Raw genomic sequence first — 61,011 nt, forward strand, 5'->3', positions numbered from 1 at the left:
AAACAAGCGCAGGATTGTGGCCATACCGTATGTGCACAACATTTCCCATCGCTTAAAAAAGATCGGTCGTAGAGCAGGCGTTAATGTAGTGCTTACTGCTCCTGAAAAATTGAAAAGCCTCTGCCGACGTGTAAACGCTGATGGATCGCAAAGGCAGAGGGGGTGCGTAACAAACCACCAGAGTCGATTTGTGGAGTGCGCGGAAGGCGTTGTTTATTCCATACCCTTGAAGTGTGGGAAGGAATACGTAGGACAGACTGGAAGGTGCACAAATGACAGGCTGAAAGAACACAAAAACAACGTCGAACAAAAAAGCAGGCATTTGGGGATCCATGTAAGAGACTGCGCGTCAAAAACTTGCTGCGTGCAATTCACCCAATGTAAAGATCTAGCTAAACATAATGAGGCGCTGGTTCGGGAGATAATTGAAGCCGCTGAGATAGCTAGACTGCAGGAACGATGTGTAAGCAAACCGTCCCTGCTGTTAACACAAAAAGAAATCGAACTGCTGAATGTGCAATCGTCTCCATGAGTGTTCAGAGAGTGCACCACGCTGTGTGCAAGAAAAGGTTATGTGGAACGTGTATTTATCTAATATTATGTTTTTGTTTTGTTTTTTTAACTTTGCTAATATGTGCAAGTCATCTGTACGCGTCTGTGGCGTTAGGGTATAAGAAGCTGAGGGTGTTCCAAAATAAGCGTTGTTGAAAGTCAGCGCTCGTTGTGTCGTCCTCTATTCGTGTGCTCCCGTCCTGTGTCCCGCGCTGTTATCCTCAAGATGCATAACCAACATGCCCAAGCTGCTATTCTAGTTACTCAAGCTGTTGGGCTGTTCCTAATTTGTTAGCATTGTGCAAATTTGCCAGCTGGCTAATGTGCATCATTTAAAATGATGCACTCTAGCCCGCAACCAAGCTTGAACAGAACTAGCCAGGGTTCTTCAATAAATTTGCATTTCGGGAACACCCTGGAGCCTGAAAGTTGCAAGGAATGGCGATTGCTAAATGGCTTTCTTCAGCTGCACAGTGCCTTCAATAAGCTCAAGCTTATGACACTATTTGGCAGTAAAGTCTTCTACTGGCCTGATTGGTGCACTATCCAGAAAAAAGCATTGGCACTCGTGCTGAGCAGGTCTAGAATAGGAGATGTTAAATGGTTCACAGGGCAGAGCACAAGCTGCTTTATTCTAGGTGTAGGAAATTACCAACATTACAAAATAGAGAGAGGGTACGTACACAGGACAGGAAAGGAAATGGCTGACTAAATATTCTCAGCCTGTGGAGTCATCTGTCTGTTGGGTCAAACGCTATGCAACCACTAGATAATTCCATTCTTAAAAGCTTGGGCTCGCCTCATGACAATGGCATTAATATTTTTCTATTTTGCTGCATTAAATAGCCGTATTGCTGACACAAGCTGCAAGTCTGCGAAGTGTTCACTAGACAAACTGCTTTCAAGCAATGTAAACCGTGAACGCCACTACTACCGTTCCACTAGCACAAGCAGCAAGCATCGGTGCCGGAGAGCTTCTAGCAAAGAACACTCAGAAGCATAAAAGTCGCACAAAAAAGTGCCTCGGTAGTAGTTAAACCGCTTGCGTTTTTCATTCCATAAGGTAAATGAACATGCGGTGCCGTTTCGAATGTCATCAACAGAGCGAGGGGTGCAGACAAGAGTAGTAGCCAAAGGAGAAATCTTCCCTACCGTGGTGGCATTCTATGCCATCAAGAGCAGTTCCCTCTAATACCGCGCGATGGGCCCTACGTAGCCGCAGTGCTCATCAATGTGCTGGGCGAGGAAAAAAGGTTAATAAATTATATTAAAAGCGATGGAATTCGGGCAAAAACAGCGGTAAGCAGATCAGAATAGAGTTTGGACAGCCAGAGAAAAGCCTACATTTTTTGTCCTGATTCAACCTCCTTAGTCCCGGCGTCACCCATTTCTTGGCACTTAGGTGCACACTTCTGAACCTAAGCACAAAGATATAACTTTCATAAAGCACAAAACAACCGGCGCAACAAAACGCAACACATCGTATAGCGGGAACAATCGCGCCGTCGCGAGGACGTGCGGCGGCCCTTTGACGTCTTATGTCCTTACCTGCAAGAAAAAGCAGCACCTTGGATGCGGGACGTGTTATTTATTAGCGAGGACCGTGAAACTTTGTTATGGGTAAACATTCAGGACAAGATATCTTCAAAAAAGACGGTCACTTATGCGTCTCAGCGCAAAACATGGAGGCAGCCATCTTGAATGTTTTGGTATTTTTCTCTTTTTGGTGTACATACACAACAGATGGCGCGAGACGCTACAAAAACGATAATGATGATAATGGCCGCGAATTTTGAAATTTTAATTTGCCCAGAAGGATGGCGTTTTTCGCTTAAATTAAATTGGTTCACAGGAAGGGAAAGGCGCAGTAACTGTCACACTTGCTCTGTGGACACCCGAACCGCGCCGTAAGGGAAGGGAGGAAGGTGGGAATGAAAGTGGAAAGAGAGAAAGAGGAGCCGTAGTGGAGGGCTACGGAGTAATTTCGACCACCTGGGGATCTTTAACGTGCGCTGACATCGCACAGCACACGACGCCTCTTCGTTTCGCCTCCATCGAAACGCAGCCGCCGTGGTCGGGTTCGAACCCGGGAACTCCGGCACAGTAGTCGGGCGTCTTACCACTGCACCACCCCGGCGGGGCAATTAGGCGCAAATTCGACGAGTTTATAGGCAGACGCCAGGCATGAAAGGGAGATTCAGTTTGGCTACAAAAAAAAATTTACGCCTTACATAGCATAAAAACAAATCCCACTAATAGTCATTTTCGATTTCAATTACACTCGGAGACAACTTATGGCAGTGTGGCCAAGGCTAGGCAGAAAAGGCAAGATAGGCCAATGTTCCCTAGCCTTGGAAAAGGAGCCAACTCACCCCTAGTGACCTTACACTTTCTCTTCAATTTATCCCTTTCACCCGTCCCCTCGCCTTCCACAAGGCAAGAGTACCATGGCCTGTCCTCTTTCCTTTCCTGTCTGGCCTTGGCCACAGTGACAGAGAAAAAAAAAAGGGGGGGGGGGGGGTACCCCTTAGTATATACATAAAATATACTGACAATGAAACATGAACTGATCGGGCAGCGCCTAGCTTGTCTGTGCGACCCTCCATAGCAGTTGCAGATCCTGTATGGCCCGAGAACTTGTGTTCCGTCCAAAAAGCAAGGAAAGGCACAAGCTTTCTAAACTGGTTTATTTTATTTCATACATACTGCTAGCCTCCTTTTGGAGGCTGTTGCAGGTTTGGGGCATAATATAGAAACAGCAAATGACAGGAATACTGGCAATCCACACTTGTCTAATTTTTATATAATTCTATATGGCAGTGTGGAACAAGAAATGGAAAAGAAGGATATGGTACAATACAATCACACTGAAGACACATGTTTCACTATATTTGTACAGAGGTCAGGCTACACATATATAGGGTACTCAAGGAACAATTGCCAGCCGTGAACTGAACCCATCTAGTGATGAGCAATTAACCACTTCATCGGCTAAACCATTCCATTCGCGGACCGCCAGGGGAAAGAAGGAGAACATGAACATATCACAGTGTGCTCGATACTCGACTAAATGCTTGGAATGACGCATTCTTTCGTTTCTCTGTGGTGACAGTTTAATAAATTTGGAAGCTGTATGCAATCAAGAACATCCACACCGTGCGTGCTGCATAGCAAACAGCCTTCGGATACTTGCCGTTGAATCAAACTATAATTGGAGTCTCTATAAAAGTCCTGACCATGAACTACAGTACTTTATGTTGCTTTTCACCTCATCTTGGTTTGCAACTTCAGGTTTAGGTTCATTGCACAGGCAAGTTCTGAGTGTAACTATAGGCAGGGGTGTTGAAAGAGGAGGAAAGGCAGGGAGGTTAACCGAAGAAGAAACCGATTTGCTACTCTGCACCGGGGGAAGGGGGTAAGTGGATATAAAAGTGATGTGTAAAAGAAAGTTACAGAAATATGAAGTCAGTACTGTCACATCACAGCCATATCACGTCGCATCGCAGCAAAATCACAGTCTACCGATCAGGCCCGTGGTTTTCATGAAGCAGAGCAGTGCCTGGGAGGTCTTTACCGCAGACGATCGCCGCAGCCAATGGCATATAATCTTGATTTCTGTCAGCGGGTGTCCATATAGACACTCTAGTGCAGGGCAGAGAAACTGTTTTTCCGCATTGTATGTGGTCCACTCGCAAAGAATGTGGCCTATAGTCTCGTCAGACCCACAGGTTGCACATGCAGGGCTATTAGCCATATCTATCACAAACGAATGAGGATTTGTGAATGCTACACCAACCCACAGGCAGCACAGCAAAGTTGCTTCACGTCGGGGTAGGCCGTGTAGAATCCGGAGCTTCAGGTCAGGAGCAGGGGTGCCGAGAGGACTGTTCTGCTTATGATATAATGACAGCACCACATTTAAGCTGCAGTGAATATGTTTTGTTAAGAATGTTGCAATAAGCGGGTACCGCACGGTTGCTGATTTATCTATACATTGGAGAGTGTCCTACTTATATGATACAGGGAAAGAAATAACCACATAGCGATCAAAAGGATGGAGGAAGGAGAGACTGATGACAGCATGCTTTCTTGCCACTGAAAAACTGTGGAATAATAGAAATCAGGCTAGTGCCAAGAGACGGTTGGTTGGTAACTGGTTTATGGGGTTTAATGCCCCAAGCATCTCGAGTCGTATGACATCAAGAGAAGTGGTTATGGAAAAACCAAGCACATATAACAGTAGGACAAAAAAAAAAGACATAACAGAACTTGCCCAGACATAACAGGTGCCTTACAACATATTTACAAATTTGCTTCCATGTGAATGCAGGAACTTGTTATAGCCTTTTCAAGATCATGGAATCAAGCATGTTGCATGCAAGGGCAAAAGTGGCTGTAAGCGTGGGAACGTAACACAAGCCGCTGACAAGGTCTCCTTGAAACAGTTCACAAGAATAGGGAATGTAAGGCACAATGAGCAGGTACAGGTCTGGACAGTATCAAGGAAGTGACAGTGGCTGCGCACGATTACGTCGCATGAATGTGAAATGTGTAGCCTCTCAAATGACGTCAATGTATCCATATGCATTTGCATTTTAGCGTGCTGTTGCTGTTTGTTTTCTTTTCTTTTTTTTTAGCGAAGTGGGGGCTTGACTATGGCAGGACTGAACTGTTTGAGATCAAGTTAAATATTTATCTAAAGCATTCCCGAGGCCTAAAACTCCATTTGTGTTGTATCTGTGGAAATACGATTTCCCATCACCATTCTCTTGTTCTGTATAGTACTGATGTCCATTTAAAGCAAGAATAACATCAGGAGAATGTGGCTGCTAATATTTAATTTCGCAACAGATGCTTAAGCTAGGGCAGCGCAAAATGCTGAAGCCAGTCTAGTGCTCAATAATACTGGGTGAGGTTAGAGCATTGAAGGATACTGGTTTATATCTACGGCACTCACACGCCATGCACGACTATCCTACGAGGGTGTGAAGGAGTAAGCAGTCGGAGGTTGTAAGCCCAAGCCATGGATGACAACAAGGACAAGTGAGCAGATGTCTATACCATGAGGTAATGCTAATTTAAGCATCTAGATCGTCATCATCATCCTCAGCCTGACTATACCCACTGTAGGGCGAAAACCTCTCCCATATTCCTCCAATTAACCAGGTCCTGTGCGAGCTGCATCCACTTGACCCCTGTAAACTTCTTAATCTCATCCACCCACCTAATTTTCTGCCGCCCCCTGCTACGCTTTCCTCCCCTTGGAATCCAGTTTGTTGCCCTAAGTGACCATCACTTATCCTTTCCTCGCGCTACATGTCCTGCCCATGACCATTTCTTCTTCTTGATTTCCCTTAGAATGTCAGTGACTTGAGTTATTTCTCTGACCCACTCTGCACGCTTCCTATCTCTTAACGTTATCCCTACCATTTTTCTTTCCATAGCCCTCTGCGTTGTCAACTTTAGTAGAACCCTCTTTGTTAGCTTCCACGTTTCAGTCCCATAGGTAAGTACAGGTAAGATGCAACTGTTGTATGCTTTCCTCTTGAGCGATACCGATAAACTGCTAGTCATAATCTGGGAGTACTTGCCAAATGTGCTCCATCCCAGTCTTATTCTCCTTGTTATTTCCCTTCCATGGTCCGGATCTGCTGTTACTACCTGTCCTAGATAGATATATTCGCCTATTACTTCCAGTGCTTCGCTACCTAATGTAAACTGTTTTTCCTTCCCTAGGCTACTAAACATTACCTTAGTCTTCTGCATATTGATTTTCAAGCCTACTTTTTTACTTTTTCTGTCTAGGTCATCATTCTTTGCAATTCATCCCCTGAGTTACTTAGCAAGGCAATGTCATCAGCAAATCGCAGATTACTGAGGTATTCTCCATCTACTCTTATCCCTAACTGCTCCCATTCTAAATGTCTTCTTTCTTAGATTCTAGCATCTAGATGTCACTGGATAAGTTGTTCATGGTGTTTTGTGCAGCTATTTCTGCTTACAGCTTTTTCTTTGCCTGTAATGTAAATTATTTGTGTTTATGTGATGAATCCCCCCCTATGTAATGCCCGCAAAGGCCCTTAGGGTATTTGAAATAAATAAATAAATAAAAATATATGGGTGTGTAATGCTAACAGTAAGCGCTGGAGTAGCTCGGTGCAGTAAGCAGCCAACAAGTGTGGCAGTTACGAGACGTAGTGTTGGGTTGAGTGCTGGGGTATTATAGCGTATAAGTGTGTATTGCAACCCAGATTCAATTTCAGTTTGGTGGAATGACTATATTCATTGGGTATAGGGTGTGGCATGTCCAGACGATACTAACGACAATGGCAACAATGTGGCCTCACAGATTGACACTCATATGTTTTAATTGTTGCTATAAATGTTTTTCAGTCACTTAACAAGTTGCTATCCATAGCAGAAACGATACTCATGCATTGAAAAATAAAATGAAAATACTGAATATAATGCACATATATATACCTTGGTACATGTACTGTACATGTAGGGAGCCAAGGATGCAAAAGTTGTCCAAAATAAACGAGCGGCTGCGTCTCCAAGACTGCTGAAAGTAAAAACAAAAAATGGCATAGACACATGTAAACACTGAAATGAAGTGAGTGCTCTACCAAGCAGCATTGCATATGAGATATCAGCCCAAGTTTATAGTCTACTAACACGTATACAGTAACAAGGCTGCTGCAAGTGACCTGAAGGAAGTTAAGCAAGCTACCTTCCTGGCCGCATTTTGGCAGCTCGCTGCATTCGTTACTCTGGGCCTCAAGCGAACTACTGTATATTGTGTCATAGTGTATATATATTGTGATATATTTTTATATTTTATATACAATATATTTTTTATTTTTACCTACCCTGTCCTTTCTCCCTATCGTTCACCTCTTTGATTTCATCTACCCCTTCCTCGCTATCCCTTTAATTCCACCGCCCTTGTTCAGGTGCTCCAGATATCAGATACCGGGGCTGGCAAACATCTTTTCTTTCCTTTTGTATATGTAATAAAATAACCACTAAAACAATTCAAATGCTGCTAATGCTAATCATCTTAAATTAGAATCAGATAAGCAGCAAGCTGACACAGTATAGTGCCTACGTTGTCGTGTTGCGCTGTCGCAAGCTCCTGATAGAAAAAAAAAAAAATGTATTTGCGCAAAGCTTTGTTGGAAACAATTTCATTCCTTCCAAAGTCATTTTTGCTATACTGCTTATATATCGATACATGTTCTGATAAAACACACGAGTTTTGCACCGTCTTCAGATTGCTTTCCGAAGCTAGAAGGTGGCATCCATGCCACAGAGATACAAGTAATTGACAAATTGCACGCTAATTTCGATCTGTCATATCTGCAAGCTCAAAAACAATTAAGTACCAGGTTGCTGTTTACCTTAATTCACTACTGAATGACACCTCTCGCATTGATTTCGCGGACAAAAATGGACACGACACCCACCTACCGCTGCACTCAGCGCACTATGTCAAAAAACAACAGCAATGACAATGGCTTACGTGAGAAGCGACGGCCGATGTCAGATCGTTGACGCAGACATCGCAAATTTGCTCGGTACCCATGAATCGAACGTCCGACTTTTGCTGTTGAATGGTTTAATGTTAAGGGTGCGTTGCACTACCTCCGCTGCAGCAAAACCACGCCAATAAACTGGGAGACTTTACAAACACTGCCCGAATGCGCCGACGACGGCGTCGTCCAGAGCTCGTCAATCCAAAAGCGCCGTCGGCGACAACGAGGAAAGGGCCGAAAAGCCCGCCAGCCCGCCAAGAATCTGGGGACAAATTCAGACTCAACTAGGCACATAATAGTCAGCATTTAGGTACTTTGTAAAAACATGGCGTTCAATGCGTTTGGGGAAATCTAGGGACAAAGTTTTAGCCGAAAAAACCCTATTCATGGCGGGTTTTAGTCTCGCCCGGATGCAACTGATGTGCCCTCATGGATGAAGGAAAAAACTTGTGTGCCCTCTTGAAACGCTATGTTCATGTGACGTGACGACTATTCGTTTTATTATTGAATCAAATGTGGGAAACAGTAATGTGTTGTATTTAAAAATGACGGAAAGTTCGCAGCACGGTGGTACAGTCGTACAGTGGCTAGAACGGTGGTTCGCAGTATCAATACACCGTAGTATCAACATTTACGATAACAGCACAAAGTTCCGACAGTAAGCAATCCAAGTCAAGGCAGATAATGCTTTTATTTTTTGTTTGTGCGCTGGCACTGCGCGCCATTGAATATGCTTCCCTCAACTGAACCGCTGAATCCTTGGAACTCATTTTGCACAGAAATAACATTTGGTTGGCAGTACATTTTTTCCCAAATTTATGTGGGGTGCTTCCTGAATCATCATTTGATTAAGAAGTCGGATTTGCATCGCCTGTAGCGGCGGCAAAGCAAAACAAGCATGGGTGGTTAGAAGGGCTTGTTGGTAATAATAACGCAATAATACTTCCCTTTTTTTTTTTTTTTTTTTTTTACATTCACTGTGGATGACCCAGGATGACCAAAAGGCAGTACTGCCAATACCAGGATGGTTTGGTGACCTCGATCGACCAGGGACCCACCAAAGGTGTCCAAGATATATGTGAGGTGAGAAAGGAAAGGGACGAAATATATGAGAGCAAGAGGAACGCAAGAGGAAAGCAAGAGGAACGAATAGTATGGAAAAGAGAAAAAAAAAAAAAAAACGGAGGAATACTAGGCATCACAGCGTTCAACCCCCGGCAGAGCGGCTGCAGCCACTCCGTTCCCCACGCATTGGTGGTGTTTTGGCCAGCTTGGCTTTCGGCTCTCGTGTCAGCTTTTAGCGCGATCCGTTCAGACTACATTATAGTTCGGACCATGCACAAGAGAAAAATTGGTTCTGACTGGGAACCGCCACCACGCGTTCCACTGCGCGTGCCCAGATCACCTCGACGGCGCTAGATGGCGTCACGTGTTGAAGTACTTAGCGTATGCACCGGCGGCGCGCGGTAGCGGTTCACAGTGATAAATCGCAGATCGCGCTATACTATCTCTAATTTTGTTTGTTTGTTGGCGAGAGCTATCGGTTCCCCTTTTATGTGCGACGCCCGCTGTGGTTTTTAATTGTCTGCTGCCCCAGGCACAACGCGCTCGCCCTCGTGTGCATGAGATCATAGGTTTAAGCTAGCTTACAACTTTTGTGTTGCAGAAAAGATTGATAGAATAACAATTGTTTATGTACATTTTCTAGTTTCATAAGCTTTTCATGGTACCTTCAAGGAAAGTGAAACAAAAAATGTGCAACTGAACTATATATATTGGCTATATATCTGAAACGGGGCACTTCCGGATGATTGTTGTCATGCCAGCCATAGCGTGCATATATGAGCTGCACGGTCACCATTGTTCTATGCAAATCAGGTTTAGAGCAGCATATTTCGGCGATTGCTGGGTTTGCAGGTCCTCGACACCAGCCCCCACCCAGAATAACGAGCGAGCCTGCCTACATCGCAATTGATGATCGTCCAACACCGTAGACTTACATGCATGGGTGAATGCCAGGACCATGCTCCTAATACGAGTTTTTTAACAGTCAAATTAGAAAGATTTTACTGTAGCTTCCATTGTAAAGAGAGCAAGCTGGCAGCAAGGTCAGGGGAAACTATTATCCAGTCAATCTTGCTGGCCTGTCATGTGCCTTTCCGGGGTTAATAATATTGGGTTGCAAGCAAAAACTGTTGCATTTCTATGGTGGCCAGTGCTATCCATAGGTTCTGGGAGTGGGAATGCCTGGTATTTTGCTGTGTGAATCAGGACTGGGTTCCGTAAAGCCCCGGTGACTGTCTGAGGCTTGATGACTTAGGCCCATGTTCTATATTAGCCTTGGACCAGGTCCGTTCATATGATGAAGGGCAGTATAGGTCTCACTGTCGCTTCATTTTATTGAATTTTAAATTCCGACTTGAGAGGGAAAAAAAGAACTGGTTCTCAAACCCAAAACATGGATGTAATGAGAGGTTAACACTTCCTGTCCTCTTGCTACATTTTTTTTTGTACTACATGCAGCTAAAGGAAGGCTTGTGGCTCTGAGACGAATTTTTTGGACTTTCTATCTAATTTGCAAAATTTCTCACTGAGGGAAGTCGAGGGGTGCACCCCCTGAAATCTAGAAATTGCTTCTGCTGCAAGAATTGTAGGTGTTTAGGCCCCTAAGCTGAAAGTTATTTCTTTCCTTGAAATAATCCAAAGAGGTTAGCATTTTGTCTCATCTGCTTCCTTGTGATGGTGTCGTGGTTGTGCTACATTTCTTGTAAGGGCTATACAGACAGACTAGCCCACCGGTATACTGATTAGCTGAAATTACTGGGTGATTAATACGATGCGCCTGCCCGGTACAACAGCCATGCCGAGTGGTTAGCCTTCTTTTCGTGTCTGCCAGACAAAATGAAGCAGCAGCTTCGCAAATTGAAGCACTCCTGCTGGCAGCAGAGGACTGAAGAATGTCGAGAGCCCAAGTGGCATGCAAGTTCAGGCATTAACAAACTGCTTCTGTTTGCCATTGGCACTGCCTGCTATTCTTTGTTTAACTATCTCTTCTCTTGGGATGGCCCGAGATGGTAAGATTAGATATCACCAAATGGGATTTTCAAGAATGTTACTGCAACCGAGCTGGAAACCATTCAAAGCCACATCCTTTCTATTGGGGAAAAAAAGAAGAAATTAAACTGCAGGAAAGGAAAGGCGCAGTGTCACACATTTTGGTGGACACCTGAACTGAAAGGCGGGTGAAGAGAGAGGTGATGTAGTGCAGGGTTGTGAAACAGTTTTGACCACCTGGGAATCTTTAATGTGCACTGAATTTGCACAGCACACAGATGCCTTTGCTTTTTGCCTCCATCGAAATGCAGCCGCTGCAGTCTGGTTCAAACCATGGTACTCCGGAGAAATAGCAGGGCAAGACAACAACTCAGCCACCTCAACGGCTTCATGTTTTTGGATTAAGGTTGGCATCTTTTGGCTGAGTGTGTGATGTGATGCAGGTAAGAACACTGGGGACCTTGGTTGAATACCACAGTTTGCCTCTTGTGTTGGTTGACTGCAGCGAGTCCACATCATCGCAAATGAATATGTTGAAGATTGCTACAGTGTATCTTGAAAATTCTTTTGTTCATTTGAGCAGCTGTGTCCACAAACAACAGTCCAACTTCCATAGAAAAATAATATGACAAAAATAGCAGCAGCTGTGCATGCATTCCACTTGATGGAAATGCAGAATACAGGTTATATAGTCCATGTCAGGATGTGGTGATGGTACCTAGAGTTATCTGCTTTATGCCAGAGCATTGCGGTTCTAATTCCGGCCTTGCTGCAATTGTCCACCGGTTTAAAAGATGCAAGTGTTGATGGCATGAAATAACCAGGCCTAGGGTGTAGCATGACCCTGGCAACAAGATACCACAAACATGCCTTCTTACCAAAGCAGGATTTGGCCACCCTAGTGTAGTAATTGACCACCTCCCATATAAATGAATCAATAAACCCCAGGCCCTCAGTCCCTAAGCTGCTGCCGGATCTGCAAAGCAAAGGAGGTTACTAAGAATCTCTAGATCAAGACAGGCCATCACTGGAAACTGAATCCTGCAACATTTGACACTGGACCCTTATCCAATGAAATTAGGACAGAGGACTGCATGGGGTTCTTGATAAGTAAAGACATAGCTGGCAACACAGGAATTCTACAGCATATGAGAGGGTGGCAGTGACCTTAAGAAGGAGGCATAAATTGAAGGCGGCACACCCTCACATGCTTACATCAAGCCATAATGATCAGATAGTTGAAAGCTTCTACAAATATGTGGAATCAGCAATCGGTAAGGTAAAAATCAGTATGCTGTATGAATGAGCGACTCTAATGTAAAGGTTGGGCAGGAAGACAGCACGCAGAAGAAGGGGGGGAGTTGCTAGTAAAGTAATAAAATTATGAGATCTAAGATGCAGTCTGTATACAACTGGTGCATCCCTGCAATGCACACCAATTGGACTGAAACTTTGAGGTCAACAGAATGGCTTGAAAAGAAACTGAACACAGTGCAGTGAGTAATTGAATATAAAATGATAGGTGCAACATAAAAGGGCAGTGTTATCTTGAAAATACTAGTCAACATTCTGCGTGATACAGAAAACGGAGTTGGGCAGTGCATGCAATGCCTGTAACAGGTACGCATCCATGTTCAATTGCCAGAGCTTGCACACAGGAAATGAAGAAACAAGCAGGGACACAAGAGAACTGGTTGCTGCAACGTAGTTAGTTCACACGTAAAGATAGCTTGGCCACACGAGTACACCATATCGATAAGCAGAGGCCTTGTTTTGAGCATTTGACTTGAATCGACCAGTGACCGTCATGAACCATTTAATCACGAGCCCTTAAACTAGTTTTTGATCGCAGTCCATACTCATGCTCAACCTAAAGCACAAAGTACTTTAAGTAGAACAGCAGCTTTGATTTCAGCTACGATTGGGTACGATTTGTCGACATTCATCCTCTTTTACGAACCGTCTACAGGATGCACAGTTCTAAAAAGCCCCATGTGTGCCTCACACCATGAACATAAAACATTGTATATTAGCAGCCCCTGGGCGACTAGCTCACATGCCAGTCAAAATGTCAGCGATGACCTCATTCATAAGTTTGAAATGACAAGATTTACCAATGTGGAACACTAGTGGCATACACCATATTTCCTTCATACTAAGCACCCTTTTTCGTCATGATTGCAATGCTGAAAGTGAGGAAAGAGTGCTTAGACGCTAAGAAAAATCTATCTCGTGTCAACATATTTACGACACATTTTAGTATTTGGCAAAAATCTTTGAAAACAAGATCCCAGTTCGCTTGTACTTTTAAGCTGAGGTGGACAACCCTCTTTAATCTCGTTCCGACTTCCGTTATGACTGTCAAACAGCTGGCATTGAATGAAGCAACACTAGCCCTCAATTTCAGCGATACGTGTCGAGCTTCACCGAATGGCAAAATGTTTTGTGAGGTGTTGCTTATGTTTGCGACAATATGGTACATCAAGACTTTCAAACAATGTTGAATTAAAGTGAAAGGCACACAAACTACATTATCATCATCATCAGCCGGACTATGCCCACTGCAGTGCAAAGGCCTCTCCCATATTACTCCAATTAACCCGGTCCTGTGGTAGCTGCACTGACTACACCCCGTAGTAACAAGAATGATGGCAATATGTGTGCATTTTCAATGCACAGTGGACGGCAACACTTTCCACAGTCTTGAGCTGTATGCTCGACCAAACCTACAGACTTAAGACAGAATATAACCCACAGGCGTACTGCAAATCCAGCATTCTGTCACAGTTTGGGCTGATTTGGCATTAGGCCGCCCGATCAAAGAAAAGCCGCAAGGTTGTCACACATGCACATCCCTCGTGCACAAAAATCTTCGTTCTTTTATTCTCTTTCCAGAAGCACTGGCTCCTTCCGCCACCACCACCGGGGGTGTGGTGCACAGGTGTGTTCCGAGGTCAACCGGCCACGGTTCCTATACACACGTGCTGGGCTGACACAGAAAGTGGGGCTCTTTTTACTCATGTTCACTGTCTTTGGTCACACGGCGGCGGCCACCAACCGCTAGGGTAAAGAACCCTACTGCTGGGGGAATGGGTCGGCCAGTTGGGTGACCTTGGGGAACCGTGTCCGAGACACCCCCGGTGGCAGCTGCTCCAGCTGTTCCTGCGCCCACAGCAGCAGACGCAGCAGCACTGACAGCTGCGGCCGTGGATTCTGCTCATCCAGGAGCGCTGCGTTGACCTCGCTGGCCACCTTCTGTCGTTGCGACGGGTGCAGCAGATCCCCGAAGGGACTCGACTGGGGCTCCTCGAAAGCCAGCAGTGCCAGCGTCCGCTCCAGCTCAGACAGCACCTGCTTGCAACGCACGTGGGAGTCACGTGAAGGAAAGAACGGTTATGTTCTGTCTTATACCTCTGTCACACGAGCAGATTTAATGTCATTCGAATCGAATGTAATTCGGTTTCTTTCGGTGCTACACGGTAAAATATAATGTCATTCGCAAATGGTAGCGATTACGATCAGCTACAAAAAATGCTGCACAGAAGGAGCATCAGTGCGCATAAAAGGCGTTTGAAATCACTATGTAACATTTTAAAGCTGATCAAAACATTTCTGTACGATAATTAAAGCGAAAAACATTACTTTTGACTGTGCTGTAGCACTTTAGCCATAAAAATCCAAGCCAAGTATCGAGTCACCCAGAAATCCGAAATATGTAAATAAACAATATGGCTGAACACAGCGGAGCGCGGATACACAGTACGGAGACGCACGGAGACACGTAGAGCATGCAATTGGCGTCCAAACTGTGAGGCGCTCAGTCAAAACTTTAAATAGTTCCGAGACAAACATACGCGGAGATGCGGTTACCAAGGAACACAGAGCCGAAAATGATCATGAGTTGCTGCCATTACTGGACCACTGCTGTGACCGAGAGTAATGCCGTTCCGCGAGAGTCTGCAGTGCTAATAATTTTACACCTAAATTAACAGGTTTTAAAACAAAACTTTAGAAATATAATTTTTAAATTTCAATGTGCGCAGAATATGTTGTTGCGTTACTTGTTTCTGCTGCGTATCTGGCGTCAAGAATACACATTCGGTTCGCGATCGAATGCGAATGAGCTCCCCAAACTCATTCGATGAAGAATGTCATTCGAACCTAATGACATTAAATTTTCTCGTGTAGCATGGGAATAATGACATTAGATGCTAATGTCATTCGATACGAATGACATTAACTTTGCTCGTGTGACAGGGGTATTAAACCCGCAGCTTAAACCTAGTTAAGTCGAACCTCGATATAACAAAGACCTACTTGCCAAGGAAAATTTTGTTAAATCACGAATTTCATTACGTCGGGGTTCCAATGTTTTCGCTGCCCAGTTAAAGTAAAAGGTTCGTGGAACACAGCTAATAGATAGGAACTTTTAAGTATGATTCAGAAAATAAGCAAAAAATTCAAGCAATAATAGCTCTTACAAGGGCACCAGATGTTCTTTTGTATATCAGGAGCATAATGAGTGTTAGTGAGCGAACACATAATTTTTCTCCGCATTTGCAAAGAGCGAGCACAGTGCCTAGTACTCAAAGCCGCCTCCAGATGTTGCCACTAGTATTATCATCATCCAATGTTTGCAAACAGAGACAAGAGTCCCTAGATCAGCTGGAACGCTTTCATATTATAAACTAGATTAGGCGTATGTTCGCACCGCCCAAGCAGGCACAGCTACCGTGGGTGCGGCAATCTTTTGCTCAGGCCTCACGTACGCGTACCGTATAGAGCCCACCTCCCAGTTTTGCTGCTGAGAACTTAAAAAAAAAAAGTCGTTAGCGCTACCCTTCACATCGTCCCAGTCCATAGTGTATTTTTTGGCAGCGCGCCAAGATGCTGAGCAGCGAGAACATCACCGGTATGTCTCTTGGCATTAGCTCTAGTAGTGAAGTGAGGGGGGGGGGGGGGGGGGGGGGGGGGCAGCGAGCTTGGCAGAGTGCCAGCGTCCTTGAAAAGAGTGATCATGCAGCGAATGGGATGAGCGGCGTCCGCTACCACAAAATCACTGAACCGCGTGATAGCAGCAAACGCCTTTGAAGTGGAACGATGCTAAAAGGCTAAAAGCCGGAGTAATAATTGCGGGTGACCACGTGCTTTCTTTGATGATGGCTGGAAGGATAGCCGACTCGTAAAAAAAAAAAAAAAAGATCAACTTTTTCCACATATTAAACCCTCCCCTCAAACTCTATTTTTCTTGAAAAAGAAAGAAAGTGGGTTCATTACACGTGTAAATATGGTATTTCCGGTCAGCACTTTGCTGTGCTGACTTGCCAGTAACATTATAGCATGATGCGTTCTAAGACTTCCGTACCGCGGGCTTTGTATGCACACAGCAGATGGCGTGGCGGTATGCCCCCGTCAACATCATTTTGTTTCGCTCGCAGATTGCTGCCGGCAAAATTGGTGCGTAAAAGGTTTGGTTTGGTTTGTGGGGTTTAACGTCGCATAGCGACTCAGACTATGAGAGACGCCATAGTGGAGGACACCGGAAATTTAGACCACCTGGGGTTCTTTAACGTGCACTGCCATCGCACAGCACACGGGCGCCTTGCTTTTCGCCTCCACTGACAAAAAAGCACGTGTAAGATGCGATGTGTCTGGACTGAAGTTCTAGCTCTCATTCAATTGTCAAGTTGGTTGCTCGTAGATACATGCAATATGCAAGAACTTTGGTTTGGTTAGTGGGGTTTAACGTCCAACGTCCCGAAGCAGCTCAGACTATGAGCAACGCTGCAGTGAAATATTCGGGAAATTTTGACCACCTGGAGTTTTTTAATGTGCACTGACATCGCACAGCACACGGGCGCATGGCTTTTTGGCTCAGTCGGCCGCCGAGGCCGGCCCGCATCCTTGGGCACAGTAGTCGAGCTCCCTAACCCCTGCGCAACCCTGGCGGGGCCTGCGAGGACTTCGTTAAATCGAATGTGCGGCATAAAATTACTTTGTTATATTATGAAGAAGAATACATAGTTTTAAATGGGGCAGAGATTGGGAAATTTTAGAAAATCCGTTACATCGCTAATTTCGCTACACTGAGATTCGTTATATCGAGGTATCACCACCCAGTGTTTTTTCAATGCATGTGTATTGTCCTCACTGTCGTCTTCCTCTGTGTGAAGCTCAGGCACATGTGTCTATAAAGTTTATAATGAGGAGTGTGCTAAAAGGGGTTCCGTGACACATAGCAAGCATACCAAGGGGTGTGCTAATGCCTTCAATACACAAGAATGCATGCTAGCAAGGAAAACATATTATCCAGACTGCCCATTCTGAAAAATGTAGCTGGTGAATGAGGTGCACAGACAACTATTGACAAAGTTTGTATACCAACTAGGATTTTCTGGCAGAATGTCTGAGCAGCTACTAATATAGTGATCAGGAATAGACTATATTCACAAAGTCATTGAAACTTTGAACACATCGCAGCTGTTCTCTCTTTGCTGCTGCGTTTCACTTATTGGCAAGTTGCGATCACGTGGTGAAGAGCTGCTCCCACCTGTGTAGCTGTGTCCTGGACACTTCTGTCTTTAGCAGTACCTGGCCAAGTATAAAGCATTGACAAAATGTGGCAAAAGTTCTCCATTGTTTTTAAAATGAGGAGCAGACTGAAGCAGTTAGAAGTTCATTACAAGAAGGCCCCGCATTTCGACCATACGGGACCCACAGCCCTAGTCTTACAGAGTACTGACAGAGTCACGCTACTTTAATTTGCATTCATTTGGAGTTTCTTGGAGAACGGCTTGATAGCATATCATTTGTCCGTTCAGTTTTTCAAGGGCTTACAAATACCTCCATGAGCACAAGAAAAGGCACCACAAGAAGGGTTCCCCACCTGGGGGTTCTCCTCGCCGCACTCGCTGAGGTGGTCCTGTGCATAGGCGAGCGCCTCCTCAGTGCGGCCCTCGCGGATGAGCTCAATAAGGTGCTGCTGCCGCAGGTGGAACAGCAGGCACCGGTCGTTGTCCAGCAGCTCGGGCCGCAGACCGTTGAGCAGGGACACCGCTTCCAGCACACGGCCCTACATGCAAGGAGCCCTTCACTTCACCAAAGCGCAAGGCGTAGCTGGCCAAGAGGACAATTGGAAAAAATTTCATGACAGACTTATGAAGCTAGGGGTCTCAAACACTCTCACAGAATTGATTGAGGCTGCTGTTACCACTCAGCATCAAAGGCTACTCGGATCTAAGATGGGGAAGAAAATTTTAGAGGTTGGGCTGTGAGCTTAAGCAGAGCAGGTGCGCTCAAAACATATGCCGCGTCAAATAAAGGTCAAGATTAAAATCCCTCTGTTACCCCGAAACATGCACCTTGCCTTTCACGAAGGGAGACATAAAGACAAGGCAGAGGCATTTCAAGCGAGGTATACAGGTCAACAGAAAGTCCTATATATGCGCGCTGCAGTATAAGAGAGCAAACCAGCACACGCAGGCATGATGGTTAGGGAAAACAGAACCCTGGTGGCGTGCTGCACAGTCCGTGACGTCGAGACAGTAGAAACTGAGGTAATGGCCATAGCCTTGGCAGTCAGGCAAGGTCGGATCAAGGTGGTCATCAGCGACTCAAAAATGCTGCAAGAAATTACGAATCGGGGAGGGAGATGAAGACGGCCATCCATATATTAAACAAAGGGAAGACAGAATCCACAGAACTGGTTCTGGTCGTTTGGGCACCAGCTCACCATGGACTTGAAGGAAATAAGGAAGCTCATTCGGTCGCCCAAGGTCTCGTTCACTGGACCGTTCCACAATACCAAAGTTGTAAACAGCCTAGAGGATAGGATACGCGTGCATACCAGGAAATCACACTACTGCAGATTGAATCAACAAATTTATCCGCTGCTGGACAGAACGCTAAATAAGAAAGAGGAGGTTATGTGGAAGGAGGAAATTACAGACTGGGTTTTTTCCCAAGACAGTACTCCACAGCAAATAGCATCCTCAAGTTTTTAGGTCAAAGCGCAAACTTTTTCACGAGGCAGCAACCTTGGTCCACATGGAGTGGACATGTCCGACTCAGTAACATAGCTCACATACTCTAGAGTCCTGGTAGGCTTTGCTATGCAGCCCAGACCGTAACGTCGAGCAGGACATAATCATTCAATCCCTTGCTGCTGCTATGTCCCAAGGGATTGCGGCCGATAAGGGAGATGAACTTCTTTCCTGGTGTCCATCGACTGGTGTCTCAATAAAGTTGCTTCTCTCTCTCCCGGAATCTGCTTGTAATCAAATCGCTGAGTACAGGTGCATTCCGTATAACTCAGCACATACAAAACATGACCTTTGTGCAAAAGACTTTTACTCGGTCATGCTCCTTGTAAGTTTCCTGTGTGTTTGCCAAAATTACTGCTCTTACCATATCTAAACCAAGTTTCTGTATTGTCATGTAGATTGTGTCATGTAGATTGTGTTACTCGTAATTGTTTTTCTTCTTGAACCTGACTTCTTACAATCCGCTGAATGTACAGGACAAACATCTGGTGATGGTTACTAAGGAGGAGAGGCCTTAGGTGTCTTGCACTCCCTTTGACCTATCCCTTCTGGGTTCACATTGTTAATAATGCAAACGATAAGAGACAAGGAATATTGAGGTCAATGACATCTTGTAAAACTTGGCTCTTCTCTGGCTATGCCGGAAGGTATTAGAAAAAGAGGCAGTATACGCCAACACCGCAGAAAAGGATACACACATGTGCTTCATAGCTTGTTTCTTACCCTTTTCTAGATAAAAGGGTAACCCCCCCTCCCTTCCATATATTTTTTTTTTAACCACAGTTCTGTTACAGAAAGGTAAACTAATATAAAATGGACAATACTACAGCGCAGTGTCACTAATCAGGCACTTGGATCAATAGGTCGAAAAAGTGCTTTAATTGCTGGACAAGTGGTGCCATTTCTTGATAGATCTGCCATCAAATTTTTTGAAGTCCTTGCACTGAGCACCCATTGCTGCAAAAAAGTGTCCATCATTGGCAGAGGTGTATGAAGCCTCGGTGTAAGAAAGAAAAGTGGAAAGAGGGAACCGAGAAAGAAAGAGGCAAAGCGGAAAAAAAAAGCATTTCCTTTCTGGTTTTCCCGCACCGAGAAGCAACGGTGATCCACAGTATGGTGGCTGTAGGGGGTAGTGTGACGGATAAGGGTATGCGTGCCTTGCTCAGGAGAGTGCGAAACCGCGATTAAAATTTGCGGAGCCTCTAGAGACGCTGCAGTGCGGCTGGTGTGCCACGGATGGCCACAGATGACGCGCGGCCAGGCCGTCAGGTCAGCCTGGCACAGTTGCCTTCGCTTGTTGTTACGCCCACGTGCGTTGTGTTTCACTCCGTGTCTCTTGTTCTCGCTAAGATACTCTGCTGGGCGAGTTAGTAAACATCCATTGTTAATAAAAAACGGCACGAACAGGAAGACACAAGACAAGATAAAAGGAAGCTATAGGACAAGCGCTGACTCACAACTCAGCCTCAGCTTTTAATCCAAGGCCCAGACAAAAACAAATGCGACAAAAACGAAGCTTTCGCCTATTTGACCAGGTTAGAATTTTGTATCGGCACAAAGAAAAGTTGGCGAGAGAACTGGTTGAAGCATATTTTATTTCAAGAGACATCAAGTGCGTCAAACTGCTCTAGGTCTTTCAAGCAAAGAGGTTTCTTTTTTTAGTGACTTTTTGTTTAGCAGATGAACCCAGGAATGATTTACGCGAAAGCTTCGTTTTCGTCACATTTGTTTTTGTCTGGGCCTTGGATTAAAGGCTGAGGCTGAGTTGTGAGTCAGCACTTGTCCTGTAGCTTCTTTTTACCTTGTCTTGTGTCTTCCTGTTCGCGCTGTTTTTTATTAACGATGGATCTTGTTCTCGCGTTTCTGTGGTGCTGGAATTTTTATTTATTGCAGTGATGTAGTATATGCGAAGAGCTTGTCATGGCTTCGAAAGCACGAACGTGCTTTGTACCGGGATGCAAAAGTGGATACTGATCTCGTTCACTGAAGGCTTTCCTTTTTCGAGCCCCGACGGAAGCAGCGCGGCGAGAACTGTGGGCTCAAAATATAAAGAGAGCCGACAAGGAGCTCACTTCAGATTGTGTAGTATGTGAGCGCCACTTCAAGAAGATTATAGAGGACTTTTAAGCATGTGATCTGCGGAAGGGTGGTTGAAATTTGACGCGATCGGCCCCACCTGAAAGACGACGCTGCTCTCATGGTATTTCCGGATGCGCCCAAGTATTTTACAAAGAAACCCCGACCAAATGCAAAAAGAAACTTCTGTGAACAAAAAGCACCCCCATCAAAACGAAGGAAAGTGCACACAGCAGCCGCGCATATGCCAAGCCAGCAAGACGCTGGCGTTTCTATCGCGGCCGTTCCAGCTGCACGGGACGACAATTTGTAAGATTTTTATGAAAATCTTGACTTCCATGTCGGCTGCTGGAACAAGCTTCGCTTGACGACCTGACACTATAACAGTCAGGCTGGCGAGCTGCGTGATGGGCTGCGCGAGCGGTTACAGGAGCAACAAAACCGTGAGGAATTTGTTACCGGCTCCACATTACGCGGGCCTCCGTGCGGCATGGGATTGCGCGATTCCGCATGTTGACAGAAAGCTTTCTCTGAAATCACGTGTTTTCGACCTTTCATTTTCACGAAGATATACTGAAGACTACAGTCATGGACAATATTTTGCGAGACGACGGAGCCCCGTTTCAAAGCTGCCTCTGGGCCACTAGGCGGCGTGGTGCACGCGTCGAGGTTGCGTGGGCCGATTACTAGGCGCATGCGCGTCGTCGGTGTAGGTAAAAACGTCCCCGGAAAAAAGGTCCCCGGAAGATACGTCCCCGGAAGAAACGTCCCCTGAAGAAGCGGCAACTAGGAAAAAACGTCCCCAAGGCGAAAGCCGGCCCTAAAAAAATTTTCTTCCGAAACTCACATGAAAAAAAAAACTCATTTTATGCCATTCTTTCTTGGCTTTGAGTTAAATGTATTCATAATTTGGAACCTGCTTCTTCTGGGGGCTCGAAATGTTTACAAGAAGTGTGTGAAAGCATGGTGAAAGAGCCATTTGGCTTTTTATACGTTGCGAGGTTCCGAGCTCTGTAGCTCGTTAAGCAATCATAAATGACATGTCTAATAAGTTTGGTAACACTGCCCACTTAGAAAGGTACAAGCGGATCAGCGTATGGTAGTCTCGGGGAACCGCCCAAAGCAAAAGACGTCACTGGAATTACTTTCCAGACCGTCTGGTGACGTTTTTCAACCGTTCTTCTGATGCTGGTGCAGAATTGTGATAAGGGTGATAATGGTATAAGCACTTAACCGGTCATGCATCATGGACATATTAAAGCATCGCTCCAAGCTTCTCCGTTAAAGCCAGTGGTCAGTTGCTCTTTTCCCCGCAAACAAAGTGAAGACGAGGCGCTGTCACTCGGGGTATAACCGCTGCCATAGTTTTTTTTGTCATGAATGCCTGCATCAGTTCGATGTTCGCGGTCAATTCCAAGCCGACAGGTGAAGCCGCTGTAATATGTTTGCTTCGCTGTTTGTGAGCAGGATGGAGAGGAAACCGTACATGTGCTGCTGCGGCTGATCAAGTTTTGCTGGCAAAGCAACCAGATGGGTTTCATACTTTGCTCTGCTTTTGTGCGAGGAAAACTGTACTCGGAGTGCGTTGCATCGTCATCAGCCAAGACACAAGTGGTCGTTGATGAAACACATTCGCTTGTAATGTGTACAGGCAGTGGGATGACGCCGTTTTCGATCAACGGGGCCTTTAACGTTATAGCGTTAAAAGGTAACTGTACATGCAGAACACAGGAACATGATTTAGCTGACAGAAAGCAAACGGGCTAAGCGAAAGCACAAAACCCTGCCCGCATCGGTGCGAAACACGCCGCCACCGCCGCCGCTAACACACCTGCGTCCTGTAGCGCCATCTGTCATCGTCATCGCTACTCTAAGCAGCTGCTAAGCGCTGGCCGTCGCATTACCCCCTACAGCCACCATTCACCCTCCGAAATTTGCAGAATATTTTGTGACCACATCAACTGCAAACTTTGTGAATCCTCGTGAGCAAACATTTAACACACCCCATGTCTAAGGCACATAGCTACTAAACCTATATGAAAAGCCAGAAGAATAATGTTGTAGTCCACTGCACAGATATAACAGAGACGTTACCTCTTGAAGACAGTCACGGATGCGGATACGTTCATCGAGCGTGTCTAGTGGCACGGGTGGGACCACGCCAGCTTCAAGCCGAAACTTGTCGGCAGCTTCCTTGAAGCCCTCAGTGACCAGGTAGTCCATGATGATCCGGTTCAGGTCACCACGATGCAAGTGAACCTTGTCCAGCCTCTCCAGCCATTCGGCACGGCATGTCTCCTCTGCGTTTGGACCCGTCTTGTCACCAGACCCTGCGTGTACGTGCCTCGTATGTAGTCACTGCTAGTGCAGCGAGAGTAGCTGCAGTCATTCGGTCCCAACAATCACACCTCAACCAGAGAAACACAGACAAAGTAATTCCATACCACACAGTTGTTAGTAGCTTGTTTGAGTGCACTCTAGCTGAAAGTGCTTTTATGTATTAACAGCAAAATTTTATTGTTGCTGCAGGAGAAAAATGTATTTTGGTGTTGTCCCACAAGTCAGTTGCTGAAATGTCCTAAGGTATAAGAGGACACATCTGCTCTATCCACTTATAACAATACTGGGCAACCAGGTAACAAGGTAGGAAAGGAAAAACCTTTTTGAACTTATTTCAAAATTTTTTGCTACCAAGGACATCTCCAGTAGTGAACCTTGCCACATGATACAAACCCTCTATTATATTCTCGCAGCTGTTTCTTTTCTAAATATCACAAGTCTACAGAAAGACTTGGCGCTTCATTTAATGCTTTAAACAGATTGTGACATTTGTGTTCTACTCTGTAGGAAAATGCTTCTTTCCAGACAGCTAACGTGTCCTGTTCAGTATCGATTTGAATGATTTTTTTTTTTTATAATGAACGGTGCACAACACACCCTCTCAAGGGTAAAGAGCATCACTACTAAAATGGCGCATGATTGTAAAAAGCCAGTTGTAGTAATTATGCTATTAGCCAGCATGCTATCCAGCTGAGAAAGATACACAATGAACCTGTCAGCCGAGAGCTGGGTAGCCTTGTAACCTGATGTGACGAATGTGATCCCATGCGGTGATGGGACTAAATTAAATTTAGGGGGAGGAGAGTAATGTCGCCTTTTAGTGACTTCTGATATATTATAACCACATAGAACTCTGGAACGAAGTGGCAACACACCCCTCAAAAGAGGCCCTCCAGTCAAATGTGTCGACCGGGTATCATGACATAATGGTTAGTACCATTAAACCTGCTGGCATGATATTGTGGGGACATGCTAGCTAAGGGGACTGCCACATATTGAGCAGATCAGATTAACTGAGATGTCAGGACATCCAGTCGAAGCCATTCGCTGGAGGGCCTCGGGCTAAGACGAGCGCATTGCCACTTAGTTCAGAAGTATCTGACAAGAGTTGTTCGGTTTAACGATCCAAAGCGACTTCGGCTATGAGAAACGCCGTGGTGGAGAGGTCCGGAAATTTCGACCACCTAGGGTTCTTTAACATGTACTGACATCGCACAGTACCCGGCCGCCTTGTTTTTCACCTCCGAAAAGCGGCCGCTGCGGCTGGGATTCAATCCCACATCCTTCGGTTCAGTGTTCAAGAGCCCTAACCCATGAGCCACCGCAGCGGGGCCCGAAAAGAGTTGTGGCATCCTGACTGGTATGTAAACGACCGTGTATTCACATATGCTCAGACTTGTATTAAAGCTGTTTGTATGTGAGCCTCTACTATGCACCCTGCCCTCCTGCTACTTTTGATTCAACCGGAAACTTTATTTATAAAGGTAAAACCGAACGGATTTTGAAATTACCACGCATAGTAGCTGGTTATGGACAGAAAATAAAGCAACTAACTGAATCCGCTTTTCAGAAGAGTAAGAAAAAAATATTACAGCAAGAAAATATCTCGCAGATTTGGCTAGCTATATCGCGAATTTCGCTATTATGGGAACACCCTGCAATATTTTTTCGGCGGTTCTGAGCTACTGAGTCTATTCTGAAAGGCCGGGCCAAGCAAGGTCAGAAAAATGAAAAAAAGGAGTGAAGACATACAACACCGCTTCATAATGTTTCCACAGGGTACCGACGCTACCATTGTGACGACGTCCAAGACCCTAACCAAGCGTTCAGAGTCCGTTTGAGCTAGCACGGGAGCTAAATTTACCAAGGTCCCGTAACTCGAAGCTTCGAGTAGGCGACCCAGCGATAGCCCGTGCAATCTACAAACGGGGCTGGAAGCAAAAGTTTAAGTCGCAGTTGTAACGGAAACCCAGCACAGCTAAGAAGAGCTTGAACACAGCCGGTTCTACTACATAAAGTGTGTGTGCGCAACGAAATTGCTTACGGACACGTTCATTTTGGGCGGCTTTAGGACTGCTTGCTCATCACGACCAACATGATGTGCACTCAGCTGTGGACGACGAATGCGGGAGGCATCGCATGTTCGGTTCACATTTACAGAAACTTACTCGATTTGCTAAGAGGCGCTGTGCTTTGACTCATGGTTACAGCCCTGTTACAGCTCAGCTGGTTCAGCTGCTTGACGCTGTGCGAAAAGTTGTGCGACAGTCGATCCGCTGCGTTCAGTTCCGTTGGCTCCAGCCCCTCAAAGTTACACAACGCGATGTAGGTAACTCGCACAACACTCAGCCACCTTCACAGACACCATAGCAGTACATCCAAAAGAAAAGCTGCCGTTCAACCACAATTACAGGCAAAATACACGGACTGCGCGACCAACACACAAACCGCACTTGCAAGAAAAGCACACAAACAGCAGCAGCACCTGTCCCAGAATTCCACACTCCTTTAGCGAGAGCAAGATGGCGGTTACGGTGTGCTGCTGCGACATGTCTGCAGACCATTTCGTCAAAGCTTAACGCTCGGCGGGCTGCCGTGGTCTTCGTTTCGCCATGGCCAGCGAAAAGTAAGCCTGCGCCTTTGCGCCCGTGCGTCCAGCGCATCGTTCTCGCTTCGTCTTCCGGGTTTGTAGAGCATTTGATCGGCGCTTCGCCTGGAGATCGCGGAAAGAGCGGAATAGATGCAGATCGCTGATCATCACTTCGCTCTCCCGAAGGAAAACGCGGTGACTGGTAGGAGCTGGGAGAAAGTCAGCGTTGTTCGCCCGCGCCGTGTCCACGACGCTAGCTAGCGGTTTGGGCGGCGACGGCCGCCGCGGTCCCGTTTCGACGGACCCGAAAGGCACTCCACGCCAGCTGGGCGCGGTGCCTTGAATTGGACCGGCAGTGAGCGTGAGAAACTGTCCCGTTGGTCGTCCTTGTGCTTGGATCGCTTCGATCACGGCGGCAAACGTCGCCAGAGGTTTCCGTGCCAATATGCGAGCCACCACGGGGGGCTCGTTCGTGTTTCTGCTCTCCGCGTTGCACTTGTTGTTTACTTTATGTTCGGAGTGTGCCTCACTCATTGCACTTGTAAGGAGACGTGCTCTGACAACCAACTTGCCCCATGAGCTGTCGTTGCTTTAGAATGAAAAAGCGTGCCACAACGGGACGCCTAGATCGTTGCGTTGCTTCGTTTCGGCGACGGTTCTTTCGGAGCGTCGAACGCGCGGCCCGGGCCAGAGGGCACGCTTGTTCGGGTCCCCTCGCATTGTAGAGTTGTAGACTTCGCAAAGGAGTCGTGAGAGTGATACACACAGTACGCCGTGATTCGACGTCCGGCCAGATGAGTGCAGTTTCGTTTGCAACTATATCCGCATGTGAATGCAGAGTTCTGGCGAATTTTAGATATCTTATTCGTCACTTACCTATCTTCAAGATTGACTGTGGATTCCGAAGTCATGCGTTCGCCCCTTGAGACCAACCTTTCGCACTTGCCTTCTTGTGGTGCCTTTTCGGAAGGCTTGAAGTAAAGCAGTGCGCGAGTATGCATGTGAGTGAATATACAACTACACGCCGAACTAAAGGGCCATTTGGATAGCGTATGCTCCGTTTATTTAATGGAGGGCTCTCCACAAGCATGAGATTTTGGTAGATCTGGATCTTTAAAATGTTGATCGAGGTAAATGCAGTGGTGACCCACTTTTTTCCCAGCAGTGCAGCCTAATGTGCAACAGCACATTCATTTTACACGTTGCTCCCCCCATCATGTGAAGCTACACTGCGGTGCTTCACATGAAAATTAGGGCATTGTTAATCCCATCTGGCTAATGTGGCTAACGCGCATCCTACTACAGCCAAACTTGACATGATAGCAGTAGTTAATAAATAAGTAGTTAATAAATGCACTGGGAAAAAAAATGCATGACTGCAATTTCCAACTATGTTACTACATTTTTAATGCACAGAAAGTCTTCATCCAGTGCAATACAAGGGTATGCTCGATGCTTGTCAAGGCTTTTTCACTCGTGTCGAACAAGTGTTGATTGTCGTTGCCATAATAGCTCTGTCCAGATTTGCTGAGGTCTAGTGTCATGGTGATGAGCAAAAAACGGTGACACTGAAGTCTCTATAAGAGTAGCTGATTCATTACACTCTTCACCAAAACTGAGCAGCTGCAGAGTTTGATTGTTAATTAGTCCACATTTGTGCTTATGGACTACTGCACAAAAAGTACACATAAGCAGGGGTCGCTCAAAATGCGGAGGCATGTTTCCACACAACCAGAAAGCATTGAAATGCGCATTCATTGTGTCTGTGGAAGTGGCAGGAATGGGGCTACCTAGCTGTACCAAGGCTAAGCGAAATTAAATTTTTAAAATTTTTTTGATGACATGCTCTATGTTTCGAGGCTAAGTGACGTTTGGCAAACTCCTTTGGTTGCCGTTAAATGTGATACATTTGCTGTGCTGCTAAATAACCACAACTTGAAACTACTCATGCGAGGGGCACGTTATTGTGCTTGCAAGCAGTGAGTCAGTGTCGCTGAGTAGTTTACGGTGTGCCTGGCACTGGTCCAGTGTTGACTGCAGGGCATGTGATGACTGGAGGGGATTGTGTAACCCAGTAGCGGCAGTGCGTGGAAGCCTTTCAATCTCGTGGAACCCAATATGGGAAGCCTTACAGCAGATCGACCCATTGAAGCTTCCATAATTTGTTGGTTGCTCTTCTGTGACAGCAGAGTACGAGGCAGGAAATCTGACTGCCCAGCCTTTTCTGGCGGAGTGTGTTTGTATTCTCCTAGTCAGTGTGGGCTTCTCCCTTTGTCCTTACCCATTAGCTTTGCTCGCTGACGAAGATTGGTACTGACGGCATGATTAGCTTTTGTCATAGTAGCACATTATAGCTTTGTTTTTGAAGCTGTAAACAGTATGGGCATGAAAAAAGGTCACTGAATAGTTTAGAGCATAGTTTTGATGGAAGATGGCATGCTGACAGTCAGCTAACCATGCACATCTGGTTTCTCAGTGAATGAAAGCTCAGGGACGTGAGAAGTAGCTGAATTCTCTTGAGGGCACATAAGCAGTAACCATGGTGCTGAATAATTGAGATCGGAAAGAGTGTTTCACCTTTATTGCTGTTGGTGTTTTATATAATAATTGATAACTCCTTACATGACTAATTTTCTGTCATCTTGATTCCACACATGGTGTTGAATAGGTGAGACATGAAAGAAAATTCCATCATTATTGCCATTGATGTTTGATATCTTAATAATGGATTTGTCTAATTTTTGGTCACCTTGATTTTACATGCTCATTTTAACGCAGTATCGCATTGAAGTATTAATTATTGATTATCTTGATTCCATTTTTAGTGGCTATGAGGTGTGTGCATGGTTGGCAATCTGTAATGCATTCCTTTTCTTTACATGGCTTCCATGCAAGTGTGTGGGAAAGACAGCATTAGTTTTGCCCCCTACATTGTTCAAGTTGTCTGTAAATCTTCATTTATTTATTTAAATTGTGCCATTTGGTATAGCTGGGCTGTAAACTATTTTGTATCATTGGCACACACAAGTGTGAATGGGTCAGATTGGCAAAGCTTGTCACTGCCAGAAGGGAAGAGAGGATTGAGAAATAGTTACGGAGGTGGTTTACTTGAGTGCCGCTTGATTTATGCACAGCTTCGTGCAGTCAAGACTGTGGGCAAAATAGTCGGCTGTGGTGCTCATTTGACATTGCGCCATGATCTGTGCATCCTGATATGGGACCTCCTGTATCATTTCACAAGTGACAGGCTGAAAATTTTCAAATGCCTCTGCTAGCTGGTGTTAGCCTTTGCAACGTCTGCACGTACCACCTTCATTGAAGCATTTTCACTTCAGTTTGGTTGCTATTTGTGTACGAGACCTGTTTCAATAGCACGCCTTAGCAACACTTACATGACACGATTCTAAGGGCACCACATTTTAGCACAGATATGTCTTGCTACTCTCTTTTTACACTCTTTACACTCTCTCTCCCTCTCTCTACACTCTTTATCTTTTACACTCTTTGCACTCTATATTCAAATGGCCTCTTGTTTTTAGACTGGGAGAATTTTCCTTTAACCGCATATTCCTGTGCAGCTCTCTGTGGAGTTGGGTTGAAGCATTTTGTGCCTGCTTCTACTTCTATCCATTAGTTGAAGGGGAGTGTGTTGACTTATTCGTCTTCTCCGTTCGTGTCCGTGCAGGGTGGAATGGGTGGAGATTATCGAGCCCCGCACCAAGGAACACATGTACGCCAACCTGACAACTGGCGAGTGCGTCTGGGATCCACCCATTGGCGTCAAAATGTGAGTGGGTGGAATACTTCTTATGGCTGGGGCAGTAGCTGCTGGGAATGAGGGAGTTTAAGCTGCTTGCTAATCCGCATTTACATTTTCTTGCGGAGTAAGAATGTGACCCGCTTGGTGGTGGTTCATTTCAGACACTGCGGCAATGAGGTACAGTTGGTTATTTGAATTTGTTAAATGCTGCTAGCGTACACAGAGACGTGAACACAATCAACAGCATGAAACATGCTTCACATTGCCGTTATCTTGGGCTTTCTCTTGTGTGCAGCACAGCAGCAGTGCATATAAAAGTTAACTTCTTTACTTCTTTTGCTTATTTGAAGAATGCATATGGTTCACAATTTTGTGTACGGCCACAAATACCCTTTGGGCAAAGCAACATTGATGTCGCTAAGGAAGCTACATGGGAGGCAGCAATGCTTTAAAGTAGGCTATACTGTTCAGTATGTGGTAGACATCTGGATGCAAATGAAAAATGTGCTTAAACCTCAAAATGAGAGTAGGTACAGGAGAGAAGATGAAACAAAAGGTGGCGCCTCTTTTGTTATGCCTTCTGACCTTCCCCCCCTCACTGTTCCTCTCATTCCATCACGTAGTGAGAAACCGCAGTCAACTGGGGTTAATTTGAATTTCTCTGTGCCGCACAAAGTTGCTTGATTCATTTGAAGTTCGAAGTGTTGATGCCAGCCTGTGTTTATACTTTTAAGCCTTAAGCCAGATTTGTGAATTAAAACTGAAACATATACTGAAAAATTCCTTTTTTATGGTTTTTATTATGCAGGTCTGTCTTCTTAATAATGTAGGCACGCAATTTCATTCCATGCCTGATGTCATGAAAAAAAGAAGCATATTGTAAACTGCTTGGAATTATAACTATGAAATTATGGAATACAACAACTGCAATAATAATAATAATAATAATACTTTTTTATAGCCCTTTATTTTTAATGGTTACATTTTTTACCACACCTGAGCATACATTGCTTGTCGGTGGGTAGACAGGCAGGACCCAGTAGGGACATCACAGTCCAAAAAGTGTTGCACAAAGAAGTAATCAGAATAGGAGCCAACACTGATGTGAAACAAACTTTTGGATACAAAAAGCAAGAGCAGCAATAACAAGCAAAACAAAGCACTTTTACAATGCTATCAGTGAACACAGGAGGGACATAAATACAAAAGCGGAAACTGAATTTGGAATACCATTATGAATTATTTTCTTATCAATTTAGAGCCTTCAAGGTTTTGCAAAAAGCACTATCATTTTGACAGTTTGTTATAAAGATGTAGCACATATTTGTTTCTAATTATTTTCCAATAATTGCTGTACACTCTTGGAGTATATCTTTCTGTTGCTCTTAATTAATATGCTCTCTCTGTTGACCACTGCCCTGCATTTACTGTCAGTGTTTTGTATTTTCCTTGTAAAATGAATGTTCATAAGAAGGCTGCAGAAAGAAGAGAGATTGGTTTATATTGAATAACAGAGCAACTGTAACTGACAGGGTCGCAGGGACAATAGTGTGAAGTGTGATGTGAAATACTAACGAACAATGGCATTTTTATGGATTGTTCATTAGTTGCTAGGGTCTCGAGTATACTGTCTCCAGACTATGCTCACTATCTTTTACATATGTTTCAGTACACATTTTTTTATGAGGAAAGCACTTTCATTGATGTGGTCCAGTGTTTCTGTGGGGATGTGACATGTATGCTTAGTAACTGAATAGTTGCACCGAGCATGTAGTTGCAGAGACTTGGATTTTAAAACAATTCTTGGTTACATATAAAAGGAGGAAAACTATAAACCATCTGCAAAACACCAGGGTATAAAAATGTGCTGGAAAATTGGGGAGCAAAGTGAAAGTTTAAAACGTGTTTTGAGTTTGTAGAGCGCCATCAGGAAACAGGACACGGACCAGTCAAATGTTGACTGAACGAAAGGGTCTATTCTTCCTGCCTCCAAGTACCAACTCTAGAGCTGAGCTTTTCCAGCACACGGTACTCTTCCCTTCTTCTTTTGCGCTACTCTCATTGTCTAGAAAGGGCGAGCGAGGAGCAAAGCGACGAGTGATAAGTGTGTCGGGAAGTGGAGAGATAGTGGTAGAGAGATGAGCGGGCATGAAAAAAGAGGCATCGTCGCGGAAATAATAAGCAGGCTTCAGCCATCGATATCTATGATATACGAGGCGGGATGCCAGTCCAGAACACGAAACAACCTTAAGTAGTAAGGCTGAAGAGAGCAGTGGTGCTGCAGAGAAACATAGGTAGCATTCTTGAGGTTCGATGAGATGCAAGTTTGATGAGTCGGTCCAGGGTGCGGCGGTTCTGGTCGATAGCTGTGGAGCACTGCACGAAGAAGTTGTATGTAGTCGCTCGGATGAGGGGCGAAGAATTCAGTAAGGAGGAGTAAGGAGGTTCAGTAAACGAGCTCGGCCGTGAAACAGTTGAGGCCGTGTTCGAAGGTGCAGTGTATGCCCAATAAGATGGTAGGCAGGCCCTGAACCCACTGCGTGGCCGACTTACGGACGGTGAGTGCTTCCTTGAGGTGGCGGTGGAACGTTTCGACCAGTCTGTTGGTTGCTACAAGCTCACTGCAAATAAAAGGAGTGGATTGCACATTTGGCATTGGTTTCAGTGTGACAAAAGGGAACCGTATGTTTTTATGGCAATGCAGCAAGCTGACGGATGACAACCAGTGGTGGGAACTGTTTGACCAGAACACCTCCCGGTTCTACTACTACAATGCCAGCAGCCAGCTGACCGTGTGGCACCGGCCCAAGAACTGCGACATCATCCCCCTCGCCAAGTTGCAGGTGGGTGCCCCACCTCTATTTGTTGCTGGGAGCTTGTTGCCTCCACTCAACTGCCACAAGACTAGAGTTTTATCAGAATAAGTAATGCTGACATTCTAAAAGATAATTCTGGCATTGATTCCCTGTAGTTGTTCAGCTTGGCTATTAATTATTTTAGCGTGGCCTTTGAAAAAGAATGAAAAAGACGCCTTCTTTTCACTGGGGAACAGTGAGAGCTCAACATTTGTTTTTTTTTTTTTTGTAGGCTTTCATATGAAAGTATCTGGCTCTCCTTACATCATAGATTTAGTAATAAGGGACAGTGCTGGCAGCACTGTGTAGTGTGCATCCAGTTTTCTTGTGAACTCTTGGGCTTATGGTTGCACACACGCATGGCCACTTTTCCTACTGTCTTGAAAGGGTGGGTGTTAGTAGATTACTGGGAAATTGTAGCAGTTAGAAAAGGGTGACTGCAATGACTCGTGCACAAGTGGTCTGCATTCCATTAGTACCTTGTATGCCATGGTAGAACTTTTTCTCTGTTCCTTGTGTGCCTTAGGTGATGTACACGCCGTTTATGGTGCCACACCGTGCTAGGTGTCTCTTGAGTAGTGCGGGTGTTGCAAAGTGGCTCCATCTATGGTCGCTTTCGGGGAACTGTGCCCACCGCAACAGCTGCGAGCGACGCAGTACGCCAACCCCATTGGCAGAGGCCACCACCTCTAGTTGAGACATCCCAGTGTCCAGTGCACCCTTCTGCCTGGTTCATTTCATGCACTGTTTTTCTGCTTTCATTTTTGCAAAAAGAAGAAAAAAAAATTACCTTTTGTGCATTCTTGTTATTTCTCTGTCCTGCACGCTCTTTGTTCAGTGTGTGCAGATCCTAGTTGGGGTCTTGGGAATGGAATAATTGTTATTTTTTTAATTTGTTTGCACTGCTTATTGGTTGCCCTGAAAAGGCCAGAGCACATCAAGTGATAGCACAGGTGCATGAAGCTGGGAATGAAAAGGGGGGAGGGTCTCAGGGGCTGGCTGTTGAGATGCTCTCTGATTGAACCTTGTTGCTCCAATGAGCCATGTTCCTCTAGTGTTAGTGAGTAAAGATGGTACTGCACAAGAAGGTTAAAAATAACTAGGGGTGTTTATGTTACTATTTAATTGTTGCATGTGAGTACCAAACACCATTCATCTTTTGTAAATTGATAATGCTGCTGAAAGGATAGCAGTAATTTAGTTTAGAGCAGAATATTTTCAAAGCAATATACTTTATATTCCTTCGTAGAAGGACAGGATGTCATGCAAATACCTAACTTGATTTAATCAATATTTCTACTGGGTAATTAAATCGGCTCTTAGCAAGCCTTGTGCTTCGACTTATTTTTGCGCATTGGCTATCATGGCATCAATGAAGGAAAAACATAAAACCCTCTTTAGGCCAGTACAGTTTGGTGTTTGAACCCTAAGGAATTACCAGCTTTATGTACATTTTGTATGTAACTTGTAACTCTCAGGAGCAAAAGTAAGAGACCTGCTGTCACCATGTGCTGAACCGTGACAAACTGTGAGCTAGCACCCACCGACAAAGCAGTCTCGAGTTTGAAACCGGTGCAGTGGCCGGTTGAGCGCTTCGTCAGATAACCTCTGTACCGGTCTCGGCTCTAGGGACGCTTTAGGTGGCATGTGCCTGCAGTTCGTTATGGTTCAGCACACAGCGACTGGGGTATCTTACTTTTGCTCCCAATAGCACTGGGTAACTCTGAGGGGTGTCAGATAGTATGAATAACAATATCCAGCCTTACCAATTTCCTCTCAATGGCTGCTAGAGCTCTCTTCGATGCTTCGAAGCAGCCCAGTTTAACACCCTGTAGCCTTCATTACATTGTAGTCCCAGCCACAGCTTTGCATATTGGGTCAACAGCACTGTGCCTTTTCTGGTCACCACACACGAATGTTGCATGCACAAGCAAGTTAATGTTGTTGCTGTGCTGCATCCGTATGGGGAAGATTGGGAAGAGAGGGTTTCCCCAGCTGCCTCTGGCTTGTCTCTTGTTTTTGAATGCCGTGCGCTGGGGGGCTTGCGGTGGGTGTTTCAGACGTTGAAAGAGAGCACAGAGCTCGAAGAGCAGGTCTTGAGGGCACCGGTTAGGAAAGAGTCCGTGGGAACACAGACCAGAGTAAGTGGCTCCTTGGTTCTCTTATGTTTCTTCTTTTGCCCCCTTTTCTGTTCCGTTTCTCTTGGTAGCCTTTGCTGGTGATAGGGGGGTACCTCAGTGGATGCTTTACCTTCTGGTGCTAGAGTTTCATTCAGAACTGCTACCAGTCATTTGTTTTTGATGAGTTATACTTAGTTCACCATATAAATAATCAGTATTTACCATCTTTATGGCCAGAGAGGGTTAGCTAGGACAAGAGCATGGTCTGTGACAAGTTGACGTTGTTTTGAAGCTGACAACTCCAACAAACTTGTGGATAATGGTTAACACAAGCCAGTCTAATTTTACCTAAATGGTGAGGTATCTGTATCCATAGCGTGTTGATTGCAATTGTGGTGTCAAATAACATGCCCAAGTGCTTTCTCTTGTGAGCCAGACAGAGTTGCTTTTCTTCACCTTTGGCACATTATTCATGTGCAAGAAGCGAGTTGTCGTAATTGTGACCAGCGGGAGAGAATTATAAGATTGAGCAGGTTGAGGGCATTGTGTTTCTAACTGTAAATACATTTCACTAATGAGGTGATGGGCTGCGCTGTCCAAGAATCATGACCTAATGAACCATGAAGGCAGCACATATTGAGGCATCCCCACACATACATGCAAGAAGCTGCTCCTTTGCTCAGACAGTGTGGTTATGTTTTGCTCTGCTGGTTTCTTTTTTCATTTTTTTTTTAAATTTCTCACTTCTTTTCTCTTTCTTTTCTCATTCTGCCTAATTTTTGCATGAAGTGTCATGGTTTTGATTGCCTGCCTTGTTTGTGGAGTTTGCACACCGTGAGGTCTGACGGCACATAGATTGCTCGTAATTCATTTCATTTGCTGGGTTCTGTAATATGATCTCAAAGGCAGCGACTGGCAATACAGAAATCTGATTTCTGTGGCTTGCTGTCCCTTGGGAACTCAGGATACCTTTTAATTTGAATCTCCGCCATTTTTAATTTGAATTTGTAAAGGGGTGAATTACAGCCTTGTGGAAGCATACCAGGAAAGTATATAACTGGTTTGCTCAGAATACAAAATTTAGGCTTAAAGTGAACAAATTTGAATTGTTTTTTTCATATGGAATTGCACTGGGCTGTCATTGGGTGTCTGATGTTCTGACATGAGAAACGAAAGCAACTTTGTTCTAAAGTTGCATGAGTAACTCCATTGGCAACAGAAGGTCCACTTGGAACCGGGTTGGACAGAGACCACAATTTTATTAATTTGGTGTCATTTTCATAGGTCACTGATAGCAGCGGAGGTTAAAAGTGTAAGTATGGTTGGTTCTTTTTCTATCTGTTGTCCAGTCTACCTGATGAGTCTTGTTTGATTGCGGCTATTGAGTATTTACAGCAGCACATTAACAGAAATATAGAGTTCTCTGTTTGAGTAATCCACTGTTCAGGAGCAGGTACCTGTTATTAATTATGAGATTTATAGAACAATCCATTTCAGTAGTACTAACACAGGTTTGAGCAGAGCGCTGTACAGGGTCATCACTTCTTTAGTGAACACAAATATACCATATATTGAATACAGTGAAATCTCGGTTAGATTTTCGGCATAATATATTTCTTTTCTTTTTTTAATTCCCTGCCGACACCCTGTGAGAGGTAATGCATTTTGACACAGCTAATATGATTGTATTTCTCTGTTGATGTGGATAATATTGTCGCGAAAATGTATGAAAAAACTTACATAGCTTTTCTTTTAATATTTAATTTCACCTCCAAAGCCCTGTATACATGGAATCGACAGAGTCGGGTCGAGTAAGCCTGTCAAGTAAAAAAAACAGTTGTCGGGTTCATGTATACGCAGTCGGGTCGAACAAAATAGGTGCGGAGCGGGTCGCGTTAACTCGCTTGCAGGGGGTAGGTTAACTCGCTTGACCCGCTTGTCTGAAAGCATGTAGACGCTGTCGAGTCAGGGAGTCGAGTTATGGTGAACTCTGGGATCAAAAAGTCTCAGGAGCGGCGAGGAGCGTCAGCAAAGTCAAATGCTTTTTAGTCCTTATCAATGATAAAAAATAATAAATGAAGCTCTTGATAGTAAAAGGCAACAGAATCAATTATGAGTAGGAAACTTGCGCAATACTGCGATCTGGACGCTACCCGCCGCTGTGATACTTACTCGCTAGAAAGCGAGTTCATATAGACATCAACCGGGTCGAGTAATGGTGTCCTCGCTTACTCGACGCCTACTCAACCCGGTGCTGTCGAGTCTATGTACGCAGGGCTCAAGAGGCAGCGAAAACATATTAGCATAAGGAAGTAGTAACCGCAGTAATTATAGCGGTAATGGCCAATTATACAGTATTTGCTCACATAATGACCACCCCCCTACCCCACACACACATTTTTGCCTTTGAGATTTTACTTTGTTTTGAAATTGTTGGCAGAGTGCCAAGTTCCAGATGGTCTTAGCGACTTTGTCATGAGTCCATAGCTAAGCGATGAAACTGTGGACTCATCTCTAGAGTTCCAGAAGAGCATGTTTCTGCACATCGCGAAACAAAATGTGCTACGTAGAGTATTTCAAACCGCTTTAATAAAGTTACGTTCTGTGTCAAGTATGTTTCATTCGCAATGTTTTAGGGTCTGTTTTGGATAAAACTGAGAGCTTCGAGTATAATAACTCAATTGTCCCCGAGAATCGTATCAACAAAATTCTGCTGTACTTGGTAACTGATGGGCAGACATTCTTGTGTTTGCAAAGCACTATCGCACTCAGTATGAGTTAGTCCGTGACAGCACTTCTTCAGGTGTTCGCATGGCGTAGCTCATACTGAGCGCGACAGTACGTAATATGGACATTGGCATGATGTGACACTCTGCAAACCTTCTAATTCATCACATATTCCGGTGGTCACCTTTGGGCCAGTATTGATGCTACTCAGTATGTTGAACAAAAGTGTAGTCACTCTGGGATAGCTTTGTGTTGCGACTTAAAAACGTATGTCTGCACACTGCTAGCATGTCAAAGTATTCAAGGAAGATTGCTGCTCCTAGGTAATAACGGCCCATGGCTTCAAGCCCGAGTAGATGGTAGTCGCTTATCAGTGGCATAATTTGGTTGGTGTTCAATTAGCCCTGGCAACATTGTATGGTCTTTGAGGGAAGTCGGTCGTTTTGCTACCTCCTTCACTTCTGCCGCATAAAGCTGTGCTCACCCGACACCAGGGTGCCTCCCAGGCTCCTACCGCTTTTATCTCAAACCTCGTGTTGCTGGACGAATGCTGCAGGTGCGGGAGGAGCCCACAACATGCACTGTCTCCACCCAAACCAGCCCCGCCCCATCGCCAAGGCAACATCGCAAGGTAGGGGACGTCTGACTGAACGTTTAGCAGATATTCTTCAATGGAGAAATTTTCAGTAAATGTCAGCAATCCTGCGTTATTGAGATGAATGCATAGCTCTCCGTTGTGGTGGCCCCCAAAAGTAAAAAGCTAGAAAAAGATGAAAAAAAAAAGTTCACCTCAAGTGTAAGCGACCGTTCATCAGAGCTTCCCTCTGTTGTTTGTGAAGCTTTCCATTTCACAGTGTCATTAATATGCACAGCAGATTGGGCACAGACAATGTCTTCAGAGTTGGATCGTTTATGAACATTGTATTACATCATTTTTGCATTTTTATTTTTTGGCTTTGCTAACTATGACACTGTCTCGTGTTATAAAAATAAAGCTGGGAAGTGCCAGTACTCTTCAGTTAGTACTAATAAATATGATTCACCACAAACAGTATGCTGTAGCCCACAAAAGGTGTCGTGGCAAAATGCAAGCACGGCTTGACAAGAGTGGTTCTGCATAGCTTTAGATCTCTTAGACTTCTGGAATTTTAGGACAACACATAAATTGATGAGAGGCCGAAAGCATTGGTCGAATGAGCGAGTGAAGAAGCCTTATTGAACAAAATGTCCAGCGTCGGGCTGAGATCCGTAGTACAGGAATCCCAGTGGTGAGGATTTATTGACAGATTAACTGTTGGCGAGTGTCAGTTGTAGCAAATCGTTTCCACTGCATCCTCCGCTTGGCCTTGTATATGCAGCGGGAGGCATCACTGCGGTGTGGCGCCCAGCTGCCTTTGCACCACTACATCCTGGAGCAGGCCAAGCTGTTGGGCTATCGACTGGACCTCTTCGAAGATGGCTCCTCCTCATCGGCCTCCTCGGCTGCCGGCGACTGGGGTCACGACAACGACGACGAGGAGGACTTTGCCGACGACGAGGCCATGAGCGCCCCTTCGTCACCTTCCTCCTCCCAGGATGAGGCAGACGCTCACGACGGAGCTGTCAGCCGCTTCTCAGGTGGGGACCCACGTGCACGTTTGAGGTGGTAGTTGTGCTCGTTGTAAGTGCATTCTTGACTCCCACATTCCGAGCATGATGAAATGTCTGGAGGCTTTATGTTCATTTTTTGGTTCGTCCGCTGCATCGATCCTCTTGCAGAGTGGTACTGAAATTTGAGGTTCAGCATTTGGAATACACTCAACGGGTGGCATTAATATAGACACTTACACAATTAGTTATGAGTTACTCGTAGCCTGCAGCATGAGGCCAATATTTATAATGGAAGTGCACGAGCGAGAAACTTGGGTAGCTGCACGTCCACAGCTATCAGCAGGGGATCAAAAGCACACTGCAGCTATATGATAACAATGAACTTATGCTGCAGAGATGGCCGCATTAAGTGATGACTTGGAGCAGTGGAGAAAAGGGAAGAAATGCTTCAACCACGACCTAAAAACTTGAAGATTTCAAAAGCAAGACTTAGAAGTGTAGTGCAATTGCGCACAGCTTTTCACCGCTCTGCACTTCCTCATTAGTGGGCTTCAGTAGACGGGTGGAAGTGCTGCGCCAATTGTGCCATTCCTGCGCCAATCTGACCTGTTGCGTCAAGCTGTGCCTAAACGGCAATTTACGCGACAGTTGACCATCACAAGTATACAACACTAAATCTTGCAGTTTATTATCGTCGGTTGAGCAACACTGGGCACTCGCTTTAAAAGGACGCCGCCAAATCCACATGCATGACAGTCTGGTTGACTCGTGCTGTTTGTCATACGGCTGTTATCGTCACTACTTTCACGAAGCATTAGGGTCACGAGTCTTTCTGAATTGAAATTAATAGCAGCTAATCAATTCCACCAATATTCATAGTAGCTGTTGTTTGTCTGTTTTTCTTTCATGAACTCGAGCATAAATCTCTAGAATCTAATCATTGCACACCTAATGGAATGCAGAATCAATTTTCATGCAGTTTTTAGACTAAATAACGTCTCTTTATTATCGGCACCTGTAAATTCACAGCTTCAGATATTTTAAACTAGGAACACGGTAACGGCCGATGCCGGCCCGTGTAAGTCAATGGCTTCGGACGCTAATTAATTCGGTCATAGGTGGGATCGCTCTGCTTATTTTGGGCTGGGAAACACATAATGGTACCACACGTGCCGGCAGCAATCACCGAAATAGGCCTCCCTGAACCTGAATTGCATGGAAAATTTGTGTCCGTGCATATTGTGCGCGCTATGGCAGGTATGACGACGACCAAGAGTTCGTCATTTCTGAAATAAACGTCAATCTCATAGTTTTTGGATTCACTTTTACTCGAAGGCATCCCACGGCTGCGATTAGCCGTGCGCATCGGACGCTGCTTGGAGCGTCACTGTCCTTTTGTTTTGGTATGGTGTCACACTGTGCATACATACATGTCCCTGGAATGCATCCACATTCTGCTTCCTGCTGGTCATGTGCAGTTTCACAGCACTGAGCGCTTTGCTACAGTGCTTCATCATGTTGTGCGGTAAAGCATCCTCAAAATGCAACAGGGCCATTAGGGGCATCAATACAACTGAGTTGCACTGCGAAAGGGTAGGGAGCTTTCACCATTTTGGAACAATCCTTCAGCCTTGCCAGAAAGCAAAATGCTTGAAAAAAACTGGAAAGAACTCGTTTTCACTTGGGTTTCATCTCAAATGCAGATGGCTGTCATGCAAGTGTTCATTAGACAAAATTACTGCAGTGCTGTTATGGCAAATTGTTAGAGTCAGTTCGATAATTAGAACGTAAGGTTTTTTTTTTCGCTCCATATGAGGTCAAACTAAATAGAAATTACTGTAACAGGGAACAGAAAAATGTGCTTAGTAGTGTTTAATGCCATCTGCCTGCTCCAAAGTGCTCCGAAATAGACCATACATTGTTCCAAAAATGCTCTGGGACTTTGGCCTTTGTGCCCTTAGATTGTCGACATTCGGTGTGTGATGGGTGATGCCACGCACCATGCAGAATATAGGAAAGCGAATCTCTTCTGTCTGCCTCAGTGTCGCATGTGCTTTGTAAAACATGGAACCACTGTCATGCCTGCAACATCTGGTGTCCAGATAGGCAAGTGCCGTCAGAGCCTGGTTGTGTTCATCCAATTGGGGTGGTGCTGCCACCTTCTAGGAGTCACAAGAAGTATTACATAGATAGATAGGGACGAGGGGGAAGGCAGGGATGTTAACTAGAAAGGCTTCCTTTTGGCTACCCTGCATTGGGCAAAAGGGACTAGATGATTGAAGAATGTGAAAAAAGGGATGAGGAGCAATGTCACAATTTTACTCAAGCCTGTGGCTATCAGGTAACAAAACAGTGCCTTGTGTGCCCTGAAGGCAGTCAGCTGTCTTGGCCACGGACCAAGAATCTTATCTGCCCTTAAGAAGCAACAATTCTGACGATCCAGCGCACAACGCAACTCATGCCTTTCACTCGCAAGTGCAGGGCATTCACAAAGACGATGCTCAACTGTCTCTTTACAGCCACAATTTTCACACGCAGGGCTGTCGGCGATTCCAATCCGGGAAGCTTATTTGTTTGTGAAAACAACATCGAGCCATAAATGGCACAGCAACGTTGCTCCTTGACATGCTGCCTAATCGGGAAGGCGAAGCCGCAGTCCAGGGTCCAGTGCCCTGAGGCATCGGTTGCAAAACTTCCCCGTGTTCCGCAAGAAGCAATAGAAAACTTGCTTCTAAAACCATCTTGCTGAGAAAAAGAAAACTACCTAATTTTGTTCTTTGGCATGTTGCATAGTTTACAAGGATGCACTTTCATGCTGCTTTCAGTTTCTCTGCCCGATTGCAGTAGAGGTGTGCGAAAGTTGATTTTAATCTTTATTGGCATGCTCTCGCAAAGGCCCACAAATGCTTATTTCTGTCCTTGTTATTACTCATTTTAGTTTGCTTATTACCAACACTCGTGGGGTATTATTGGTAGTAAAATCTTGTTACAAGAGACACTTGGTTATAAGAGACACTTCAAAACGGTTTGATTGGTTTTCCTATGTTTGCCATGTTAACCATTGCATACGAGAGACACTCTGTTACTAAGGGCAACTTCTGCAGGTACCTAAAGTAAATTCTTCACTATTTATAAGACACAACCAGGTATGCTCATGCAACACAGCTGGCTTGTACCAACTTGTATGTGCGGCAGTTTAGATTTCCTTATATAAGTTCTGTTCCGTATCAGTGTCCTGTTTTGTTGCAATATGTCAGGAATCAAGAAGGAGTGCCTCCTCTTGACTGGGAAGTCAAAATGTCCCTGTCGTTTCAGTCACACAGGAATATGGCGACAGTGACTGAAACAGCAGGGGCATTTTGACTTCCTAGTCAGGAGGAGCCACTCCTTCTTGATTCCTGACATATTGCAACAAAACAGGACACTGATAGGGAACAGAATTTAGTGAAGGAAATCTAAAATGCCCCACATGCGAGTTGGTAAGAATTTTTGGTTACAAGAGACCTTACAAGAGACATCTTTTTTGGGTCCCTTGAGCGTCTCTTGTAACGAGGTTTTACTGTATTGAGGTGTAGAGTTTATTCGTTTATTGCCGACCCTTAAAGGACCCTTGCATGAGTTGTTCAGATAGCTGGTAATGCGGCGTTATGGCATCGCGCAATGTTTCCTCGCTTTACTCTGGCAGCAATGCCTCTACAGACTTGGATTTGACTCCATACAATCTGAATCGGATGACTGCTGGTGTTCAGAGAATGATAGCTCATCTGCAGACAGCAGGCCACATTCTGTTAGTTCCAGCTTCGATCATACTCTTGATAAATATTGGAACATTTTTGTGCTTCGGAGCGATGCCGTAACCAAAACATTGTCTTAATTTTTTTCTCTTTTTGTCTGTACTCATGTTGTTTGTTTAGAATTAGCAATAAAGGAAATTGACTGTATGAGAAGGGTTTTTTTTATTTTTTTTTCGATTCGACCATCGGAGGGTTAAGGGGCACTGGGAAACACTTTCTGGCTAGTGTAGTCTGCTTGTTATAACTACGACATTTGGAGGCATAACAACTATGCAAAGAACAACTATGCAAAGAGCGACACGCATGTCACAGAGTTACAGTGTTGAGTCTCTGCAGTCACCCTTGCCACTTCAATCCCTCTTGTGGCAGCATGCGTACCCTACCCAATTCTTGCATGCCATTGTGCAATGAGGGGAAACAAGCAGAGGCTGTTTGGTTCCCAGCAGAGAGCGACAATGGCAGCTGGACATCGGGCTCTCCCGTGGGCCACCCGGGATCCACCCAGCACGCTTCGCTACGGCGCGTGGGCCACTCACGGCCCGATGGCGGAAGCCTGCTGGAGAAGTCACAGGTACACTGCATTGACCCAGTAGCTGCAGCATTTAACTGCCAAGGCCAAGGTTTGCTCATTCAGTATTAACCACAGTTCCCGCAGTTCAATGAAGGAAGAAATACAGTGTCCTGTTGCAGAACACCATGGGGTCAAAAGTAATCCAGAGCCCCCTGCTAGAGCAGGCTTCATAGTCCGCGATGTTAGCTTCGTACATTTATTTCTCAGAGAATTTGGGTGGTACCTCTCTTAGTGAAGTGTGCAATGAAAGAATGGGTGTGGTAGAAGCGGTGCAATCTCCTAGGCACTGTATCATTTATCGTTTAGTGAGAAGAAGGAAATCTCCTAGTTTTTTTCTCTTTTGTGGAAAGCTGCTTGCCATCTCAAAGTAGAACATCTTTTGGCATGCACACCTTTTTGACTGTGTCCCCACAGCAGGCCAACTTTCTTCAGTCTTGCCAGCTTTGACTCAAACATGAAAGTCAAACATGAAAGCCTGCTTTGTGAAGGGAATGCATTGACCGAGAAGGTGTGCGAGCCTTGCCAGTATTACAAGCCATGCACAAAATGGCGTATAGGCTTGGCTGCTTGACATTCTGTGCCAGGTTGGATGCAGTTTCCTTCTTCTTCCTTGTCTCATGAAACATATCCACGAGGGGGTATTGGCCAGGGCTCAATGAGAGCAGCCAAAAGTAATCCATATACTAGATTAGTTTAATAAATCAATGATGGACCTAGAAAACGAAATCCTATGTTTTAAGATTGTAGAATTGAATAAAAGCAATAACTGCTCTGTAAAGTTTTTTACGTTGCAGTGAAGGTGCACTGTTTGTACCTCCGTGTGAATTGCATGAGCTGCATAAACAATTGCATGTACAGCTCCTGAAATTAACGATCTCCACGTCTAGATTCGACCTCAGTCCCACTGATTTAGGAGAGGAGGAGCTTAATTATTCGCTCTCATCATTTATGAGGCATGGTGTGGTGCGCAGTCATTCCAGGTGGCGGGCGGCTCCCGTGAGGCATCTCCTGCACTGCGACCACTGTCTGCCGAGCGCAAGCCCCCGTCGGAGAGCGACATTGTGCAGTACGCCCAGGACAACCTCAACAGGCACAAGCGGGGCCTGTTCCGACGCAAATTCTCCCTTCGGGACATGCTTTCCTGGTCCAAGGACCCCATCCGGCAGCCCATGATCATGACCACCGACAAGTCGCTCAAGCACGATGCCTGCCATCTCTTCAAACTCATACAGGTATAGTTGGCAAGCTTCGCCCCTGAGCAGTCATTTCTGGAAATGCTAGTCCAGGAACCGATAATCGTGGCATCTTGTTGTCAGGTTGCTACTTAGAGAAACATGTTGATGGTGGCAACTTGGCAGTCTAGAAATGGTGACATCCTTCTGCTGCGACAATCGTTAGTGCCATTAACCTCCCGATCCGTGACAGTGGCATAGACATCTGCACAACAGAGGACTGTAAAGTGATTTATGTTGAATTCCTGTGGTAGATCTGGATCAAATTTTTCTGCTCTATTTGGAGCAATCGTATTCCAAAGGCAGAATTCAAGCAAGAGTTGTCTGTTCCAGTGGCAGATTGGGATCTCGTGTCGATTCCGGATCACTCTGTGGAGTAGTGATATTTGCTCTACTAGAATCAGATGATTTGGCCAGAAACGCATATGACATTTTTCTTGTTTTCGCTTCTGCTCATTGCCACGACTGGCACATTCTCACTTCCTATCGTCGCTGCGCGGTGGTCTGAGCAGCTGTGGATGACGTGAACACCTCGTCTTCTGCTTGCTGATCTCCAAGGAGTGAACCTTCACTGCGATATTCTCGCAGAGAAAAATCTCGCATGGCTGGCTGCATTGAAATCAGCTGACAATCCTCCAAGCGAGGAAGGGGCAATTTCGCCGGCACGCATGCACTGCCATCAGGCCAATTGCAGTGGGCGGCTTGTGCAGCAATTAAAAAAAGGGCAGCTGCAGTATACAACAGAATAACGCATACACGTCGACAGAACAGCAGCCGGGAAAAGTACCACATGACCGTCAGCCATGAAGTAATGGCTGTTGTCAGAGGAGTTTGTTTACTATATAAGCTTTTTCTTTATGTTAGCCTTAAAAGGCATGCCATGTGGGCTATAAACATGGTTCTCAACGCTGCTCATGCATGCTCCTACAGGAGCAATGTGACAAAACCCTGCAACCAGCCATGACAGCGTAGACATTCAAAGCATATTTTTTTCGCATTCGGATCTTTTAAATGGTTCCACACCACAACAGACGTGAGGACAGCGTTTCTAAGCATTCTTTACATTATCTGCATTACGACGAGCAAGCCTCCGAATCACCGTAGGGAGGAAAAACTTGCATTCGCTTCATTTGATATGCCACTGCACAAAACATAGCATCAGCAGCTTTTTCAAACGACACCTCTGCCACTTCAAGGATATGCTTTAGCTTCGATCCAAGATTTGATTATGCTTAATCAGAGATTCAAAAATTCATGCCATTCAATATGCTCGTTTTGGCAGCAGTAACAAACAGTATTATTTACACAGACTCTCTAAGTGTCTTGACAGCCCTTCATCACAAAAAAGCAGTTGCTCCACTACTTGGAGACATCATACATAATATAGCTGCAGCCTCTGTTCAAGGACATAACATAACATTTTGTTGGGCCCCGAGTTTTGTCGGCATTGGAAGCAATGAGAGAGCGGACGTTAGCGCTGCTCAAGCCCATGACAAACAGATCAAGAACATAAATATTCCATACAGAGACTACATGGCACTACTGCGCTGTAAACTAAAAGAGGAATGGCAGTCTTCATGGTGTAGCGAGGTAAATAACAAACTGCGGTTGGTAAATCCAATTTTGGGGGAATGGAAATCATGCTATTATCAAGAACGTTTTATAGAAGTGATTTTATGTCGACTCCACATTGGCCATACACACTTCACGCATAATTTTTTATTGAGAAAAGAAAACAAACCATTGTGTGAAGAATGTGGAGAGCAACTCACCATAAACCATGTTCTACTTTCGTGCACAGCACTTGAAACACATAGGAAAAAGTATTTTACTACATTTTACAATGAGCACATTCTGTTCCATCCAGCATTGATTTTAGGTGAAAATGGTCTTTTTGATCTGTCATGTGGTTTTAGCTTTCTAAAGGAAGCAAATGTTTTAAAGAAACTATAGAACGAGTACATATACTCCACTAAAATCAAGATATAACCTTGTGTCTGGTGCATGATAGCCTGAGCCGCTTATGCGCCATTAAACCCAATACAATTCAGTGCAGTACAAATATATGCCCGCAATAGAGCGAAGGCAACCGAAGGTGGCGGCAGCCATTGCAAAGGGCTGGGCCATGAGAACCAGTTCTGCACGCTGATTGGCTTGCGTCCACTGGAGGTCATGCTCCTTCGGGAGCGGATGCATTCCAATGGAAATTTTGGAGGAAGAGATATCCACTGGAGTGATGTGCTCTGTTTGTGATCCAGCCAAGTGCTCGCGATCTGCCATCGGAATTCAACATTAGAAAGGCTAGGAAAGGGGTGGGTTAGCTCTTGCACTGTGCTGTATCTGTGCAGTGCTGAATGCTTTCACTGACCTTGTCACCATTTTCTCTCATTTCATAGGGCGATTGTCAGCTTTCTCTCTTGTTTGTGCACTAACAGAGTTCAATCTGGCTGCAGCTGTTTCTTGCTGTGTAGGTTCTGTTGAATTCGAGCAAAAATTTCACTCATTTGCCCAATTCTGCTGGTTGTGTCTCAATCAGTAAAGTGGCTATTTCTTTGCTTTAGTTTGTGTCAGTGTATACACGGAAGTTTACACGAAGTCTCTTGCCACGGAATGGCGTAGTGGCAGCTTCATAGCAGAGGGGTGTTGCTGCGTGCAGGCGTACATGGGCGACCGTAAGTGGAAGGCGTCTGCGGAGCAGGTGTCGGTGGAGATTGCCACCCGGGGCTGGAGCCAGGCGGCCCTGCGGGACGAGCTGTACATGCAGATCTGCCGCCAGACAACGGACAACCCCCGTGCTGAGAGCTTGCTACGGGGCTGGGAGCTGATGGCCGTCTGTCTGGGCATCTTTCCTCCCTCGGCCACCTTCCGGCCCTACCTGGAGAGCTACGTCCAGCGGCACCGGTGGGTGTGGTCATGGTCTAATGGCAGCAGTTCCTGTGCTGGTTGGCATAGTGATATAACGCAAATCCAGTGCAAAGAAAAAAACATGCAAATGAAATTGATCCACAGAGACTGCTTGCGTGTTAGAATGTTAAAGCATTACATTGCTATGATACATGAATATGCATAATGTTTGTACGTTCTCTACACCTTACATGTTGCTAGAATAGGGCCGAGTAATGCTACGTCGCACAGTGTATAGGAGTCATGACTACATAGAGTAGAGTGTTGTGCTTAAACATTCATGACTACACATGTCCATTTACATACGTTGTGGCACCGTGATCTGGCATGGCGACGTGATCTGAATTTCATGCCATGCGAATTTTTGTGCCATGGATGCTGCGAAATTTTCTACCTTGAATGATGCTGGTCAACCAGTCAGTGCCAGTTATGTTGCCTGCTAACTACCACCTGCCACCCACATGCTTGTGTTACGGTCCTTGAAAAGACTTGATAGTCCCCTGTCTCCGCACTCCTTCCTATGGAGAGGGGTGCCCGCTCTCGTAATGCATGTGGCTGTGGCACTGCATGATGTCAGAATGTGGTCGGCTGCCTCGCCAACGGTGTTGCAATGCTGGCAATGCTGCCGGCGGTCATCGTTGCCCGTTTTGTGCATGTTTTATTTTACTTGTCGCGGCTACAGCGCTTGAAACCACGCTTCTGATGTGTAGTTTTCTTAAAGTGCACTACTGTCGACAACAAAGCGAATGTTGAAGACGTAACCATTTCTGCAGCCAGCCCAGCAGAAAAAAAAAATTCTGTTCATTCACGTACAAACAGCGCCGACTACAGTACCAACTGCAGCGCATTGCCTGCTCTAACAAGATGCTTTGGAAAGTTAAAACCACACCTGACGACGACATGAACAACAAGAGATGCAGCTAGAAGCGAACACGCGAACACAAAATAATAAATTAATGAGAATGGAATCTTAGATGGTTTTTGAAGGAGTTTTTGTACTATCTATTGAAACTGGAAGCAAATGCCAAAAACAGTATTAATGGTTTTCTTGCAGAAAATATAGCTGAAGGCCTGTGTGTTACATTAGAGAGCACGATTTCACTGTTCAAACTGACCTTTTGGCTTCAAGTATTTGCTAACAGCAAATCTGAGCCAAGATAAACTGGAAAATATATATTTGGAATAATAAGGCGATTCTCAGGCATCATTACCCAACTGCGACTCAATTTCTGATGCAGTAAATGCACTTGATGTTAGGAAGATAGTGAGAGACCGGAAAACGTGGCGTGACATGGTCTATAGGGTCACGAAGAGTCGGACACGACTGAACGACTGAACTGAACTGAAATGCACTTGCATTCTGAAACCTTGCTAGCCCGAAATCTGGAGACTGCTCTCCACAGACTATAACCTCACTGCTGTCTGGGACTAAAATGCAATCACAAAATCAACCTTTGATTGACATGATTGACAGGCTTATTGAAGGTGGAAATTTTTCTGGTGCAGAGGAAGCACTGACGACATGCGCGTCTAGTGACCACAGTACTTGCGTGGAAAGAAAAAGTCGCAGCGTGCTGACTTACTACATAGCTGGTTATGTTGCCAGAAAGACACTAAACATGACAGATTGTGTAAGGATAAAGACGGATAAGTTGTGTGGCGACAGCCACGGAGCTTCACTGTTTGTCGTCACATTTGATAACGAAGGCTCGATATATCCTTCTGGGACATAGAGGACATAGAAAACCATTATCGTTACGATCGAAGACAGCTTCACAACATTTCTCAGTTGTTAATAAGCTTAATCGGATGAGTACTTTTGAACTTTGTACTTTCTTAGAAAAGACAGATTGGCTGTACAACCCATTTACCAACTATCAGAAGAGACATTATAAAATTTTGCATTCTTTTTTGGTTTCCTTTCTTCACGAAGTTGTTAAACAGTGACGAGGTAGAAAAGCAGGCAGGACTGAAGCTTCTGAAGCTTAAGAGCTGCAACTGATGCAGCTATTGATTGAGACATGGCCTAAAGAATAGTGATCATTTTGTTTTCAATTGTCGATCTCATAGGGCGAACCATGCAGCAGTTGTGTATGTTGCAAATGATGTCGTATATAACCTTATATATATACATTTATGAATCGCGTTTGTTGCTTTCAGCTTTATATAACCCCATTGCATACTTTTCTTTCTCTAGTCAATGTTACATACAATTGATGCATATAATTGTGCCGAATAAAAATTTTACTACTCCATCTTTGTATTACTGTGTAATCATGGAGAAAGAGTATAATAGTGGTAGGAGTGGAGTTTTACTAAATAAAAAGAAAGGAAGTAAAATATTGGTGCGGGCCACAGTAACTGCCATTTATTCCTTGGATATCTGGTCTGCAGCCGTAAGAAATAAAGTTGATAGGATAGATAGCATAATGTTAAAGATATATAGTAAAAGATACTAAAGTGCAGTCGCAAATATACGCTATAATCACACGTACACCGCATCTACACCACAGGTCATGACCCTCAGTGAGGGTTAACAGTATGAATAAATAAATAAATAAAAACCGCTACTGCGCATGTCTTTCACAATCCCATGCAGATGGGTTCGATTCCCATTTCAAATGTGCTTTGCAGGTCCTGCAAATTTGGCTGTGAGATGTGGTCTTGTGACGTCACACTCATGCTTGTGAAGAGAACTGGACAGACAGATTCATAGACACGTCACTTTAGAGCCTGTAATATGTCAGCAGCCAACAGCACCTGCTAGGGGCACGCTCATCATATTTTGTGCCATTGTTATACGCACTGACAGCTTTTTTTGTGACAACGGGGCTAGTAACACTTTTTGATTAAAAGAAGAAAAAAGAATATTCGACCAACACTTCGTTCCCTCTTCGAGTTAACTGACCGTCCTAGTTAGCTCAATTGGTAGAGCGACTGCCCCGGAAAGGCAGTGGTCCCAAGTTGATTGATGATTGAGTTGAGGATGATTTTTTTTTTTTAACTACGAAGTTTCTGAAAAAGTTGTATAGCTTTGGTTGCTGGGCTATTTGGTGCACCTGAACTAAAAGGAAAGGTTCCACACGCTAACAAAAACGAATACACCTCGGTACCTCTTTTTAGCGGTGAAAGTCATCTACTTAGTTTGATTACATACAAAGGGCCTAAAGTGATATTCTTATGTCTGCCGGCAGTGTGGAGGCGTTTGAGGGCATTTACTTTGCCAATTTTTTTTTACGCATGCACAGAAAGTCTTTCTCCTTACTCGTTTTCAAGAAGTATAACCACATGGAGTTCCATGCTCATCCTGTCCGTGTCTGTCTGTGTAACACAATCATCATCATCATCATCATCAGCCTGATTATACCCACTGCAGGGCGAAGGCCTCTCCCATATCTCTCCACTTAACCCGGTTCTGTGCTAGCTGCATCCACTTGACCCCTGCGAACTTCTTAATCTCATCCGCCCACCTAACTTTCTGCCGCCCCCTGCTACGCTTTCCTTCCCTTGGAATCCAGTTTGTTACCCTCAGCGACCATCTGTTATCCTCTCTTCGCACTACATGTCCTGCCCATGTCCATTTCTTCTTCTTAATTTCCACTAGAATGTCGTTAACTTGAGTTATTTCTCTGACCCACTCTGCACGCTTTCTATCTTTTAATGTTACCCCTACCATTTTTCGTTCCATAGCCCTCTGGGTTGTCCTCAACTTAAGTAGAACTCTCTTGGTTAGCCTCCACGTTTCAGCCCCATAGGTGAGTACAATCACGCCAACTAATTCACGAGGGCTAGCTCTGATGTCTCACCTGTGTCTGATTTCCAATGTTAGGTTCTCCTAGAGTGTCAGTACAATCGTGTCCGTCTTTTGTGCAGGGACGATGTGGCAGTGGGTGCGTATGCTGGAGCCTGTGCGCAGCGGCTCGAGCGTGGTGCCCAGAGCGGGGCCAAGCGGGGTCTGCGGCGTCCCACAGCCGAGGAGGTGGCCCAGTCACGGGCGCACCTTTTCCGGCCCTCCATGTTTGGCAGCCGGCTAGAGGAAGTGATGGCGCTCCAGTGCGACCGCTACCCCGACCGGTGCCTGCCCTGGGTGCAGACAACCCTCTCCGAGGCTGTGCTGCGGTTGCACGGTGCTCAGACAGAGGGCATCTTCCGGGTGCCCGGGGACATCGACGAGGTGGGTCGTCTTCTACCACGTCCCCTTCAATGGCTAAGATCACTGCTTGTATCGCATTTTACGCTGAACTTCACTTTCTGCAAACACACAGTTCTGCCTCAGAACATTACAGTGCGACAAGTTGGCAAGAAGAGATGCTAGAAAACTCACAAAAAAGCTCCCAGCAGCCGTGGGCATCACTATGAAACATTTGTGGCAATGCTGGTCTGCTATTCGGATGGGAACTGCATGAGAACAACAGTCCACAGCATTGCTGGAGATGCTTTGTTGTACGCCTATTGTCAGGAACATCGAAGCATAGCTAAAGCCATCCACAACCTCTCTTTGTGTTGTGGCGCAGTTGCAGTGGAGCCTCCTCGCATGCAGCGCTGCTGTTTTCCATGTACTGTTCAGTTTGTGCAGTTTGTGCTCCACTGCACAAACTGAACAGCACGTGGCAAATGCAAGTGCACATTTTCGGTACACCGGTAGTAGTATTGTGGAAGAGCCGTGCTGACGGAAGCAGGGGAAACGCCTTAGAAAAAATTGCTTAGCGATAAGGGTGTGTGAATATCAATATTTTTTAATATGAATATGGGGGAAAAATGTCTTTGAATATTTGATCTGTGAAAGTAAGAATGGAAAATTAAAAGATAGCAAACACTGTTCATCTTCTTTATTTAGAATTTACAAGATACTCCAAATAATTAAACTTGACTTGCATAGAAGTGTATACTGTACTTAGAAATATCCAGAATAAATTTTATACAGGATTTGGTATGCCAGTTTTTTTATACAGGAAGAACCTGCATGAAGCTTAGTGGAGCTGACATATTGCTACTGAATACAGTAAACATTCATTAATACGGTCTTCAAAGGACCAGAAAAAAATGTCGGATTAACCAAAAACTCGAATTATCAAACGGGCCTGGAGAAACTGCCGGAAATCATTTGCATCGCAGCAATTTTATATGATGGACACCTGTACGATGGCTGTCAGCATCTGAGATGAAACGAAAGTGAGAACGCTTTTCCTGGTTTCATCAAGTTCTTTGCTGCGCAAATTGTCGTGAAGGCCCTTCCCTCTTCACAAAACAGCCCCGCCGTGTTTCGAGGATGCTTCACTGCATAGTCCACACTTCCAAGCATTGCAGTGAAGTGCACAGTGCTGTGAAACTGTGATGAGTTAGAAAATCTTGTGTTTACGGGAATTTTGAATGTTAGAAAATTCCAAATACCAGCGTTTTTAATACGAATCAAATAACATAGTCAAAATTTCGAATATTCACACATCCCTACTTAGCAAGTTTATCCTTGTGGTAATACTGCATTTACACGATTGTAAGTCAACCTCCCCAAATCGCATGTAGCAAGTTTTTGCTTTCCACACAGTCACTTTGTGCAATAAACTTGCACGATACATAATCTGCCATGCAGTGTATTAGCTAGTCATCGCTGTTTTCAGTCACATAACTGCGGTGCTCTGGAGATATTTGGTAGTTTGCCTTCAGCCAATGAGAGATTACCCGACTCAGTGAGTTTGTAAATGTTATCCTATGAAGTGTCAGCATCACATGCGTCCAGCAAGGAACTAACCGGCTCATTGCTCTCAACATTGCTTGGTCTCGCTGCGCTTGCTAGATTGTAAAATGAAAGACAGTTCACTGCAATCGAAAATTGAGTGGGTGTACGGTGATTGCTAGATCCACAGGATTGTGTAACGATACGAAAAATGTTCTCCAATGGGCCCTGGCTCAAGCGCAATGCCATTAGATAATATAAAGCCCTGTGTACTCGGGAAGTATAGAAAGCGAGGGTGCCACAAAGTGCGACCCAACTGCAGTTGACAAACTTGAGAATCCTGCACCATTTGCACGCGCTCCCCAGCGTAATAAAAGCTGGAGAAAGTCCTTGATTTACTTTGCATTATTGAGGCCTGGACGCAGTGCTTGTGGTGTAAAGCGAGACGTCATGATCCTGATGAGACAGCTGACAGTTCTGAAAGAGTGAAAGCGAACTTTAGTGCAAACTTAGGATACCACATGGTACAATAACCAAAATTACGTTGTTGTCGCAATGTTACATTAAATAAGCATAGGGGCAAGAATGCAGTTACGCAGAAAAGTGAGAAATGAACACTGAGATTAACATGTTAGGCAGTCATTAACAAATGCTATTGCTATCAGTGCTTATATTGTCACTTGGTGGTGACAATGCCGCAGGCTACAAATGAACAGACAGGTAGGTGTAGCACTGAAATGAACTCTTTATTGGGCTGACTCCATGCTGGATGCGGACTTCTTTGCCGTCATTGACGTGTGTAAAGCCCCTCACAATGCATGATGGCTTGAAATGTAGCTCACACACAGCAGGTTTCGTCCAAAACCTTATCTTTTTGATGAAGGTTGCGTTCCCACTGCTTCCGTCGGTTCTCATCCTTTGGCACAGCGAAGAGTGGCGGCTGCTCGCCTTTCGTTCACTGGTATCCCGTTTTGTAACTGGGAGCGCGCTTTATTTGTTTTCATATGGCATCCTTGTATAAGTAATCGCGTCCTCTTAGGGATTAAATTTTAATTGCGTGCGAGGAGCATTTTTTTATGGCAGTGGTATCTATCCGCTGAAAAGCTTTGGAAGGTAAGAGATCACATTTTCCAACCACTGAAATATCACCCACTGTATTGCTCGTGAGGCAGCGGAGCTTTTAAGCTCTGAAGAGCTAGGCTAGACTATAGAAACTAGGCTAAGAAGCAAGCTCTGAAGAAACCAATGTGTCATGTATTTTGGTTCTCATGCCATGTTTAGACTTGAGTTTTATGGTGATATGAGGTTTACAGTCACGCAACTGGCTGTGCACAAAACGCAGTGTTCGGTGCAGGTGGTGCCAAACCAGTGCCATCGCACTCGTAAATAACAGTGCAAACACATGCAAAACAATTGTTAAAAGCTTTAAAAAAACGTTTTAGTGCTTTATTGTTATTGTATCCGCTCCCGGAGGACTGGACAGGCATGCTAACAAGGTTAGAATTTTCTGAGGAAAGTTTGGGAAGTTAATAGCACTTTTAAGACAGCAGTAGCAGTCAACGCCAGCACATATTTGTTTATTCATTTCAGGCATGATCATCTCGTGAAGAGTAAGAGCTTTTTTTTTTTTTTGAGACGGAAGATGCCCTTGCAAAGCTGAAACTTGCGCTCTCTTCAAAACGAAGCTGCTGCGGGCTTCGTGAAAATTATTACAAAGTAAACTCATTCACCAATGGGGCAATAGCTAATGTTTCGACCTCTTATCCCACAAGTTAGAAAAACATTTATGTATTGTATAATGCAGTGCTTTGGTAGAATCATTGGGTCAGTTCTGAACCCATGAGAAAAGCTTTCCGGCGATCAACAGTTCATTTTTAATTTAATGACCAGCTTACACTTTTTGAATGAACCGTTAGCCTGCTCACCTCTCATCTCATCCTTCATAACAGGCAAGGAAACTAGCATTCTTTAACGAAAAAATACTGATTGAAATCTGTTTATCTTTTCTTAAAAGGCATCTACTTGGCGCGCATGCCCGTCGTCGCTTCCCTTCTACTCTTCGCTTGGACTGAAGGGCGTGTACGCACGTGCTGCTAGAGCCACCGCCACTGTTTGGCCGGCAGCGCCCGCTGCGCTTCTCCCCAGTAGCCTTGATGGCTCGCCACCAGGGGAGGCGTGGTACTGGTGTCGCGCGGCGAAACTTACACTAACGCCCACAGGTGCGCTGTTGATGTGAATAAAACAATAAGTAAAAGGTGGGCAAATCATGTGTACCTTGGCTCTATTCCGTGATTATTCTTGAGAGCAAGGCACAGAGCGGGAACGGGTGCCCTGGTGCAGGTCAATGCTTTGAAGGTGCGGTTGGACGAGTGGCAAGGGGTGGACTGTGCGGGGGGTGACCCCCACGTGCCGGCATCCCTGCTCAAGCTATGGTACCGGGAGCTGCATGACCCACTCATTCCGGCCGCCCTGTACCAGGAGTGCGTGGACTGCTGCGGCGAACCCCAGGCGGTACTGGCGCTGGTGCGGCGCATGCCGGAACTAAACCAGCGTGTCTTGGCCTACCTCATCCGCTTCCTGCAGGTGCGGTGCTAGATTCCAATGCGCAGACACTGCACGATCGCACAACTGGTCGCGTGAAAGCGGCTTCTTTCACTTTGCCAGCTTTAAAAAGCATGAGACAAGTGTGGGGTGTGTTTTTGGGGCCCCACACTGAATGGGGGGCCGTCTGTGAGAAATGGGAAGGGCTTTTGGAGAAACCCATTGTGCTGGCTCAGTGGCTGTCCTATAGAGCTGCAGAGTGTATAGTTGTGAATTCGAACCCCACATTTATATGAAGGCAAAATGCAAAAGCGCGCAGATTTTGAGAGTGCTGTTCCGATCTGAAGATGACAAAAAAAAGAGGGCACTGGAGTGAGGTGTGAACAGTAATTGTTAGTAATGTGGTACTTGCTGAAAATGATCTCAGGTCTGGTATGTTGCGCCAGAAGCTTGGATGTGGCAGAGTTTTACCTGGAAACACAAATGTCTCCCCTCAGCAGTCTGCCCTCAGTCTGTGAATTCTAACATGGGTGCTGCACTGGTTGCATTGTGAGCACAGCATTGCCAGCATGTGCTCGGAGAAGATAATACTGCTGCCACACACTGAAGTGCACATCGGAAAAAAACGTTTTTTGGATGAGGACTGGGCCAATTCAACACCGCTTGCAATTATTCTTCCTTCTTGTTGGCATGTTCTATGTTGCTGGATAACCAAGACACACGTAAGGAACATTTGCTAAGCACTTGACTGACAAAGTCAGTAGCAGAGAAGAAGGTTATGTAAAAGTTGTACAGATAGCTGGGCAGTTGCTGTAAGTGCCTTGTGGCATTAACATACTGGCATATAATGGCCCCAAATTCACTGCACTGGCATGGACGTACTGGCAGCTGGGAGAGCGGGAGAAGAGGAGTAACGCAGTGCTACATGTGAGAGGGAGTACAGAGCACAATGTAGAGGGCGAGGTTCTGCGAAGATGAGATGCTATGGCACAACGCAGCAGTGCAGCTGTACTGATGGCATAGCGTGGAAAGTGGCAGGCAGCGTTTTACACAGTACAGTGCAGCAACCATCGCTCAGTTGTCGCAGTACTCGGGATATTGCAAACGCGTGGCAGTTTTGATAAATCAAAAGGTCCTTATGATCGGCTGGCAACGCTGACAGTCAGCTCTCAAAATTGTGTGTTGCTAGCCGAGACTGGGCTGCACTGTTCTCGTGGCCTAGTTGCAGACTTGCAGTGCTGTATTATGAACACATTCAGTACTTGCTTTTAGAGCATAAATCTTGGCAATCTATATGTGGCTGTGTCGGTGTGCCGTCCCTAACCCTGTCCTTTTGCTGCGTCGCTTCTTGCATTGCGATTGACTTAACTCCTCTGGCGAGCTCCCCGCAGTACAGCTCCCTCTGCTGTCTACACATTGTTGTGGCTGGCACCGTAGCAAGCATGGACCACTCTGTGATTTGCAGGTGTTTGCTGCACCCGAGAACGCCGCTCTGACCAAGATGGACGCCAGCAACCTGGCTATGGTGATGGCGCCCAACTGCCTGCGCTGCACATCGGACGATCCACGAGTCATCTTTGACAATACACGCAAGGAGATGGCCTTTGTGCGAACCCTCATTCAGACGCTAGACACCAGCTTCATGGAGGGTGTCCTATGACCCCCGCTACTGCCGACGCGTGCCAAACTCAGCTGCCCTGAGCGACGGCAGTGCAGATGCCTGGGCTAGTGCATATTGCATGCGCGATGCAAGCTGGTGCAATGCAGCTGTGAGGCAATGAAAGATCGAAGCAGCCCGAGGTGACAGCACGAAAGCTGTGAGCTTGGTTGCAGTGGAGGTAGTAACGTAGGAAGCTGACCGACGCTCTGCCACTGAGTCTTGGCTGAGCTCACATAGCAGCTTTGCGTGTGAGCAGCATGCCTCCCTAATTTATTTCAAATAACTTTAGTCTCAAAGACATGGCATTATTTGAAATTGACTGAGCACTGTACGTCTAATCATTGCAGCCACTTTCTGGTGAGCTTGATATGCAAGAACAACCAGTGGTACAGAGCTAGGGTCACGTCAGGGTACTCAAGGGGACCCATTCGCTAACTGTTACGGGGCGTCGGTTGTAATCTGCAGTGCTGGCCTGGAATATGAAACTCATTTGTTTAACTGTTAATACTGTTATGGTCATTTGAATAGCACGAGGTGGTGGCACTGCTTTTATTGCTTGGCAATGCTTCGAGGTGAGGACGAGCACTGGTTTCATTCCTTACACGCCGCACGACTGCATCGCACTAGTTTGCGCTGGTGGGTGTCTGTTGAAGCACACAGGGCTTGGGACCACCTGATGCTGTGGGCGCTGGAATATCCCTCTCGCCGGCTTTGCCATCTTCAGGAATTGAGGGGAAATGGCTGCGGCTCGCACTTTATTTGGATATGCTCGTAATGTGCCGAACATGCATATCTGATGCTGGAGTGCTGCTCACAATGCCTCAGACCAAAACCCTGTGTCATATAGGCACTTTCAAGCACCCATCTACAAATACAACTTCTAAGCGGTGGCAGTTGTGTTTGTAAATGGTTTTGTGAAAGGCTGACACAGGCATCAGACAGCACTGCCAGCTTGAACATCCCACAGTTTGTTGCTAGCTGTGATTGCTGCTTGGCGCTTACATTACGGGCAACCTGCCAGCGTGTCACATTGTGTTTTTTTCATTTTTCAGTTTTGTTTCACACGTTTGGTAGATGTTGAAGCACCCAGCACAACACAGCTGCATAATCCACTGGTACTGCGTGGGCTGTGTGGCTTGTTTGATTTTTTTCCTGCCTTTATATCATCCTGTGTTTAACAGCTGTGAGATGCATTGCAAGACGTCCCTCAGCCAGTCAGGGTGGGGTCGAGAACAGCAAAAGAAAAAGGAATGGCAGTCTGAAAATGAGCTACTACTCAGTTATCACTCCCCTCTTTATGACCGCCAAACTCCGCATTATAAGTGCAGAGTAATGGAGTTGAAGAAACTCTACTCACAATGCATGTAATTTAAGCTAGTTCAATTTTTGAGACTGTAGCGTGCCACCATTTGTTTGGCTCTTGGTGTTGTTGTTTTTTCGCTTTTTTTTATGGGACTGTCTCAGATTGTTTTGGATATGAAGTCATTTTTGGCGCGATGTATAGAAGCCAGTTGGTGTGGCTTGTTGTAGACTCATACTGGGTGACTGGTAGCCTTGCATTTACTGTATACTTGATACAGCTGTCGGCTTGCTGGAAGGAATTGTTTCCAGCCCAACAGCTCACTAGCAGTTTTCTCAAATTATCACCACTGTCGTGCCACCAATTTCGCTATAACGTGCAAGCGTTGGATCGTGCCTACGTCGTGGGCCTGTGATGGGCCGCTGGCGATGATCGCCTTGTAGGCTGTTGTTTCAACTCCGGTGTTTTTTCGCTCACATGCGGCGTGTCGATGGTGGCCGTGTTTTGCTTTGTCGTGGCAGAGCTGTTGTTAGTTAGACCTTGTAGCGCCTACCTACTTTTCCGTCATGTCACCGGGGCTTGTGCAATTTTGGGGGCATGGTCACGAGGGAGGGACTAGGCAGCGCAGTTCTTCACAATGTTGCCTCACAAATGTTCTCGTGTAGGCTGGCTCGTTTTTTTCTTTCTAACTGGGCAGTAAAAGTGCACATCCACTGTGCACAGCTTCAAGCTGGATGTACCTCCTGATTACTTAATTTTGTTATCCACGTCTTGGAGAAATACGCTCTATGATGCTTTCTCTTCGTCCTTGTCAAAATGATGCTGACGAGGTTTATCCTGAGGTTGTGTGTTACTGGAGATTGCGGCAGGTTGAGACGAAATGGACATTGGGAACAGCGGAAGCCTTGTGGCCGATAGGGAGGAACATGTACATTAAGTGCGATTCCATTTGTTGCGTTACATTGCTTCCACACGAGGAGCTCCGCAGGTTTTTTCTCTTTCTTCTCACCCACTCACAGTTTTGCCACAGATTGTTCACAGCTTTGCTTCGACAAAGCAGTAGTAATCAGCTTCGTTTTGTGAGTGTCTTGTTAGGAGCGAGAGGGGAAAGCGAAAGGGATTAAATAGTTGTCAAAAATCCCTGCCCTGGCAACTGTAGTTTGCTGGCAGCAAAATATAGTACAAGGTGTTCATTTCTTCTGCACTGTCAGTGCACTTCAGAGAATCCCAAGTAATGTAACAAAATTTTAATCATTTGTTCTCAACCTACGTGCTGCATACGAAGTAGTCAGTACGTTACCAGCTTTGCAAAAGGAATTTTCTTTTTTCAATATCTTAGTCAGATTTCGAAGAGGTCTTATGCTCTTCCACTCTTGCTGCTTAAATGAGGCTTCGTCGAGAGCAGTGGAAAATTTTCCTAGTTCATGCCACTGTCGTGCACAACCGTGCAGGAAAATCTTCCAAATTATGCAAGGTACCAAGGTCAACGCAATCATTTTGCTGCTATTTTTGACACATTGGTTTTGGCTGAAAAAATTAGCTTACAAGAACCTTCATGCTCCTCCAGTTTTTGTGCACAGTGCTTGCATTATATTTTAATATAAAAACATTTGTCTCAGCTTAGGCTGCGAGAGAGCTTAATTCTGCTGGTCTCCATCTGTTAAACTGTTTGTATTAATACTGCAACTGTTTTAAACTATGTGCAATTATGCAAGCACCAGCCCCCAGGGAAGCAGGTTTCAGACGCTGCAGCCACCACAGGGCTAGGGTTAAACGTTGGTACACAGCGGTTTCCACATCATATAAAGTGGTTTTACTGTCTTGTTAACGCCCATGTTGGTATGACTCACCCACGGTGCTGTTTATATAGTCTTTTTTCTGAGTTAAACTGTTTGGACGAAACTATAATTTCAGTGTCGCACTGCTTTTTCTTCTTTTGCACCGTTTTAGCTTTAATGGTACAAAGGACTGCCTCACATTTTTCTTTTCTCCAGGCGAGAGAATGGTGCAGTTTGTCTTGCACAGCAAAGACGAGGCAGTTATTTAACACACCTTGTACAGCCACCATATAAGTTACATCACTCTAGTGTA

At 45.3% G+C, this 61,011-nt stretch overlaps 2 protein-coding genes across 4 annotated transcripts; one reads left to right on the top strand and one right to left on the bottom strand.

Moving 5' to 3' along the window:
• Nucleotides 1-13,984: 13,984 nt before the first annotated feature.
• LOC146170720 (glucose-induced degradation protein 8 homolog) lies at nucleotides 13,985-26,111 on the bottom strand. Of its 2 annotated transcripts, none has more exons than XM_084586815.1 (4): nucleotides 25,771-26,111; nucleotides 23,357-23,592; nucleotides 18,031-18,216; nucleotides 13,985-14,498 (listed from the first exon to the last, which is right to left on the bottom strand). In XM_084586815.1, the coding sequence occupies exons 1-4, from the start codon at nucleotides 25,802-25,804 to the stop codon at nucleotides 14,220-14,222; spliced, it is 735 nt and encodes a 244-aa protein (XP_084442941.1). In that variant the 5' UTR covers nucleotides 25,805-26,111; the 3' UTR covers nucleotides 13,985-14,219. The 2 variants fall into 2 exon arrangements, with proteins under 2 accessions (XP_084442941.1, XP_084442942.1); XM_084586816.1 differs by having other exon boundaries at nucleotides 13,985-14,495; nucleotides 25,771-26,104.
• Nucleotides 26,103-59,637, top strand: LOC146170721 (rho GTPase-activating protein 39-like). 2 transcript variants are annotated; one of them, XM_084586813.1, is made up of 12 exons: nucleotides 26,103-26,228; nucleotides 29,878-29,979; nucleotides 32,657-32,795; nucleotides 34,868-34,948; nucleotides 38,211-38,285; nucleotides 39,013-39,271; nucleotides 43,482-43,609; nucleotides 44,581-44,841; nucleotides 47,498-47,742; nucleotides 51,619-51,919; nucleotides 55,760-56,002; nucleotides 57,426-59,637. In XM_084586813.1, exons 1-12 carry the CDS (start codon nucleotides 26,215-26,217, stop codon nucleotides 57,618-57,620), a joined length of 2,043 nt encoding a protein of 680 aa, XP_084442939.1. In that variant the 5' UTR covers nucleotides 26,103-26,214; the 3' UTR covers nucleotides 57,621-59,637. The 2 variants fall into 2 exon arrangements, with proteins under 2 accessions (XP_084442939.1, XP_084442940.1); XM_084586814.1 differs by having other exon boundaries at nucleotides 43,485-43,609.
• Nucleotides 59,638-61,011: the final 1,374 nt, after the last annotated feature.

Source organism: Amblyomma maculatum, unplaced genomic scaffold (genome assembly GCF_055883805.1).
Source record: "Amblyomma maculatum isolate TAMU_Amacu unplaced genomic scaffold, ASM5588380v1 scaffold_62, whole genome shotgun sequence".
Taxonomy (NCBI): domain Eukaryota; kingdom Metazoa; phylum Arthropoda; class Arachnida; order Ixodida; family Ixodidae; genus Amblyomma; species Amblyomma maculatum.

Excerpts from the sequence above, each read along its gene's own strand:
- LOC146170720 (XM_084586815.1), bottom strand. The coding sequence starts at position 25,804 with ATGAGTCAAAGCACAGCGCCTCTTAGCAAATCGA. Across the intron at positions 23,593-25,770 it reads AGCGCCTCTTAGCAAATCGA|GGTCTGGTGACAAGACGGGT; the intron begins GTAAGTTTCTGT and ends ACGTACACGCAG. Across the intron at positions 14,499-18,030 it reads GCGGCGAGGAGAACCCCCAG|CAGGTGCTGTCTGAGCTGGA; the intron begins GTGGGGAACCCT and ends GTGCGTTGCAAG.
- LOC146170721 (XM_084586813.1), top strand. Across the intron at positions 51,920-55,759 it reads TGCCCGGGGACATCGACGAG|GTCAATGCTTTGAAGGTGCG; the intron begins GTGGGTCGTCTT and ends GCCCTGGTGCAG. Across the intron at positions 56,003-57,425 it reads ACCTCATCCGCTTCCTGCAG|GTGTTTGCTGCACCCGAGAA; the intron begins GTGCGGTGCTAG and ends TGTGATTTGCAG.